General features: G+C 48.9%; 1 long non-coding RNA gene across 1 annotated transcript; it reads right to left on the minus strand.

Annotated features, from left to right (window-relative positions):
* Window positions 1-11,683: 11,683 nt before the first annotated feature.
* LOC309634328 lies at window positions 11,684-17,218 on the minus strand. The gene is made up of 2 exons (XR_014247986.1): window positions 12,690-17,218; window positions 11,684-12,369 (listed from the first exon to the last, which is right to left on the minus strand). It is a non-coding gene; the product is annotated as an uncharacterized lncRNA (long non-coding RNA).
* Window positions 17,219-72,089: the final 54,871 nt, after the last annotated feature.

Here is a 72,089-nt window from a genome sequence, read left to right on the forward strand (position 1 = left end):
GGGAAAGAGGGAGGAGAAGGAGGGGCAGCCCAGGGAAGGGGGCATGGGTCTGGGTGCTTTGGGGGCATCTGTGTGAACGGGACAGTGAATTTAAGATGCTTCCTCCCCAGGGAGGGAATGAAAGAGGCTCAGCAAGGGAAGCCTTTGAACTGATTGTCCCCTCCTCTTCCTCCTCCTCCTCCCCTTCTCCTCCCTCTTCTCCTCCTCCCCTCTTCCTCCTCCTCCTGGCAGGATTAACCCCTGCTCACCCTCAGGCCCCAGAGCAGACAGCCCCTCCTTGGGGAGCCCCCTGACATCCCAGGCTGGTTGGGGTTTCCCTCTGCTTTCACACTGCCTGTGCTTCCCCATGAGATTCCACTGCGTCCTCATTGTCTGTCTCCCACGGGACTGGGGACCTGGAGGGCAGTGATTGTCTCCATCCCCGTGGATGGCACAGGGCCAGCCTCCCTCAGCGCTCATGGAGAGATGGCTCTGCCCCTCAGTAGCTGTGAGACCTTGGGTAAGTCTCCTGCTTACTCAGAGCCTCAGCGTCCTCATCTGTGCAGGGGGATGAAGTCACATCTCCCACGATCGCTGTGATACGGAAGCGACCCTGGTTCAGGACACGCTGCATGATCTGCAGAACCCAGCACAAAACGAAACTGGGGCCCCTTGTTCAAAAACCTTTGTGAATTTCAGGATAGTGAGTGCAGGGCATTGAACTCCAAGTCAGACGTCCTGAGGACAGGCCCTTGTGCGACTACACTGGTCAAAGGTCCGGGAAGCAGCCCAGCTGGGGCCTCCTGGGCCTGCTGGGGGCCTGTCCCTTTGAGACCTCCCTGGAGGCCTGCCCACTCTCTGTCCACACAGAGCTCCCCTCCTCGTCACCTCCTCCTGACCTTCCGACTAATGTTAACAGGAAGCTTCCCGCCGGCAGCACTGACACTTGCTGAAGCTCTGTGGTTGGTTAGCGCACCCTGCGTTATGGATGGGGACACCGTCTCCCTGCTCTGGAGAAGAGTGAACGCTGAGGCAGCTGACTTCACGCCCACAGTCTGTCTTCCTAGTTCTGCCTCCAGGTGTTCTGGGTCCCTGCATCCGGTGCTGTGTTACTGTGACGTTTACTTGGAACCCAGGGAGCAAATGACTCTCCACCATACAGATTCCAAGACAGGGAACTGAGGCCCCAGAGGGGAGGTCCCAGCTGGAGGGCACACAGCTGATCAGTGTCAGAGCCAGAATTCAAATCTATGAACTAATCGGACCACATAAATTGTGGTCCTACTCTGTGCCAAATCCTGGAAGTCACCAGATGTGGTAAAACTCAATGTCACCTAATGGGGTAAAACTCCCACTATTTGGCCCTAGAAGGGACCAGTCGCACAGGAGGACACAGATGCTGGTCCCTGTCACCTCAGTGCTGGGCCGCCCCCGGTTTCCTATCCTGGCACGATTTCACTGCAGCCCAACAGGGTGGGAGGAAGGGGGCATTAACCCACTTGACAGAGGAGGAAACTGAGAGATAAGGCCACCAGCTAGGGAGGGGCTGATGGGCCAGGTCCTGAACTGCAAGTCAGCCCTTAGGAGACAGGGTGAACCATGAGGGTGGGATGGGGAAGAGGACCCGGCCTGGAACATGCAGACATCTCTGCCCTCAGCTTTCACCCCCTCCACCTCTGTCATCTCCGCCTCTGAAATGTTCCTTGACCTATTCTAGGTTTGGACATGGCACTGCCTCACAGTATCTGGTGACCTTGGACATATGTGGTGTGCATCTGAGAATCGTTGATGCCCAGACTGACCGTAGAGGGGGCTGGGGAGTTCGGCTAAGGAAGGGGTGTGAGCACACAGTACGTGCTCTGTTCTCTGCTCCTCCCCGTCCCCTGCTGCAGTCACCACGTCGCATGCACTCTACCTGCTGCCCCATTATGGCATCTGTCTCCTTCTCTGCAGCCCTGGATGCCGGTTGGGTCCAGGTCACTGCCACCTCCCACCCAACCACTGCAACATCCTTGTACCTGGTCCCCCTGCCTCAGGCTCCCCTCCCATCCATCCCTACTGAGCAGCCTCCCTATAGCACGTAACCACCTCGTCCTCCACTGCAACACACACACACACACACACACACACACACACACACACACACACACACACACACACACACAAGACCCCCAGCCCTCCGTGGCTCCTCTAGCCTTGGGTCAAAACCTGAGCTCCTATACTCGGTATTTGATCTCCCTCTGAGCTACCCTCAACTTCTCCTCCATCCACAAGGACATGTGTCCCCAAAGTGCCCTCCTACTCCAGCCACTAGGAGCCGCTCATCACCTCCGGGATGGAAGAGATATTTATTCAAAGGAGGCTTGGTTAAGGAATGTGGGCAGGACAGGAAGACAGGAGAGCTACACAACCAGGAAGGGCCCTCCCAACCTCCAGGCATCCTGGTAGTGGGCGCCAAGCTGACTCCTGCCCCTGGCTTGGGGTCTCCCTAACCCTGCCTCAAGGCTCACCCTCTCTCTTGTCTCTCAGTTTGGCAACGCTCCTTTCTTCCAAATTCTTGCTTTGCCTTGTGGGGTATCTGCTAAACCAGGGGCTGGCCTCCCAGAATCTCCTATGGTAAAGCACCTTAAAAAAAAATCCACATCCTGGACTAAGTCCTATTTTCCAGAGAGCAGGGAAGCGTTAATCACCACTAGTGCCTTCCTTGTCTTCTTGGAAACGTCCATCTCTGAGCTCTGTGATAAGGAATTAGGTCTTGATTAAAGGAAGGCGACACTTCTGAGATCACATTTCCCTGTGCTCAGAGATGGCAAGCAGCAAGGGAGGAGGAGGAGGGAGAGGAGAGAGAAGGGGGTGCAGGGGAGGAGAGACAGAGAGACAGGAGGCAAGGTTGCCATGGGGTGCTTATGCCCGGATGGCAGCATGGGGCTTTGAGAACACAGCTAGGCCTCAGGGGAGACCCAGGAGCGATGGCAGGTGAGCGTGGGCGAGACCAATAAAACCCGCAAAACTGGATATTCGTTTTCCTATCTCTGATGTCTGTACACACTGAAATCTCCACGCTGCTTGGCTATGGCAGAAAGTTGATTTGTTCAAAGAAAATAAGATAAGCCGCCACGCTCTCCTCCGTGCGCTGCATACAAATCTGGTAGGCGGAGTGTGCGCATGGGGTCACCAGGGCACTGTTGTGCCCGTTGCAGAGAGCTCTAGGGCTGGAGATGTCGTTGTGCCACCGGAGCTGGGAGATCTGGAGCCTTTCAACCAACAGGGGCCATTGGAGATCCCGACTCTGTGTTAGGCCACCTGATGGGGGGCAGGTGTGAGGTGGGGGGACTGACCCCAGGCTAGGTGGCCACAGTCTCTGAATGTCCCTGGGTCTCACCAGCTGTGGGTGGAAAAAGGGAGAATCTAACAGGTAAACTTGATCTTGCCAGTTCTGATCCCTCCTGCACCTGAGTGAACTGTGGTCCCTTGAAAGCCTCTCCCTCAATTTGAGGGTCCCTTGGGTGTCTCCTGTGGGCTCAAAAACCAGCCTACCAACAGCTATGGTCACAGGTGGAGGCTCCTCTGTGCCCCCTCCTGCTCTCACTGATCTCTACCCAGGAAGCTTGTGGAGGTGCCTGTAGGCTGTCCTGTGGGCTGTGCCCCTGTGGTCACGCGGGCTGGGGCCTCATACTCCCTGGGCTGCCTGGCCTCCGGTCACCAGAGGCGGGCCGGGCTCCACCCAGAAGCGGAGAAGGCTGCCCCCTCCTGGATCTGTGATGCACTTTCTGTGCCAGCCCCTGCTGACAATGACACTAAAGAAGTCAAGGTTCTCAGCCTGCCCTTTGGAAATGCCACATCTCGTGAGGGGATGGGCCGTGAGCCAGGGGAGAGTCAGGGGCACAGGGGCACAGGGATGGGAGTGACCATGCCTCAGAGGGCATTCATGGGTCCAGTCCTGGTCAGTTGATTGCCAGTCTCCTGCCAACATTCATATCCAGCTGTGTGAATGAGTAGGCAATAAATAAATCATAATTTAGTGGATAAAGACTTATACACGGGATGTTAGTTCAGAAGCAATAGAGTAAAGAAGAGAATTTATAGGGGTTGGGAAATGGCAGGGAGGAGTCCTCTAATCTGGGTTTTGATGGATGAATAGGAGCTTGCCAAGTGGACAAAATAGAGAGAAGGGTATCTTAAGAAGAACGGAATGAGCAGTCAAAGCCAAATGGCAGAGGCAAGAAACAACGTGGAATGTCCAGCAAGCCCTGCATAGTTCAGGGGTAGCAGCGAATCCAGGGTGAGGCCCGGCTGGTTCCACCAGCCCTCTTGCACTCTCTCCTAGACCCCCCTCTGCCCACAAGTTTGGTCTGTTTGCAGGCCATTCCTGGCCCACCCCCGCCCCCTGGCCCTGGAAAGCTGAGGCAGAGCAGCCTGTGCAGAACTGACCTTTGGAGCCATAGAGACCTGGGTTTGAGATGCACTTTCCTCCCCGCCTCACTCCTCTAAGCCTAGTTTTCTCATCTGTAATTTGAGGATCATAATGCCAGCCCATTACCTGGTGGGTAGATGGGAGCCTGGGCTGGGGGTGGGTGGTGGTGTTGAGGGGCTGTAGGAGCAGAGCGGGGCCTCAGACCAGCAGGGCCGGATCCCAGGCAGAGGCCTCATTAGAGAGCAGGCCAGGGCCAGTGCAGAGATGGTCAAGCTCAGGTTCTCAGAGTAGGGATGGAGACCTCGGGCTCAGACCAGTTCCTCCAGCCACAGTGGTGGTCCCTGAGCCCAGGGAGGGATACAGCCTGAGGATGGGGCTGGGGAGCAGGCAGCCTGGCCCTCAGTCCATCTTGGGTGGCCTCTGCCCCCCAAGGCAGGGGTGACCCCCTTCTCCAAGGGTCTTTCTGGCTCTGCCACTCTGAGCTGTAGGATCAGCTCTCCCTGCAGGTCAAGCTCACCCGCAAGCACAGTGAAGGCTCCGGGCATCAGAAGAGCCTCCCTCTGTGCCTGAAACCCCCATCAGCACGTATCCCCCTTGGTGTCAGCACTGCCCTCTCTAGAGCCCCTGCGAGGAGGCCGCCTTGACCTCAGGCCAGCGCTGGCTGTGAGCATCTCTGCAGGTCCTGCCTCCCACCCGGAGACACACATCTATCTGCCCAGGGAAACATGTGTTCCTACCTCAGCTCAGCACCACTGTGACCCACGCACCCTCCTCTTCCCTCGCCAAAGTTTAAAGGTTGTTGCTGGGCTTCTAGTCCCACAGTGATAAATGCTGGGAGGCTCGACTTTCCTCTCCCCTCTTGTTGATACAGCAGGGGCCAGAGGTGAGAAACAGGGAGGGGAAAGGAGAGAGGAGGGGGGGATTGGGGCCACATTTCCCCTTGATTTTTATAGAAATGCAAGGTTTCTAGCGGAAGGAAGCACTGCAGCCCTGATGGGTGGGGCGGATCCCCTTGAGCACTTGGAGGGGGTGGAGCTAGGGGGCTGGAACAGCAGGGAGACAGGGAACCTACAACTTCCCAGCATCCATCGCTCGGCCTGCCCTCGCTGGGCTGTCACCACTGCATCCTCAGACAGCCCCACGCTGTCGTCATTAGTATCACTGTGCTGGCTGTCCTTTTTCCCTTTAGGGAGGCAGTGCAGCGTGGTGGTTAAGAGCAGGTCTTGAGAGAGCACCCTGGTTCCTCCCTGGACTGGTTGTGTGACCCCAGGCCAAGTCACTTAACCTCTCTGAACCTCAGTTTCTTTATCTGTAAAATGGGGATAAGAACAGGTGGAACAGAACTGCCTGATCAGGTAGTGATGTTGACACCTTAGTAGGAGCTCTGTAGGTCTTTACCACTGTCCACTGCTCTTTTGTGATGTAAATGAGTCTCACAGCGCTCAAGTGATGTGTGAGGTCACTAAGCTTCCGATCCCCTTCTTTTGCTAAAAAGCTCCTGGTTTCCATTTGGAGGGACTCCCTGCCCCCAGTGTCAGTCTTCGAGATCAGGATGGGGTGACCTGGGCCCACACTGATCTGGACATGCCTTTTGCCATGAACACAGTGATTGGCTCTAACTGTGTGAGCCTAGGGTATGTGGCCTAACTGTGTGAGCTGGAGCTGGGCTCCTAGGAACAGACTCCTGTGCCCAGAGCAGCAGAGCTGCTGAGACAGCCAGCCCTGAGGCATCAGGAGTGAGAGACGTGAGAGATGGAGGCCAGAGGAACCAGGTCCCGGGAGATTGTGGGGACCCCTGGTGAAGCCAGGTCAGAGCTGGAACTCCCTGTGGAGTTTTCAGCTATTGCAGCCATTAAGTTCCCATTTTAAGTCAAGTTGGGTTGGTTTTCTATTATTTGCACCATCCTCCCAGTGGCTGTGTCTTTGCAGGGAGGAGCCGTGGGCGTGAGGCATAGGAGCCCAACATTTCCCGAGCGACTGCTCACATCAGAAATGGGGAGGGGAGTCCATGTTTCTTCCCACATTATCACAGCACTTCCCCTTTCCGCCACGCCCCTTAGAATTGATCTTCTTTTACACACGAGGACACACTGAGGCCCACGGACATGGGGTGATTTCCCCAAGTACCCAAACTGCGAGCTGTCCTGCCACTTTCCCATCCTCTCTGAGTGCTCAGTCCCTGGGGTGTCAGAGGACGAGGCCCAGCGGACCTGGTCTGGCCATCCTACCTGTCTTGGGCAGCCCCACCCCTACCTGGACCAGCCTAGAAAGCTGCACAGGTGAGTCAGGCCCCCCAAGCAAGAGTCAGGGGGAGGCGCATGGTGTGGGCCTGAAATCTGAACCCTGGCAAAAGACAGATTTAGACACTTAGGGTTTAAAAATAATAATAATTTAAAAAGAAATCTACCCCGTTGAAAACACACACTGAATTAAAGGGCTAAGTTCTCCTCTCTGAATCTAAAACCATTATTCTCTTTCTCTGCTTCCTCCCCTCCCCCACCCCCATGCACATCTCTTCTCTTCCTCTCCCTCCCTCTCCCCCAGCCATGGCCTGCAGTCCTATTGCCATCTGACCACAGAGCTGAGCAGGTGGGGCCCTGCTCAGCCCTCAGCTGGCACCACGGCAGGTCACCTTCCGCCTGCACATTCCCGTGGCCATAGTGACACTTGGGACAGGTGCTGACAGGCCTGGAGGAGGACATCGGGGCCTGAGCTGGACTCCTGGGGGAGGACAGAGCAGAGGTTGCTCAGGTGGGCTTGGGGTCCCTGCCCCACCCCCTTCCCAGTGAAGAAGCCATTAGGCCACCTGACCTGGCGTTTTCCTCTAGCGTCCCTGCAGATCCTGAGCCCCCCTCACCCCCTGGGGAGGACTCTAGGAATAGGCATCAGGGAGAAGGATGCTGGGGCCACATCTGGCATCTGTCATCCCTTATGACATTGACTGGGAGCTGCCACATGCCAGCACGTTCCCCACATCACCCGGGTGCCCAACCCACCCTCCCCGCTGAGGAGGTGGACGCCCAGGGAGGACAAACATCAGGTCAAGACCGCGGGGCCAGGAAGCAGCAGAGCCTGAATCAAACCCAGTCTGTGCATCCCTGGGCCCTGGCCCCACCCACAGGGAGGGTGCTCGGAGGTTTTGTCACCCACCCACTCATTCTCTCACTCCTTCAGCAAACACCAGGAGTCTGGCCCTTGCGAAGTAACAGAGAAGTCACAGAGCCCAGAGCGGCTCTGAGGGGCTGTGGGACGGAAGCCACTGACTTGGCCACAAGGGGAGGGGGAGGGGAGATGAATCAAGGCTCTCTGGCTTAAGTGATGAACTAGGAGCTCAATACATGGCCTGGTGGGGGCAGGGAGGAGGCACAGACCCCAGGGGAGGGGCAGCTGGGTTGTGGGAAAGGAAGCACCAGGCCCCTTCTCCTCCCTCATCCCTGCCCCATCCTCTCCCTCTGCAGTCCACAAGGTGACTTGGGGTTCTAGCCAAGGGGCCCTCTCTCCTTCCACAGAGACTGGCCAGGGTCTCTCAGGCTGAATCCAAGCCTGGTTGGCCTGGCCTGGGTCAAGTGTCCAGCCCTGGTCCAATTGGCTAAGGCCAGGGGCCAAGATGGTCCCATCCCTGAGGGGCCCTCCCCTCCCAGGGCTGAGAGCGGGCAGTGTGTGAGATGGAGAGGTGCTGAGAGCTGGGCAGGGGCCCCAGGATGGTTGGCTACAGAAGGCACAGTGGGCAGCAGGGGGCACCACCAAGCAGGTGCTGTGGAACCATCAGGAGCTTGGGGGCTGCACGGGGGGCGGGGGTGTGCCAAGCAGGGAATGGGTCTTGCAGGACACAGAGGGGACAGCTCAAGGGTCACCGAGGAGCTCAGTGCCCTGCCAATGCTGGTGGAGTAATGGGTCATGAGTTTTCTTTCTCATGCTAAGGAGAATGATCCTGGCAGAAAAAGCATCATTCTCCTTTACACCATCCTATTTTTTCCTTGCTTTCCTTGTCCCAGGCTGCAGTGTTTTTGTTTTGGCCACGAGGCTTGTGGGATTTTAATTCCCCGACCAGGGATTGAACCCGGGTCCTCAGCAGTGAGAGCGCAGAGTCCTAACCACTGGACCGCCAGGGAACTCCCGGCAATGGTTTAATTCATTCGTCTGGTTCCTTGATGGTCGTTACTCTTCCCCACAGGACTATCAGTCCCAGGAGGCAGGACCCTGCCTGTCCCCTTCACCCCTGTAGTCCCAGGAGGAGCCCTGCTGGGCCGTGGAAGGTACCCAATTCATGTGAGTGGATTGAATGAATGAATCAATGAATGAATGCTAAGAGGGAGCAGAAGTCTCGAAAGAGAAGGAAATAACAACCTCTGGTTTTATGTTTTTTTCAAGCAGTTGTTATAAGTATCATCATCCTTAATAACCACGAATCTCATCATGAACTTGGTAAATACCGGGCTCTGTGCTGAGAGCTTTACACCCGTTTTCTCTTTTGAACTCCAGCCACAGCCTTGGAGAAGGTGAAGACACTCTCAGGTCTTACACGGGAGGGCAGGAGACCCTGGGTGCAAAGTGCCTGGGGGCTGTCGCTGGTGAAGAGCAAAGATGGGACTTGAGACCCTGTCCCCCCCTCTCCCATGGGACTCCAGGTCCCTTTCAGAACCGCACGCCATCTGCCTTACTGTGTGCAGGCCCTGCTCTGGGTACTCCCTAAACTGGTACTGCATAAACAGTTAAAACCAAGAGGGTGGGGTTGAAAAGATAAAGGAAACGGTGGCTGCAGGGAGGAGGCATGGGGTCGGGATTGACATTATATTTAAGACACCACTTTAAGGCTTGTCCAGCCCCTATCCGGGTGTGTGCAAGGAATTGCACTTGGGGTCTGTCCCTGACTATGGGGAGACCTTGGGCCTGGGTCTCACTTCTAGAATATTCTAGTATATGCCACGGAGGCCACACTGTGTGGTGAGCCAGGGCATACCCTCGGCACAGATGGACCTGGGCTCATGTTCTGACTCTGCTGTTACACAGGTCATGTCCCAGTGGGTGACGTCTTTTTGAGCCTCAGTTTCATTTTCTGTAAAATAGGATGACAGTAATCCTCCTTCATAGAGTGGCTGCAAGGGTTAAGAGAAATGGGTGAGAGCAGTGAGCACAGAGCAGAGAGCATGAAGGTCTATGATTTACTATCATCCTCCTGATGGTATCCGTGGGCAGGGCCTCGCCTGTCCTGTCGCTGCTGCCTCCCTGGGGCCTTGTGCTGGCCTGGTGCACAGTAGGTGCTCAGAATCCACTGCCAGTGGCTGGGGATCTCCTCTGTGTCGCTGGATGGGCCTCCCTGATGCTGGAAGGTACAACAGCGTAACCATGTGACTCTCAAAGAAGGAGAAATTTTGTGGAATTCTCAGCCTCTCTTTTCCCTTCGGCCCTGATCCATTTCCTTATTGATTCAGCAACTTAATATGCCAGCTGGGCTCTGGCAGAGCTGGCGGCAGAATGACAGGGAGCCAAGGTCTCAGTGCCCTTTGCTCCGGCTTTTATCTGCCTGATTTCATGTGGCTGGAGCCCCGGCTGTCACTCAGCTGGAAAAATGTCCAAACTGTATTAAATCACAGGATGCTGGCAGGCGACAGGAGAACGCTTGTCACCTACCTTTGCCGGTCCTCTGGCTCCCAAGCCCTCCTGGTTGGGGGGGATCATTTTTGTCTGTCTCACTGTGCTCTGAGAGCTTGGCACATCTCCTGGTCCTCCTCCATAACCACTGTGTGGATGTGATTTTCTCAGGATGAGAGGGGACGTGGTCAGGTGTACTCACCCACAAGGTAGTCCAGCAGCCTCCTCTGAGGGCAGTGCCAGGGTGTAGAGCCCAGCAGAACAGACACATTGCAGTCTTGGCTGCTGAGACAAGGTTATTTTCCTCCTTTAGTCTTTATTAGCATATGTATTTTTAAATTTTGAGAGTGACTGAGTCAGCTCGGGTTGCCATAACAAATAACATATATTGGGTAACTTAAACAACAATTTGTCTATTTAGTTCAGGAGGCTGGAAGTCTGATATCAGGGTGCCAGCATGGTCGGGTTCTGCTGGGGGATCTCTTCCTGGCTGGTAAACGGCCTCCTACTCACCATGTCCTCATATGGTAAGAGAAAGACAGAGAGGGACAGAGAGAAAGAGAGAGAGACGGAGAGAGTGAGCAGTCTGGTGTCTCTTCTTATAAGGGCACAAACCTCATTATGAGGGCGCCAACCTCATGACCTCATCTAACCCTAATTATCTCCCAAAGGCCCCATTTCCAAATACAATCACAGTGTGGGGTGGGGTTAGGACTTCAATGTAAGAATTGGGGGAAGGGACACAATTCAGTCCAGAGTAGATAGTAACACAATCTCACTGTTAAACATTCAAGTATTGTAAGAGTGTATAAAGAGTAAAATAGCTGGTTCACTTTGTTATACAGCAGAAACTAACACAACATTGTAAAGCAACTATACTCCAATAAAGATGTTTAAGAAAAAAAATTGCCCTGTTCCCTTCCCTTAGTCTCAAACTACTTCCTGGATGAAACACTAGAAAATCATCACCATCACCACCACCACCACCACCATCATCATCATCATCTTGCTGTCTTGTGTTCTCCATGATAAGCCTTTTGGCTACATTAGCTCAGTTAATCCTCACATCAACCCCGTGAGGTAGACACTGTTGTTATTCTCATTTTTAGGATGGGTAAACTGACGCTCAGAGCAGTGGAGTGAACCCCACAATACTCCACTGATAACTATTAGTGAGACTGAAACCCAGGTCCGTGGGTTTCTAAGTCCTACTCTTTCCACTATGGCTTATATTTTTCTATGCATATTCTAAACTTTCTTTCTTTTACAACATAAGAATATTTGGTACACACTAATTTGTAATTTGCTTTTCATTTGCGAATATCTCCCCATGTAAATCATCTCTGTCTTTCACTGGCTGCCTGGTGTTCTGTTGTAACAGGCACCATCATTTATTTTAGTTCCCTCTAGATGTATTTTTGTATTTAGGTGACTTTTTTCCTAATTTGCCTTTACAAACAACATTTCCTGCCATTTTGTTTTCTCTCATTTATTTAAAATTATTTCTAATTATCCAAAGTCTTAAACCAATCCCTCTTATTGTTACATATTCAAGCAGGTCATACAGAGAAAAACTACCTCTGTGCTGCGCTCCCCTCCAAAGCCCATCCCGCCTCATACCACTGACATGGGTGTGATATGGAACCCTCACAGACCCTTATCTTTGCATTGATACACCACACACATATGCAGGCTTAATTTTATTTTATTTTTTTATTAATTTTTAATGGAGTATAGTTGCTTTACAATGTTTTGTTAGTTTCTGCTGTACAGCAAAGTGAATCAGTTATACATATACATATACCCACTATTTTTTATATTTCCTTCCCATGTAGGTCATCACAGAGCACTGAGTAGGTTTCCCTGTGCTATAAGTAGGTTCTCATTAGTTACCTATATTATATGTAGTAGTGTATATATGTCAATCCGAATTTCCCAATTCATCCCACCCTCTCTCCCCTCTTTGTAACCATAAGTTTGTTTTCTGCATCTATGTCTCTATTTCTGCTTTACAAATAAGTTCATCTGTACCTTTTTTTTCTAGATTCCATATATAAGTGATATTACATGATATTTTTCTTTCTCTTTCTGACTTACTTCACTCTGTATGACAATCTCTAGGTCCATCCATGTCACTGAAAATGGCATTATTTTGTTCCTTTTTATGGCTGAATAATACTCCATTGTATATATGTACCACATCTTCTTTATCCATTCCTCTGTCAATGGAGATTTAGGTTGCTTCCATATCCTGGCTATTGTAAATAGTGCTGCAATGGACATCACAGATAAAAGTTATCATATTATATGTATTTGTGCATCTAGCTTTTTAATAATTTACCAGTATCATAGACATCTTTCTATGTCAGTATACAGAGAGGGACCTTACCAGTTTTTTTTTTTTATTATTTTTCATTTTTAAAAATTTATTTATTTATGGCTGTGTTGGGTCTTCGTTTCTGTGCGAGGGCTTTCTCTAGTTGCGGCAAGCGGGGGCCACTCTTCATTGTGTTGCGCGGGCCTCTCACTATCGCGGCCTCTCTTGTTGCGGAGCACAAGCTCCAGACGCGCAGGCTCAGTAATTGTGGCTCACGGGCCCAGTTGCTCCGCGGCATGTGGGATCTTCCCAGACCAGGGCTCGAACCCGTGTCCCCTGCATTGGCAGGCAGACTCTCAACCACTGCTCCACCAGGGAAGCCCCTACCTCACTGGTTTTAATGAAGTAATTTATCTCAAATACTTGGCTATTTCTCTTTTCTTCCTTCCCTTCTCTCCCTCTCTGTCCCTCTCCCTCCCTCTCTCTCTCCCTCTTTCCTTTGCTTTCTCCTTTTCTTTCGCCATTCCCCATTTCCCTATAATGGATATTAAGGTTGTTTCCATTTTGTCCTCTGCATGAACATCCTTACACGGCAATGAACATCCTTGTGCGAGCCTTGCTGTGTTCCCATGGGAATTTGTCTCTAGTATCGAAACCTAGACGTGGAATTGCTGGGTTGAGGGTTTGCCAGGCAAGGTCTTGTCTGAGACCACAGGAGGCTGGGGAAGATCTGGGTCGTGGGTGCCAGGGGACTGTTTGCTGTAGGAAGCATGAAATGATGGAAGGAGTCTGCCTTTTACCTAATAGTCCCCTGTCTGAAGCCGTGTTCTCGGACAGCTCCTAGGGACATTGCCAGTGCCTGTGGAAGGTTTGTTTTTATACGTGAGGTAGTGTAGCCATCGGACAGAATGCCTCCCATATGCTGTTTGGCTTCCTCCCTGGGATTTTCTCCTGGAACTTTTGGAGGAAGTTCTCTATTGCCTTTGGGATCATGGGGTTGGCAACAGCTTGGGGCTACCTTTCTGGCTCATGGGGCATGCCCTGTGTACAGTAGGAGTAATGAAGGCCACTTTCCAGAAAGAGGCAGAGAAAAGCAGAGATAAAAGATGGTATAGGAGAGAGTCTGGTGGCCTGAGCCCCTGGCTCTGGCTGTTCTTTCTTTAGTCCTGAGAGCTTCTGAGCCTCTTCTCCAGCTCTGGGGCCAACCATCCCCCTTTAAAGCCTTAGCTGCTGGACTAGGGTCTGTCGCTGCAGCCCAGAGTCTGGATGGATGCTGGGAGTGGGCTCATGAGGTTATGAGGTCTCTGGAATGGCAGAGAGTGGGTCCTCTCGGTTCATACAAGGCTCTCCTCTGACCCAACCCGACTTCCTGACTTCAGGGTCTCCTCCTCTTTCCCACCCTCCAGTCTGCCCACTCTGTCCTCTAAAGCACAGGTCTGGCTTTGTCATACCCTTGTTTACTCCTCAGTGGCTGCCCCTTGCTCTTAAGGTCAAGGTCATACTCTTCGGCCCAGTGTGCGGGGACCCTGGAATGGCTGGCTTCTGAGTATCTCCTTGCTCACTCCCCACGCCTGCGCACCTTACATTCTGCCTGGACCAACTTCTACCTGTTCCTTAACAGCTCTCTCTCCTCCAAGCACATGCTGTCTACTCGGCCTGGATGCCTTTTTTCCTCTTTTCTACTTCCTCCCCACTCCTGATTTCTGGATGACTTGTCTTTCAAGCTTGGAATTAAGTGCCCCTTCCTCCAGGAAGCCGCCTTGCTCCCCTCCTCTGCGCTCAGCATCTTACGTAGCACAGTGCCATCCAGTTGTGTGATGATATGGACCTTCCAGTAGCTGGAACCCCAGGAAGACAAGCTTCGTGCCCACCGGGCACATCGCTGTGCCTCTTTCATCTGGCACAGGGCCCAGTAAGTGCCCATGTAGTTACTCAGTGAATAAGCCAGGTAAACAGGTGCAGGGCAGGTGAAACACCACGGCCATAGAAACAAGGACAGACCTGGGACCAAAATCTGACGCCAAACTGACTAGACCCTGCCGGTCACTTTCCTCCAGTGCAAATGCAATCATTATTACCCCCTTCTCTTGGGCACAAGATAATGAATGTGAAGGTGTTTGGCAAATGCATTATGCAAATATTAATCTTTAATGGAACACAGGGTCAGTAAGACTCAACATTGCACAAATTGTTCTGCCAAATCCGATAGTGTTTCTTTAAGATGAAAATGCAAACATCTCAGGTATAGGGCAGGGTGGAAACAGAAACACACATTCAGTGAAGTGCTACAATATGCCAAGCTCATATCAGGCATATGCAAATATTAATCTTCTACATAAAGAACTTTACAAATTTTGTTAGGTTTCTTATTGACCTCAGAAACTTTGTAAAATTTCTCTTCTCTTGGAAATGGCACCTTTATCTCTGTATATTGATTTTGAATCCAGCAAATATGTTAAACTCTCTTATCATCTGTGGACTCTTTTGGGTTTTCCAGAGAGGCAAACACAGCATAGGCAAATATGACAGTTTTTGCTTTTCCTTTCCAACCTGTACACTTTTCATTTCTTTTTGTTTTTAAGTGCTCTAGAAAAGACCACCCATGTTGAATATTAATAATGTTGGCAGCTATCATTGTCTTGCCCCTGATCTTAATTTTAAAGGGAAAGCTTTCAACATTTCACCACAAAATATGATGTTTGCTGTAGGCTTTTTGGCAGAAGCCCTTTCATTCCTTTCATTCCTAGTTTGCTAAGAGTTTTATTGTGAATGAATGCCAACTTTTATCAAATGCCCTTTCTGCATCTGTTTAGTTGACCGTATGATTTTAAAAGATCTGCTAAGGTGATCAATTACATTAATTCATCAACTAATGCTAAACTAGCATCACATTCCTAGGAAAAACCAAACCTGGTCATAATATATTACCTAATTTATTCATTGCTGGAATTTTCTTGCCAATTCTGCATGCACACTTTTGAGTGAGTGCGCTCCATAATTTCCCATTTTTGGTCTGACTTTGGATTTAAGGCTTTTGTGGTCTCATAAATGAAAGTATTAGCACAAGACTGGAATGATTTCTGTCTTAAATGTTTGGGAGAACTCACTTATAAAACCATGTGGATAAAGTGCTTTGTGGGAAGATTTTTACTATTGATTCAATTTAATGGTTACAAAATTATGGAGATTAAAAAATTTCTCTTTGGGTCAGTTTTGGTAGTTATATTTTTCTAGGAATATATTCTATTAATCTAAAATTTTAAATTTATTATACAGTTGTTCATACAAATTTCCATGCATTATCTCTGCAATTTCTGTGGTGATTTCCCTTTTCTGTTGCTTATATAGCTTATTTGTGCTGTCACTCTCTCTCTATTTTTGTTCAATTTTGCCAGAGTCTTCTCTGTTTTTAAATTTTTTCAGAGAGCTCTGTTGATCCTCTGTGTTATATGTGGGATTTAACCTCTCTGTGCCTCAGTTTCCTCATGTGGCGACTGCTGGGAGATACAGTCACCTGCATCAACATGTCTGGAGAATTCAGAAGGTCTGAGGTTGGTTGGAAGTTGGCCAGGGCTGTTCAACAGGGCAGGGATGGATGAGGGGGCAGGGAAGGGCAGCTGTGCTCCCAGGTGGGGAGTGGAGGGGAGGGGAATTTTCTGTGGACCGTGTTGCTATGGATTGAATGTGTCCCCCTCCTCTCAAAACTCATGTGTTGATACCAACTCCCTAGTGTGATGGTATCAGGAGGTGAGGCCTTTGTTAGGTGATTAGGTGATGGGAGTGGAGCCTCATGAACGGGATTAGTGTCCTTCTAAAAGAGACACAGAGAGATCCCTTGCCTCTTCTGCCGTGTGAGCTCACAAAGAGAAGACGACTGTTATGAACCTGGAAGAGGGCTCTTACCAGACACCAAATCTGCCGGCACCTTGAGCTTGGACTTCCCAGCCTCTTGAACAGTCATAAGTAAGCTTCTGTTGTTTATAAGCCACTCAGTCTATGATACTTTTGTTATAGCAGCCCCAAGTGGAGTAAGACACACGTGGAAGACACAGACTTTCACTGAGCCTTGAATAATCTCATTGGGAGCCCTTCCTGGGGGGAAGGGGATCCCAGCAGTGGGTGGACTGAGCAAGGAAGACCTTCGGGTTCCGGGTGGCACACAAAAGATAAGCCACATAGCATGCCCTCTGTCACGGAACTGTGTAGCTCCAATGACCACATCTATCTGTGCCACAGGAGAGAACTGGCATGTGCACGCCCACTGTGCCCGGGGCCTCCACAGCTGGGGGAGGACCACAGACAGCGTCAGCCAAGTGTAAAATGGCTCCCCTTTTCCCTAAGGTCGTCCCGTCCTCTGCCAGGATCCTAGGGGGAAAAGGGGAGGGAACGAAAAGCCCCCCTACTCCACCTCCACAACACTTTCTCCAGCTGGGGTCTCTGAACCCTGGTGGGTCCTGAGCTGGAGACGGGGGGACCTGACTGGATCTTTTCATGCTGATAAGTGGGCAGGCCTTAATTCCACAAGATGCTGTTACAGCTGAAGGTGAGTTCAAGGTTGAAGCAACTATGGTGCCCGTTGGGGGTGAGTAGGGGGCTCAGAGGGAGCCTGTTTGAAGCAGGGCTGGGGGAATTGATGCTATTCCTGTTTGTGCCCCATCAGATTCTGCCTGTTCAGTGAACTGGTAGCATATTCATTAGGTATTTTTTGAAAAAAAAAAAATGAGGCTTGCGCACTCCCATCTATCCCTTTCTGGAAGCTTGTGTCTCTAGGCTTACTTATAATAGCAAAAATTTGAGAACAACCCAATCAACCCAACACGAGGAGTTCAGTTACTAAACTCAAGATAGTCCACTTGGCAGAATGTTCCACCGTGAACAAAAACAGCTGTGAGATAGGCTATGAGGTTACACTCATAACAACATGGTTGTTATGAGTGTTATGAGTTATGGTTTTGAGTGATTGCTCAAAACCATAACGTTAAAAGACAAAACCATAACCAAGAACACGCCAGGACACTTAATTATAAGCTCAAAACAAAGAGTACTGGAAGCAAGGAAATCGAAATGTCAAAAATAGTTCTTTGTGGAGTGTTGAGAATATTCATTTTTTCTTTAGCTTTAGCTATTTTTTCTTTTAAAATAGAATTTACTGTTTAGAACAGTTTTAGATTTGCTGAAAAATTGAGAAGGTAGTATAGAGACTCATTACATATCCTGCACCCAATTTCCCCTACTATTAACACCTTATATCACTTTGGGATATTTGTTACAATTAATAAACCAACATTAGGACAGCATGATCAACTAAAGTTTACTTTATTCAGATTTTCTTAGTTTTTACCTAATGTCCTTTTTCTGGTCCAGAATCCCGTCCAGGATGCCACGTTATGTTTAATCATCATGCCTCCTTAAGGCTTGGCTGTGACAGTTTCTCAGACTTTCCTTGGTTTTGATGACCTTGACATTTTTGAGGAATACTGGTCAAATTTATTTTTGGATGTCCTTTTATTGGAATTTGCCCGATGTTTTCCTCATGATTAGACTGGGGCTGTGAATTTTTGGAAGGATGACCACAAAGTCTCATTTTCATCACGCCTTGCCAAGGTACATATTATCAACATGATTTATCACTGTTGGTGTTGACCTTGATCACCTGCCTAAGGCGATGTTTGCCAGGTTTTCCTGTGAAGTTACTCTTCCCCGCCACATGCATTTCCATGCTCTGCTCTTTGCAAGGAACTCATTATGTGCAGCCCACACGTGAGTAGGAGCCACGCTACCCCTCCAAGAGGGCAGAATATCTACATAAATTACTTGGAATTCTTCATGGCAGATTTGTCTCCCATGAATAATTTATTAATTTATTAAATTAATAAAACATAATACATAAATAAATATATTAATTTATTAACTTATTCAATCATTTATATCGGCCTGAACTCATGGATATTTATTGTATTCTTTGGGTTCTATTCCAATACTACTTTATTTTGCTGTTCAAATTGTTCTAACTTTGACCATTGGGAACTCTTTCAGTTGGCTCCTGTGTCCCTTTGTCATACCGCCATCAATGTGGCTTTTTGTTATTTTTATTTTTATTTTTTTTAAACTTTTTTGGGTTTCATTTATTTATTTATTATTTATCTATTTATGGCTGTGTTGGGTCTTTGTTTCTGTGCGAGGGCTTTCTCTAGTTGCAGCAAGCGGGGGCCACTCTTCATCGCGGTGCGCGGGCCTCTCACCGTCGCGGCCTCTCTCGTTGCGGAGCACAGGCTCCAGACGCGCAGGCTCAGTAATTGTGGCTCACGGGCCCAGTTGCTCCGTGGCATGTGGGATCCTCCCAGACCAGGGCTAGAACCCGTGTCCCCTGCATTGGCAGGCAGATTCTCAACCACTGCGCCACCAGGGAAGCCTGGCTTTTTGTTATTGTTGTAGCTTTGTGGGGCACTTCCCTATTTTCTGGCCCTACAATCTGCTCCAGGATTGTTTTGTGTATTTCCTGCCCCCGTCCTAGAATCAGCCATTTCTTTAAGGAATCCTGGTTTGTTTCATTGGAGAATGATATGAGGGACCAAGATCTGGCCATTAATTGTGCTTTATTGTGACTGGGGTGTCATTTCTTTTAGGCCCTCTCAACTAATAGAGCAAAGAGCTATACGGATGTATGCTAACTGATTTATATACACATGTCCAAAAATATTTCTATACACAGCTGTCAGTATTGATATTAAGCAACACAGAGTTCAGGCTGACGTTTCCAACTCTAATCCATAACCTCATGAATCATTCCAGCCTCCTCCCCTTGCTTATATATAAATTCCCACTCTAACAGTGAGAAATCTGGCTCCCACAGTCCCTCATTCATCTACTTAATTGTTCAATTCCAGAGTATACATACAGGCATGGCGTATCAGAATTGTTAATTGGTATCCCCTTGGGAAGCAACTTTATCCACCGGCACACAGTTCTTATGTGCAGTTCCTTTTATCCTAGTCTTACAGAATCCACTCATTTCCAAAGCTACTTAGGTCAGCCCTTTTCCCCTCCACTCTCTTTACTCAGGTTGTTTCCTACATTTGCAATACAGTTAGATTCTCTGACTACCTACATGATGTTTTAAAGATCTGTATACACTAAGACTTACTCTTTGTGCTGTAAAGTCCTATGGGTTCTGATAAATGCACAATGGCATGTATCCACCATTACAGTATCATACAGAATAATTTCAACATCCTAAAATATACCCTGTCCTTCATCTATCCAACCTGTGCAACCGCTAGATGATCTTTTTACTGTCTTAGTAGTTTTGTCTTTTCTAGAATGTCGTGTAATTAGAAGCACATTATATAGCCTTTTCAGACAGGCTTCTTTCACTTAGTGACATGCCTTTAAGTTTCATCTATATCTTTTTATAGCTTGAGAGCTCATTTCTTTTTATCACTGAATAATATTCCATTATGTGTATGTACCACATTCTATTTACTCAGTTATCTATTTAAGGATACCTCGATTGTTTCCGGGCTTTGGTGATTGTGAATAAAGCAGCTATAAATATTCATGTGCAGATTTTTGTGTGAACGTAAATTTTCAAAGCATTGGGTAAACACTTAGGAGTGTGATTGCTGGATCATAAGGTTAAGACTATGTTGAGCTTTGTGAGTAACCGCCACACTGTCTTCCAAGGTGGCTGTGCGTTTTGCATTCCCATCAGCAATAAGTGAAGACTTCCTGTCGCTCAGCATCCTTGCTAGCGTTCGGTATGGTCAGCGTTTTGGATGTTAGCTTTTCTAGTAAGCGTGTTGGCTCCTCATCCTTTCTTGGGCTTCTCACTCCCCAGCTAGTCCTCCCTCAGCCTGCAGTTCCTCAAAATCACCATGAAGCGTTCCTACTGGTTTATGGCTCGAGCTGCTTCTGAGGAGAGTTTAATAAATGGACTATTTACAAAGGCGAGGTCAGGGCAAAGGGACACCACAAAGTTGGGTTGATGATCCAGCTGCACTCACAGTGAGCAGGGCATGAGCTCCATCTATGCCGTCAAGGACAGCTGTGTGTCCTTGGGCAGCTGTCTCTCCCTCTCAGGGCCTTGCTTTCCCTCTCTGGCCAAGGAGGGGATGATACTAAGTGGTCTCCCAAACATCCCCTGACTCTCCATGGCTATGACTCTGATTCTCATTTGCTCACCTCAGCAGACAAACGCCACCCAGTGGTATCACCTCACTGCAGGGGAAGCCACTGCAGGGGTGGCAGCATTGAAAGGCTGAGCACATCCACAGTCCGTGGTTAATTACTCCGGCTTCTGTTTACTGCTTCCCTAATTCCCCAAGCAAACATCTCCATTACCAGGAGTAGTTTACTGGCGCTAGCTGCCGCTGCGAGGAGTAGAAGCTTCGAGACGTGCCCCCACCACTTGCGGGGAGCAAGGAGTGTTTCGGGACTTTGGGGCTCTCAGGCCTGGCCCTCCCAATCCTCCGCACACCCCACCCTCTTCTGGGAATCCGCAGACTGCCGCCTGAGTGTTAAGGGCATTAGCTCGGGAAGCCGGTGGACCTGGGTTCAGTCCAGCTCTGCGCCTCACTCCCTGTGTGACCTCAGGCAGGTCGTGCACGTGCCCTGCGCACAGGAGGGCCCCCCACCTTCAGCCCCCGCTGCTTGCAGCACCACACAGCTCTCTAGAGCCGCAGGGAAGAGGGGTTGGAAGTAGGCTCCACTTCCCGCCTCCCCACCTGGAGGAGATGCTGCCTTAAGCCCTCGGGCTTTGTAAAGTGATGGGACTCCGAGTCAAGTGCTTGGGCCACTTCAGAACCAGGGTGTTCTCTGGAGCAGGTGCTTGACAAGGGCTTGTTATATGCCTGAGGGTGAAGTTCTGGTACCAGGTGGATTCTCTCCCTGCAGACTTGTTGGGAATTTTTCTCGGCCTGGTTGGTGAGAGCACCCACTCCTGGGTGGCTTGGTGAGGGCCAACGCAGGCTGGGGCAGCAACTGCCACCTGGTTTTGGGGGTCTTCTCTGGGCCTGGCCTCGGTGGGTCCCGCGGCTCCCCTGACCCTGGATAGAACCTGGTCTGGGGAGATGGAGCCTTGGACAGCTGAGCCTGAGCCCAGAAGAGGCCTTTGACTCACGAACTACTGGATTTAGATGGATTTAGCAACCAAGTTTCCAATTGATTTCTAGGGGAAGGAAGGGAGGATGGATTTACAGCTCCTAAAACAGGCGTACGGCCTCGCCACAGATCTGCGCCAGGCAGTGGGCAGGAAGTTATTGACATCACCTCTGACCTTGGGAGGGAAAGATAATGAGGCTCAGAAAAATCCATCCGTGTGGGGTTCATGCTGGAGCCCTTGGAGATGTACCTTCTTCTTCTGATGCACGTGCACAGCTCTGCAGATGCCAAAGGGAGAGGATGGAGAGAAAGTGGGTCCTTCTCCCCTCTCCTTCCCGCTCTCAGAGGAGGCTCTGGCTTTGCAAAGGATTGAAGTCTGCAGAGTTTCCGGCAGTCAAAGTTCGGAACTCGGGCGATCTCCGGAGCCCCGGGGGTGGCTGCCCAGCCTGCCGTCCCTAGAGGCCCCAGCTGGTCCCCTGTCCCTGCAGCCCCCTCCCCTCAGCTGGGGCCCATCGGTTGTCCTGCAGCCTGGGAACAAGGAAGGGAGGAGGAAACCGCCTTCACTGCGGGTTTGGGAACAGGGAGCCCTGGGTCTGAATTCTGGGGAATTCTTCCCTTACTGGCTGTGGGACCTTGGGCCAGTTCCATGAGCACCCCGGACCTCAGTTCCCTCACCTGTGAAATGGGAGATGAGGAGACTACCCTCCGAGGACAGCTGTGGGATGAGATGAGGCGTAAAGGGCACAGCCCTTGACACATGGTAGGTGGGATGCGGGTCCAGACACTATGGATCTGAGTTAAAGAGCTGGCTCTGACAGCCGTCGTCTGTGTGGTCCTGGACACATGACTTAGCCTCTCAGAACCTCAGTTTGCTCATCTGTAAAATGGGGAGGATGATAAAGATCTCAGACATGATGGAGGGACTTTTACAGGCCAGGCACTGTCCTACATGCTTTACATGTACAGACCTTATAACAATCCTACAAAGAGATAGCATTGTTAGCCCCAGTTTACAGGTGAGGAAACTGAAGGTCAAACAGGGGAAAGAACTTGCACAGGGTAACTAGGAGGTGGTGGAGGCAGGATTTGAACCCAGAGATTCTGGCCCCAGACTCACACTCTTGCCTGCTCTCTGGGGATCTGAGGTTCCCCACAGACAAAAGGCGTGAATGGGCTCTGCCAATTTTAAAGTGCCGTAGAAATGCCAGACGTGGTCACCTTCTATGGGAGAGAGAACTTGACCCTAACAGATCTGGCTGTGCTCTGTACACTGTTAGGTGCGGTTATAACCATGACCAACATTTCTTGGGCACTGCCTAAGTGTCAGGCATCATGACAACACTTTAAATTCTGCATTTCATTAAATCTGCTGAGAGGTGGAAATCATAACCCTCACCTCACAGATGAGAGAACTGAGGCTGAGCTGGTAACAGCTTGGTTAAGGTCATACAGAAAACTGGGATGTGAACCCAGGTCTTCCTGACTCCAGAGTCCAAGTTCTTACCTGCAAGAAAAAGCCACTACCCACACTCTTACTAAATATCAGCACATGGTTCAGGGCGTACTGCTGTTTAGACTGAGGTCAGAGGTTGAGTGACTGGGGCCTGGAGTAATCAGGGGAGACTTCCTGGAAGGGGTGGACTACACATTGAGGGTGGAGAGGTGGGCAGGACGGACTGGCCTCTGGTCCAGAGAAAGCATTGGGGAGACTGAGCTCAGAGAGCATGGTGAGGGTGGGACCTGGCTGAGGGTCTAGCCCCAACACTCAATCAGGACAGAGGTGGGGCCTTTAGGAATCATTTATGTGGTTAGAAAATGCTCAGATGGCTGCAGGCTCTGATGCTCTTTGAGGATCATTCGTTATCCCATTAGTTGTTTTCTGTCTTTGTTAAGAAGTTGCCTGTTTCCTCATAATTCAGTGTCATTGTTTAATCAATTTGGTGTCTCTGACCCCGTAACCAGGGAGTGAGTTGTGGCTTCTCTCCTCCATATTTTCTCAGTTCTATTGACTTGCCCTTCCTCATTATTCAGCTGGTAATTCTTTTCATGAGCGTCCATTGATTACCATATTGAAATATTTCTTGATGCCCTTTCTAATGAGAATCCTGTATCACTTGTCCTCACATCAGGGTGAGAGCATTTGGACTTATTTTATTGTAAAAACAACATCAATACCTCAGTGGGGATGCCTGTATACCCTCCTCCTTGGGATACTTACTTTATCTCTTCAGACTGTGTTTTTTGCCTTTAATTGAAATTTATTATTGATAGCCAGACATGATGTGTCAGGTCAAAGGGACCCAGGTAAATCAGCATTTAATGGGAGGTTTTATGTTTATCTGGCTAGGAGTTAGGCTGTGTTTACATTTGCTGTAGTCCCAGTATCAGAGGCTAAAATTTCCTCCAGTGTCCTTGTTTTTGTCTCCTTGTTGTCTTGACTTTTCCTAGAGTCTCCTTAAATAGGGTCTGAGGCTTGAAGTCCTTTTAGCTACGTTATTATACAGGAGCCTCATTGAAGTGGCGTTGTGCGGGGAGGGGAAACATTCTACAGTCCTAGAATTATGTCTCAGTCTTTCAGTGCATCTGAATTATCCTGTCTTCACAATGAAAACCTTATGGGGCTCCTGGAGGTTAAACTCACAAAACTGTGGGAGTCCCCCTTAAGACTTGACTTCTTGGAGTTTTTAGCTCCCAAGCTAGTCGACAATGAGACCTCAGCAATTCATCATGTTGAGTTTAAAGTGCTCCTACAGTTGCTGGCTCCAGTTAAGGGCTTCGGTCCTTGGTAAGCTGTGATTCTAGGTATCCTCTTGCCTTTCCAGGTTTCAGGGCACCAGTTTGTCTGTGACCTCAATTCTCTGATGGATCTAAGAAGATGATTGATGATTTTCAGTTTTCCCGGCTTTTTTTCTTATTGTGAGGATGGGAATGATAACTTCCAAGCTCTTTACAGTAATTTGCAGCATGCAGATCTCATATATGCTTTGTTAAGTGTAAGCTAAATATTTCATTTCCTTTGGAGACTGTAAATGTCATTGTGTTTTAAATTTCAGTTTCCACATGTTCATTGTTAGTACATACAGTTAGTAAATACATTGTTAGTAAATACAGTTAACTTCTGTGTGTTGATCTTTTATACTGTGAGCTTGCTGAACTCAGTTCTGGGAAGGTTTTTTTTTTGTTTGTTTGTTTGTTTTAGTGGATTCCTTGTGATTTTCTACGAAGAGACTCATACCATCTCCAAATAGAGACAGTTTTATTTCTTTCTTTCAAATCCATGTGCCTTATATTTATTTTTGTTGCCTTATTGCAGTGGCTATATCATCCAGAGGAGTCTAGGCCCTCCCTATTTAAATCTTGTATTTTAGCAGGCAATCACCCTGGGATTGGCACATGGGTTCTTGACCTACAGCTGTGGGCTGTGGTCCCGGTGGCAGCTTAGTTATCAGAGTCACTGTGGTCTGCTTGGTTTATCTGGTGCTGCCATGGTTCCCACTAGTTCCTTCTGTGGCTGCCTGATAGGGTGTCAGGGGCTTCCCAGTGCCTGCTGTGGGGAGCTGGACTTTGGCAGGTCCTCCTACGGGTGCTTTCTGGCCGCCCTGGTGTCTCTGTTAGGAGAGTAGAGTCTCAGGCTCATGGGCACACAGAGGCTTCCTGGACTGGTATACTTGTGACTGCGTCCCTTTTTCTGGTTCTGCTCACCCACCCCAACCCTAGGAGTGTTTTGACATGGCTTTCAAAAATAAAGCTTTACGCTTCCAGCTATTTCAAATAACTCAGTGATGTTTGCAACAGACACCCTCGCTCCATTTTTGAGAATATCAGCATGTGCTAACTCCTATGGCTCAGGGAGGGACTGATACAAGGGTATCAAGGGCATGGTACTTGGCAGCAAGAAGAAGGGATTGTACATGCTGACATCAGAACATTGTCTAATTGGCCACCTTAAGATGTCTGGCTGTGCAAGTGTCGATAGTGTGGGTTTAATTACTTCAGTTGCTTAACCTCTCTCGACCTCAATTAAGGGCTTTGGAGCTACTCTTAGATGCAAATCCCTGCTCAGCCACTCACTAGTTGCTGGGATATTCACATACCTTAGTGTCTCTGGGTCTCAGTTTCCTCATGTATGCAACAGGAGTAAGGAAAGTCCCACCTCCCAGGCTCTCTAATGTGATGCTGATGTAAAAGGCTGAGCACAGCAAGGGGCACCTGGTTGACCCAGCTCAGTAAGCACCAGCAACTATCATCGTGATCTGGTGATTCCAGGCTAATGGGGATGTCTGTCTTAATAGTGCTAATGAGATAATAATGGTGCTTCTATTAGTACTAATAATGTTGTGTTTAGAAAACCAACTGGATCAGACCAACCTGGATCTGAATCCCGGTGCCAGCACTTACTTACAGGGTGGGACATGGGGACAAGATGCTTAACTTTAATTTCCTCCTCTGTAAAATGAGGACAGCGATAATACCTGATTCGTAGATCAGTCCTGCAAAGGGCTTAGTATGGTGCTCAGAATGCAGTAAATGCTCAATAAACGTTGGCTACGGTTGGCCATGAAGGCAGAGATCTTTGTGTTTTGTTCACGTCTGTATTCCTGTGTCCCCAGTGGTCACCATGTTCTGACATAGTGGGGCCTCAGCCAGGCTGTCGGCCCTTCTGGGCCAGGGCTGTGTCTCGTTCTTGACTGTGTCTCCAGAGCCTGACTGGGAGCCTCATTCTTGCTCTGGGCAGCTGAGGAGACTTCATCATTGGTACCAGGGATAAAAAGGTGTCTGAGTCGCCTCTAACTCTGTGTTATTACTGAGGTACTGGTCCCTCCCTCTGTCTGTGTCTCTGTGTCTCTCAAAACACACATACACACACACCAGCAGCAGCAGCTGGACATTCCACTAACAGTCCCTTCTGAGCTCCTTGCATCCCCCATGATTTTCTGGCCTTGAGGGTGGGCAGAATCAGTGGCCAGGAAGCTGGAGGGTTCCCTTCCACCAAGGTCTTCCCTCTTTGATGCCTGAGATTCTTAGTGCCCATTTGTTAGAAAACGGAAGTTGTTGCCCTGGGGGACCAGGCGCCTACTCCTTCCTCCTCCTCAGCCAATCACTCTGCAGTGAGAGGGGATTTCAGGGCCTTTCCTGGGTGCAATTTTGATGGGGGAAGCACAGACGGCACAGGGGCTGGGATGCTGGTGGAGACAGAAGGTGCATAAGGGTCAGGAAAATGTACTAACATCCACCTCTCTCCACCTGCCCTCAGCATGTCATCCTGATTACTGGGTACCGTTGGTTCAGATCTATCAGTGGGTCTTATTGGGGTGTATTAGTCAGCTAGGGCTGCCATAACAGGCTACCAGACTGGGTGGCTTAGACAACAGAATTTTATTTTCTTATAGTTCTGGAGGTTAGAAGTCCAAGATCAAGGTGCTGGCAGGGTCATTTCTCCTGAGGCCTCTCTCTCTGGGTCGCGGACGGCCGCCTTCTCTCTGGGTCGCAGATGGCTGCCTTCTCTCTGGGTCCTCACATGGCCTTTTCTCTGTGTGTACACCCCGGTGTCTCTTCTTCTTTTTAGAAGGACACCCGTCTTATTGGATTAGGGCCCCACCCTTATGACCTCATTTAACCTTAATTACCTCCTTAAAAGCCCATCTCCAAGTATAGTCAAATTGGAGATTAGATAGGGCTTCAATATATGAATGGGGGGGCGCACAATTCAGCTCATAACAGGGGCTGTCTGCGGGGTTCCCTGAGCCCCAGGAAGGGCTTTTATTTTGACCACTCCCCCCTCCTCCCATTGCCTCTGAAGGTGTCTGGTCCAGGCCTCTTATTTCATCCTTGGGGAATGAGGCTTAGAGAGGGGCAGTGACCTGCCCTGGTCACATAGCAAGTAGGGAGCAGCTCTAGGACAGCAGAGCTTCCTGATCTGGCCTGGGACTTACCCTGATGCCAGTGGTCAGGACTGCAGGGCTGGTGGGCAGCTGGCACTGGGCTCTGTGGCCTTGGGGACCTGGTGTCAGTGCTGAGAGGGCCCTGGCGCCAAGTGACTGCTTTTGTCTCAAGTCTGGCTTTTATTTCTCTCTCTTAATGATTCCAATTTCAGGAGCTTTTTTTGTCCATGTTTTTATTCTCTTGTCTTTCATTTCGCTTTCTCTCTGGGTAATCTGAGGCTTGCAAGCAGCTAAGTATGACGTGTACATTCCAATGAGATGCAATAAAATATAAGTAAACATATTTCTTTCATGTCTGAGCAGTGGATTAATCTCCCTGGCACGTCCTATTTCCTCTGTGCTCCCTCTGTTTTCATCTGCGTATTTTCCTCCCCTCTCCAGAATTTCTGGGATCTGAACAGCCCTGTGGCCTCTGGCTCACTGGAGATATACAAATGACCCTGGCATTACAGCCTCAGACTTCATGATCTATAGGTAACGTTCCCGGAACAATACAGAGGGAGCTGCCAGCACCCACATGGGCCTGGGAGGGCTGCCAGCCCCTGGAGGGGAGAGGACAGGGGTCTCTGCCTACGATAAGCATGGAGAGAGTCCGTGGGTAGGACTGAGGGGTCTCTTATGGACGTACCTGTCACTTATGCAGGCGTCCCTAGGTGACACACTCACGCCTGCACATGCACTGGGAAAAGGCAGGTCCTTCTTTGTTGAACTGAGGCTGGGTGTTTGTGATCATGACTTTCAGCCAAAGCAGCCATCGTGGGTCCTCACTGAGTGGAGGGATTGGCAGGGAAGCCCTGGATGTGACCATGAACTGTGGGCTCAGCTCAGGAGGAGAGCAAGAGGCATCGGATGGAGCTGAGCAGGGAGGTTCTACTGCCTCAGTTTACTTGCTGTGTGACCTTGGTGAGTGACCCAACCCCCCAAGCCTCAGTTTCCCTGTCTGTACTATGGGCATATACCAGTACACTCTACAAGGGGTTGTAGGGAGGATTAAATGAAATGATGCTTGTAAAATGTTAGCACGGTGCCTGGTACACAGCAGGTCCTGAATAAATGGAGGCTAGTAATGTTCATTCATTCATTCATTCATTCATTCATTTGTCCAGCCCAGTTTGAGAGCCACTGCATGCCGGGCTGTGTGCCAGGGTGAGGGAGAGAAGAATAAAACCTTCTGTCACCTCCAATAGCTCACGATCTAGTGGTGAGACTGAAACAAGCTCTGTAGGAGGGACATCAGCTGGGTTTTCTGGGAATGGAGGAGGGACAAGCAGCAAAGGGAACCAGAGAAGGCCTCCTGGAAGAGGTGACACTTGAGCTGAAGAAAGTGGTAGATTAGGGACCAGGCCCAGGGCCTGTGGGGACAAATGGAGGGAGGTGAGGCGGGGAAGGTGGGTTGAGCAGGCAGCGCTGGGAACCATGGATGGTTCGGGAGCAGGGGAGGGATGTGGTCAGAGTGGCGGTTCTTCCCACAGATGGGAGCCTTGAGTGGAGACCATGTTCCTCCGGGGAGACTGTGTCCCTCCTGGCCCTCCTGCCTCTCGGGCCTCCATCTGGGGCTTCCCAGAGTAACTCTCATCCTCTGTCCCCTGACTCAGCCTCAGGGGCTCCTGGCTGGAGATGACATCTCCTGAGTCCCCGGCTGTGGCTCGGGAGCCCCTGGTCCTCCCTCCTTTAGTCCTGTGTCTCTGTTCTGTTTTCCAGGCACCTTCTCTGAACAGAGCGAACTCCACCGATTCTTCTCCCTCCATGCCTTCCTCCCACCAGTATTTACTGAGCACCTACGATGTGCCAGGCCCTGTTCCGGGGGCTACAGCAGTGAACGAAACAATGACACTCCCCAGCCCTGAGCTCACAGCCCAGTGGGGGCACAGACAGTCCCCAAATGACCTGGAACCTGCCCTGTGACCAGTGTGCCCAGGACGAGGTTCCCAGGGCTCGGGAGCCTGTGCCCGGGTTTGACATTGGCAGGAAGGTCGAGGAAGGCTTCCCTGAGGAGGTCTGAGGGGCGAGGAGGGGAAACTCTGGAGAGATGGGGAGGAGGTGTGCTCCAGGCCATGGGAACAGTGCGTGCAAAGAACCTGCAGTGGGAGGGGGGTGAATTCCGGGCCTGAGTGGAGGTGTGATGGGAAAGGAGGAAGTAGGTGAGGCTGGAGGTGGGGGGCTGGGCCGGGCCCCACTGGACCAGGTCGGCCACGGGGAGCAGTTCTGTCCTCCTCCTGAGAGCACGGGGGAAAGGCCAGAACTCAGGAGGCCTGAGTGGATTACTGTGGTGAATTGCTCATTGCAGCCTCTGGTCAGGAGAGGACAGTGGGCAGGAGGCTGGGAGGAGGCTGAGAAAAGGTCCAGATGGGAGATGATGGCAGGTGTTGGGGTGGCAAGAGGCCATGGAGTTGGAGAGAGAGGATGATGGCAGCGGTTTGGGGAGATGAAACTGGAGGTGCATTTGATGTGGGCTGCAGGGAGGGGTCGAGGATGCCCCCAGGGTTCCTGGTGGAGGGTGAAGTCTCCAGAGCAGTCAGGATCTGGGAGCCAGGTTTGGGGGAAGCTCATGGTCACCCAGGCTGTTCCTCTGGTCTTTCCTGTCTACACCCTTCCATCCCATCTCTGGTCTGCCCCTTCTCGCCCCCTTGGCCATTCTAGATCCTGAACATCAGCTCAGATCTGGATAAATTACAGAGACCCCTTGGTCCCACCCTTCAGGAACAAGGAGGAGAAGAGGCCCAGAGAGGGAGTAGGATTTCCCAAGGCCACACAGCGAGCTCAGGCAGAGCTGGAGGTGGCTCCCAGAGCAGCGTGTTCCCTGCACGTGGTGCCCGCTGAGCCCTGGACATCACAGCGGGGGCCGAGGTCTCTGCTCTCCGGGCCCTGCCTTGAAGGTCCTGGGCTAATAGCTCTGTTACTCCCTGAATCAATAAAGAGCCACTGTGGTTAAGGTGTAATTTTTTTCAGATGATTCAAAGAGAAATTGAAAAATGGGTCCTGTCTTTTCCCAGGAGACTTTAGATTTCCCTTTTCTTTATCATTTAAAAAATATTTTTATGACTGTCTCTCTAACACACAGAGTCCCTCTCTCCTGTAGTACCTGGAGTTACTGGGGAAAACTGCTCCTGTGACGCTGGGGATACCTTTCAGGATGTGGCCCTGGGCCGGCTGCGCCCTGCAGGGCTGGTGCCTGGAGGCTGCAGCAGCTCAGGGCTCCTTGCCGCGTCCCCTCTGGTGCCCTGGGATTCTTGCCACCCAGTCCAGGGGGTGGTGAGCTCCCCATCACTAGAGGGGTCCCCAGACACTGGGCAACACTTGGCAGGGAACTGAGGCATCAAACGCTGGATCAGGGCATGACTGAGACTTCATTTCTGCACGTCTCCCCCACCCCACCCTTCATGCGACCCCAACACCAAGGTGGATATGGAGGAGGAGGCGGGGGAGGAGGAGCTGACAGTTCCCGTGGCGGAGGGTAGTGTTGGGTTTGGACCTTCAGGGTCCAAATCGATTCACCTCCTCCTTCTCCAGCTCCTCCCCCAATCCCCTCCCAAGGGTCAGGCTGTGTTTTCCTCATTTCACTGATGAGGAAACTGAGGCTCAGAGAGGTCAAATGAGGCAGAAGGAGTGGAGTTGAGATTTGCCTGGTTCTTTCCCCAAAGCCCAACTCCCTCCAAGAGAATAAAGGCTGCTCTGAAGTGAGCGCTCACCTTGTGCCAGGCTCCTCCCTTGCCATGTCTCAATTAACCCTGAGGGCCTGCAAGGTAGACACTATTATCTTCACTTTCCAGGTGAGGAACATGATGCTCAGGGAGGTTAAGTTACTTGCCTGAGGACACACAGCTGGTGAGGCTTAGAGCTGAGATGCAATCCTAGATCTGTCATCCTCAGAGTCTGTGCCTGTAACCACTGTACCGCACTGCCCCTCCCCACAAAGAAGTGCTTCTTGAGGTCCAACCCAGTTCCTCCACCCTGACCTTCAGACCAGCTAGTGAAAGTCATGATTCCAGGATGCATCAGTGGAAGAAACAGGCTATAAAATTGTAGAGGACAAGGAGTGCTTTATTTACTTTCATCTCTTATCTCCCTTAAGAATTGCTGAATGAATGAATGCACAGTCTCTCTGCAGGCTGGCAGGAGGTGGTCAGGCAGGTAGAGGGTGGGCAGACCCATAGGGTGGGGGTCTACTTGTGGCAGATGAGGGCTTCCGTTCCATAGCCGGCAATCCCAGTGGTAGGCTCTAGCTGAGATCCTGTGGCCCCTGGGAGAAGGATTCAGTCATCTAACAGTTAATGTATCCTGGGGTCCTGATCTTCAGTAGCTGGTGAGTAACTTAGCTTCTCTAAGCGTCCCTGTGGGCCTCAAAAACTGCTCAGGTTTCCAGAGGCCCCTGAGAAATGCAACCATCCCTGGGGTCTCACCCCGAGGCCTCTGAGCCGGTGCCCATGAAGACTGAGGGCAGGGTTCCAGGAGCAAGGTGTGGGTGGTGGAGGTGGGATGCGGTGAGAGCAGAGGAGATGGGGTGGGTGGGGAGGAACGGGGCATTTAAGGTACTAACTGTAACTTCCACACACTGATTGTTTAAGGCACGTGCTGGGGGCCTTGTCCTCAGCTCTTTATGTATGTTAACTTGGTCCACATGACAACCACATGAGCCAGTGCTGTTATTATTTCCATTTTTCAAATGAGGAAACTGAGGTGCAGAGAGGTTAAGTGGCAGAGTCGGAACTTTAGAGCCTGGCTCTTAAAGGAGACGCGAGTTCATGGCCAGCCTGGCGGAGCCCACAGTCCTGTCCTGCCTCCCCCAGAGCCCCGCGTGAGCTGACACCACACTGGGTAATTGACAGGACAGAGCCCCAGGTCTCTCCAAGGGGAAGGAGCTGCTCAGGGGCATAATCTTAGTCAGGGAGGCATTAACATGGATCCTGGTGTAGCTCATACAGATCTATGTGACAGGCTCGTAAATCGCCTGTTTGAAGGGCCCGTGACCCCACGTGGTGCCATCTGCACCTGGGGAGACCCTGAAGCCGTGTCTACTTGGGAAAGTGGGGGGTTGGTCCAGAGCAGGTGGAGGCAGGAGGAGTTAGCTTGACCAGCCCCGGTCAGCCACCTGCTTGAGCACAGCCAGGCGGGTCTGCCGGACCCCAGGCAGCCCTGCTGGGAGAGAAGGGGCCAGCCTGGGCCGCACCTGAGCTGGTAAAGCAAATACCGCAGGGCGTTGGAGTCCCACAGGCCTGGGTTTCAGTCCCACACTGTCCCTCACCAGCTGTGTGGTTTGATACCACTGCTCTGAGTCTGTTTTCTCATTTATGAAATGAGACTAATAATAAAATCCCACTTCACAGGGTTGTATAAGAGTGCTCATGGAGAGCTGAGTGCTGGTCCCAGAAATGATGCCCAGTGGGTGTGGGGAGAGTGTGACATCTGTGCTGTGCTGGGAGGAGGGGCGGGGGGCAGGAGGGAGCCTGGGAGGGAGAAGAAGAGGGCCTGGCATTCTAGACCCTCCCCGTGTCAGGAAGCAGGCACTGTCTATAAATGCTCTCATTTCATCCTATTAATTCTTTCAGGTTGATACTGTTATTAGTCCTGATTTACACACGTGGAGGCTGAGCTCAGCCAGGTTAAGCGCAAAGTCCCAGAGCTGGTGACTGGCTGCAACCAAGACAGGGACCCGGCTTTGCCTGACTCCGAAGTCCCTGTCCTCCTTGGGTCTGGGGATGGTTCCAGGTTCCTCCTGTGACCCGCTGGGCCCTCTCAGCATCCCTGAGTGTTTATGCAGACGGTCATTACCTGTAGTGATAGCTTATGCAACAGCTAATTAGCCCTCCTGAGGATCAACAATTGATCAGCGGCAGAGTTTGTCAACCGCAGCTCGGGTTTCCTCCTTGGCTTTTCCCTGGGACCTGGCGGGGCCTCAGCAGAAGGAGACCAGGACACCCAGCCTGTCCATCGGAGGCTCACTCTGGTGACCAACGTGACCCAGCCCTCCCCATGTCCCCCCCCCCCCCGACCCTTCCCCGATGTTTGTTAGGTCCTCAGCTCTGCTCCTGTGAGTCCCCTGGGCCCTCAGGCTCCCAGACCCCCATTTACCCTCCACGTCTTTCCCCACCTCCCCTCCCCCGGCTTCCGCCTGTTTGCTCTTGGTCTTTTCCCTGTGGACACCTTGTAGCTCCCCAGGGACCCCCTGCCTCCAGGCTCACCCCTTCCAGTCTATGCCTCTCACAGGGCTATCTTGGGGAGCGGAGGCTTTGGGGGCAGAGAGATCCGGTGCCTTTACTGACCTTGCCTCTCAGCAGCCATGTGAACTAGAGTGAGGTTTTCTTTTCTTTTTTTTTTTTTTTTTTAATCCTTTTAAGCTTTAGTTTCCTCGTCTCTCAAACGGGGGTCCTAACACCTACCTCACTTCACAGGGGCTGTTACAAAAATAAATGAGAAATGTATGTAAAGTGCTTGGTTGGTGCCTGATATATAGTATATGCTCAATAAATGGTGACTTGAGTTTGTGTCATTTCTCTTTCCCCCAGACGTTACTGATACTCCAGTATTTGATACTATTTGGTAGCATCAAAAGTCCAAACTTGAGCCCTGCATGCTAATCCATCTAGAGAGGTCTTTACAGCTTCATATTCTTAATCCCAACTCCCTGCCCCACTCTCTGAGCTGCAGGGTCTGCACACACGCACTGTTCCTCAAACATGCCTCACACTGCACTCAAGCCGTCTCCTCTGTATGGAGTTATCTCCCTCGCTGACCCCTGACCTACACTCCAACCATGAGCTCAGGACCTGATCCCACTTTCCCTCTGGGCCCAGCTCCAATCACACCCCCTCCAGGAAGCCTTCCAGGATGCCCCAGCCAAGAGATCTTCTTCCTGTAAAGCCTGTGTCCCCAGCTTAGACATCCCCTGTCTTTAGGCAGCTATCTTTTTCTTAGACAGTTATGGGCTTGACTTCTATCATCCAAATAGAGAGAGAGGTCCCTACCTCCTTTTAGACACAGCTCAGGGCTGTAGCTCCAAGTCCAACCTGCTGGGCCAGTCCTGGGCAGGCTCATTGCCCACTCCTCACCCCTCGCCTGCTCCCCTGCCATGCCCTGAGCTCCCAGCAGGCCTCACATGAGCCCCTGTGGGTGTAACACATGCCCGGGGTCCAGCATCTGTGATACCCGGAGTCCGTGCTTCTCAGGGTCTGTGGGTCTAAAACGCACCCCTCCTGTGGTTTGCAGACCCCCTGACACTCTGATTGTGGGAATTTGGGAGTCTAAGCTGTTCTAATTCTGTGACTCAAGAAATCTGAGAGAGTGGGACTCTGGATGCTAAAGTCTACTCTCTGTTTCTAAAGTGTATGCTTTGGTGAGTCTGACATCGTAAGACTCATTGTTGGGGACCAAGGTGCCATCAGATGCCCCTGGCACTGACTTGGCACCAGGTCTGAATCCTGGCAGCCTGGGACACTGAATGGGTTTGAAGCTGGCCCCAGCACTCTGCAGTTGTGTGAACTTCAATGCTCTGAACCTCCTTTTCTTCCTCTGTGTAATGAGGTTGGTGACAGCAGGTGTCTGTGTTTCCACCAACAGCATTCCTGAGAAGCCTGCTCCGTATCTTGGTTGCTGTAGGGGCAATGGGGTCGTGAGGGTTAGGGCCTGCACCCAGGATGCTGGCAGTGGTCTCTGCTCTGGAGCGCAGTCTTGGGCTTAAACAGGGCTTGAGAGAGGGCCAGGGAACATTTCCTCCCCTCTAGCTGGTACATCAGCAGCCTAGTTGAACTTGGGTCTAGATCAGCACCGTCCAATAGAAATATAATGGGAGTCATGCATGTAGTTTTAAGTTTTGTTGTAGTCATGTTAAAAAAGTTAAGAAACAAGTGAACTTTGCTTTAAGAATGTATTTTGTTTAACCCAATATATCATTTCAACCTGTAATCAACATTAAAATATTAACAGTGAGATATTATACATTTTTTTTTCTATACTAAATCCTAAAATCTGTGTGTCTTTGACACTAATAGCACAGCTTAGTTCAGACCAGCCACACTTCAAGTGCTCAATGGTGGCACCTGGCCAGGGGCTAATGCACTGGACAGCCTAGGGCTAGTGGCTCTGCAAAGGTCCCCCAGCTCTGATGGCACCAGATGGGCTGGTTTTCATTGATGGCAGAGGTGGAGCTGCGTGGGGTTCTCTTGTTTGTTTACTTGAATAGCACAGCGGTTGTGAGCATGAGCTCTGGAGTGACAGGAGCTTTGGTTTAATTCTCTTCTCCCTCAGGTGACCTTGGGTAAATGACCTCACAGGTTGTTGGGAAGATTAAATGAGATTACACAGGTAAAGTACTCGGCATGTGCTGCAAGTACTTGTCAGCAAACCATGGCTGCTGTTATAATTTACTGGTTTTGTTACTCTGCCACCTCGCTGGGCACTGACTCAGCCCTCCTGTAACTGTGACATCTGCACCTCCCCGACTCTCGGTGCCATCCCATTAGCCAAACTGCTGGATGGTAGCCACCTGGGCCGTGGGGGTAGCCTTACTGCCTGGCAGGAGTTGGCCTCACAGGAGCGCAGAGCACAGAGGCTGCCTGGGCCGAGCAGACCAGCTCCCAGACCCGGCCCAGCTCTAACTGCTGCAGGAACTCATGTGAGTGTAAACCCCTTGGGCCTCTGCTTCTTGGCCTAGAAAATAAGAGGGTAGGACCAGGTGACCTTTGAAAGCCACTTCCAGGGTAAGAACCTGGTGCACATGGCAGTATTTATATTGCACGTGGGCCACGTTTCCAGAAAGCAGCCGTAGACTGGGCCAGTGGCATAAAATGTCATTGAAACTTGGCTCTGCTTTGGGTGACCAGCAACCATGTATGAGGCTTGGTTTCCTCCTCTGCAAAAAAGGCAGCAGTAATGGCACTGCCTTCTAGGCTGTTGTGACTTTTAAATGGGATAATGTGAAGAAGCCACTCAGCACAGTGTCCCACCCATGACCAGAGCTCAATAAACTCTGTTTCCAATGAAGGGACCAACACGGGCTGCCCAAGGAGAGGTTCCACTCTCTCCACTGTCCCTGCCCTGGAGCCAATGGCAAATTTGGAGAATTTACAAGAATCCTACAAGACCTAGCAGGGCTGAAACAAGCTGCGGGTCTGGGCGAGGCGCAGGGCCTCCGTGGATCAGCGAGGGGCCCATCCAGGCCACTGCAGTTTGCTCATTCAAGGCTGCCGGCCTGCCTCCAGCGCTGGCTTCATCAGTGCTGCAGCATCGTGAACACAGAGCTGCATTCCCACGTGCTCCCCACCAGTGATCTGCAGGGATTGCGGTGTGGTCGTACTTTAGGTGGAGGTGGCCAGGGCAGCCTGAGGGGCCATGGACGGGGGTGGGGTGGGCAGGGCCTGAGAGCATCAGGTCAAGAAGGGAGTCTCTGCCTGGGGATGAGTGTGGGCACAGGAATGGGGCATGGACAGGCCACTGTGCTGCACGAGACCCAAGGACAGAGGCCCGGAGGGAGGAAGTGGGCTCCAGGTGAGAACAGGCAGACTGGGGACAAAGCAGGCGTGTCAGCCCACTGGGCCCATCCAAGAACAGCTTGTCGCCCCAGGCTACTCACCCCAGAGAACAGAGACGAGACAGATGCAGACAGCCGGGTCTGCCCTGGGGTGACTCAGAACCCTCGCACCTGGCTTGCCCCCCATCTCTTGCTGTTCAGGCTTCCTGCCCCCTGACCTTGGCTTCTGATTTCTGCTTCTAGCTGTCTACCTCCCATTGGTAACCACCTCCAGGGACCCCTTGGAGGACACTGATTCATCTATTCAACAAACATCTCTCCTGGGCCCCCCGCATGCCTGGCTCGGGGGTCATGACGGTGGGCATGGCTTTTGCTCATAGACTGCTGGTGGGGACAGTCACCCACTCACTCACTCGGTTTCCTCCCTCCCTCCCTCTCTCCATCCCTCCCTCACTCCCTCTCTTCCTTCCATGAGGCAGGAAGGTAACAAGACCAAACGCCGCACACCTGTGTCCAGTGTGTCCTCAGACACTTATAAGGGATCCGCACCTGTGGGTGGGGTCACACCTGGGGGTGGGTCACACCTGCTGTATGAGGTCCTGCTGGGGTCATCTTTCACAAAGCCCCTGAGGTTAATTCTCACTCTGTCTCTGACATGGAAAACTGCTTAGAGGGCCGGAGGGACGTGCCCGGGGTTACCAGCCAGGAGGGGAGTGGCCGGTCTGAGCCTGCTCTCCCTGAGGCCTGGGCCTGGTTTTATGAACACCAAGCTTGGGCTGCAAGGCCCCGTTCTGCTGTCTACACCACTGGATATGAGCTCCAGACACCAATGCTTACGGCCACAGGCAGGGTTCAATAGGGCCGGAGGAGTTCAGGGTGGGGAGTTACATGGGGAGAGGCAGGAGAGCAAAGTGGGATAATAATGAACCTATTCTCTGCAGGGTTGAGACAAAGCACAGTAAGCGCCCGATGAATGCCAGCCATTATTAGAGTTATTGTTACCGATATTATCATCACTCCTGGGGGAAGAATCTTCACCTTCGGCACCATCGTCGTCGTCGTCGTAGTTATCGCTCTCTCAGCCGCCTCTCCATATGCATCTCCTAGGCCCAGCCCGTGAGGGTGGCGCAGTTATCTTCCCTGAGTTACAGATGGGAAAGCCGATACGCACGGAGAGGAGAAGGGACCCAATGGCACAGGCAGTGGTGGGACACGGGTTTGATCTTGGCTGTCTGGCTCACAGCCAGTGTCTTCACCCCAACTAATGACATTCACTGGATGCAGCCACTCACTGGATGCCTCTGTGTGCCACCGAGATCTACTCACCCAAGATTGTCCCCAAAGCCCCCTCTCTCCTCCTGCACCAACATGGCCTCCTGGGGGCCACTGCCAGCTGAAGGCCTATTGTGTGCTCCACATCCATGGGCTCACTGAACTGCAGCTCCCCCTGGACGTAAATCTCATCAGGTCCGTTTGTGCAGATGAGGAGCCCAAGGGTCAGAGTGGTTAAGTGACACCCCAATCTGACTTGGCTAAGTGCTCGAGGGTTGTTGTGAGGACAAAAGGAGATAACGCAGAACATGTGTCTGCTTGAAATAGGGCAGCTTTTAAAGAAAAGACCATTGTCCTGTGCGATAAAGGGAAACCGAGGCCCAGACGGCCCTGAGCTTCAAGCCCCAAGAGGTCAAGGTTCTCCATGGCCGGCTTCCCCAGGGTGATCCTGAGGGCAGGACAGCAGACTCAGGAGGGCCTGGCCACCTCCACTTCTGCTCTGCCTGCCCACCGACTCCCCTCCATGCCACAGGCAAATTTCCACGGGAAAAAATGACTTCCCGCTTTTGCCACAAACTCACCTCTATTACGTTAAGCAGCTAACAGCGTTCTCACGGCAGAATATGTTTTGTTTAATGCCTTGATCTCTCTCGTCTGCTAGAAAAATGAATTCTGTCAAATCTTTCGAAGCCAACTGTCAAAGTAAAGCATCTGGGGGGAGATAGATCTCTTACTCTGCTGGCAAAATTCATTTGATTTGATCCCTTAATCCAGTCTCCCTGTGAAACAGGGAGCTGAAATTTGGAAAGCCCTTTGCCCTGAACAGTTTATTTCCACTTCCTCTCACCGCCTCCTCTCCTGGGGCCCACTCCTCTTTCACCTTTAAAAATAATAGCGAGGAATTACAGCTGGAGTAATGATAACCATTTGGTTTCTCACAGCAGTGTTTTAGAGAGAAAATAACAGAGCACAATGCCTGTCTTTCCGTGTCTATTTGGGGAGAGAGAGGTGATGGCTGTGAAATGCTCCAGCAGCCCAGGGGAATGGCAGGAGTAATTGGGGTGCAGGGTTTCAGATCTGGCCTCTGTGCTAGCAGGACACAGAGGCAGGGGGACGTCTGGGAAGAAGACACAGCCTCATTCCCCCTGAAGAATCTTTTTCTCTAATCCCTACTCTCCACCCTGAACCTCTTCCCTCCCGCATCTGTATCCACATGCCAGAACCTAATCCCGCACTTGGGCTCAGCGCTTTACAGTTTACAAAGCACTTTCATATTTACTATAATCATTTATTTATTAATGTTCTTTCATTCATTACTTCCATTCTTCGCATTGTTTGTGCCGTGGTAACTTGGAATCACCAGTGGTCATGACCTGTTTGACCCTTGGGATCTACAAGATCTGCAAGACACAACCTTCACCTCCAGGATTCTAGGGTCTGACGGGGTGACAGGTGTGGACAAATGACTATGACCTTGTGTGGTGAGGGTTATGGCACGTGATTGCTGGGCATATAGAAGGCACTTCTGTTAGTTAAGATGTGTTGGGCAGCATGTAACAGAAAACTCAAAAACAGTGGCTCAGGCAATTGAGATGTGAAATATTCTCACATAACCAAAGGTCTGAAAAGAGGTGGTTGCCGCTTGGTCAGATGCTCAGAGATGTCAACAAAGACCCGGCTCTTTCTCTCTCTCCTCTTTACCATCCTTGGCTGTGTTGGCTTTTGTCATTCGCTTATTGCCTCATGGTTGCAAGATGGCTGCCACAGCTCCAAACATCATGTCTCACACTACAGCGTTCAAGTTAAGAAAGGAGTGGAGTGAAGCAGAAAAAATGTTTCTCAGAAGAAGTCCCTCTACCAGCAGATTTTCCCTTACATCTCAATGGCCAGGTCTGGGTGGCACTCTCACCCCTAAAACAATCTCTGGAGAAGGGGGGTGGGCTGCCAGGCTTGGCTTCTCCTCTGGGCTGGGGAGGCCCACCAGTCCTGAGCCTGTTGCTGCAGAACAAACCCAGGGCTCTGTGAGTGAAGGAAGGAGGGGTGGGCTGCTAGGCGGGCAGCCATGAGTGTCTGCCACCTTCTCATCAGTGCTGTGATTGAGTGTCCTGGTCAGTGTGGGGTCTGGAGTGGTGGCCCAGCCTGGGCCCTGGGGGCAGAAAGCCATGCTCTGAGTCTCTGCCCCTGCGGGCTGTGTGATCCCCAAAGCACTTGACCTGCCCGAGGCACAGCCTCCCCCTGTGGAGAGGGGGCCAGAACAGCACCTGCCGAGTAGGGCGCTTGTGAAGGGGCCGTGGGGTCGGATGTGCAGGCGCCTGGCCCAAAGGCATGTCAGCAGACAGGAGTCATAGCAGCCATTAGCCCCATTTGTGAAATGGGCCTGTGTACCTCTTCTGTCACAGTCCTGGGGTGACAACAGCAGGGGCATCAGTTCACACGAGTGAGCACTTCCTGCGTCTGCTGGGTGCCCTTCACTGGCACTTGCTCCCTTAATCCTGTGAGGACAGCCACCCCAGGAGGAGGAAGCTGCTTTCATTCCCATTTTACAGCTGGGGAAACTGAGGCTCAGGGGTGACCCCAGGTGAGTGAGGGCACATGGGGCTCCAGCTCTGACCCCCTGCAGCGCCCTTGGGTGGAGCCACAGGCAGGTGCTCAGGTAACCCCTCCCCCTCTGACTGTCGCCTGGTCCAGGCTGGTGGCTGGGGCTGACCTCTTTCTTGACCCTTCTCTCTGTCCCTCCTGGAGCTCCACGACCCCAGAACCTGTTTGAAGTGTAGGGAGATTTGCCCACCATCCCAGCTACCATTCCTTTTCCAAGTTGATGAATAAACTATGTAATCAGTGGTGTCAGTTGTTCCTTGGTCATGAATTGGCAACTTCCATTTTGAGGGAAAATAATATACACATGATATCCTTAACACAGAACATAGCATATGATAATACACTCCATATTTATAGTTCTATTGAATTATGCAAAAACCACTCCCAACAATTATACACCTACAGCACATTACATTGAATAACTGCACATGAGGCTCCTGGCCAGCACCGTGATGTAAGCTTGGGCACCAAGTGTGAAATGAAACATGCAGCCCAGCCCTGCAGGATGAGGGCTCTGCTGTCAACCCTGCCGGCCCTCCACTCAGATCTGCGGCCATCCCCACCGCTTCCAGTCTTCCTGGCCCTCCCGGCTCCCAGAGAGATGGCCTTGGGGGTCAGGGGAGGAGGGGGACAGGGGAGAGACCCTGGAGTTGACTTCCTCATTTTACAGATGGGGAAACTGAGGCCCATTCACACAACCGATCTCTCACCCAACAGTTTGCTGAGTGCCTGCTCCATGCCAGTCTCTGTTCTAGGTACGGGCCGTTCAGCTGGTGATGGGCAACAGGAAGAGACCCAAGCTGGCAGGGGAGAGAGCCTTTCTCATTTTCAAAGATTACAACATTTATTCTTCCACTTGGCTTTAACATCCTCTGGTTCTAGTATTCGGTGACTGTGAAAAGCCCCACCTGCGGGACAGGCAGCCAGCCCGCCCCCCAACCTGAGTCTCCCCGAGCCTTTGAGTCACCCCTTTTCCCTTTAAAATTCCTTCCAAACCATCCCAGGTGTCTCCCTTCTTTGGGGCCCCCTGCAGAGTTTCTGAGTTTATGGCTGTCACAAAATGTTATCAGCCATGACAATGACAATTAGAACGATTGTGTTGGGTGAGAAACTCCCGCAAGATTTAGGACCTGCGGTCACGCCTTGGAGCCGAGGTGGCAGCCAGCCAACCAGCCCGCTGTACCTGACAGTCTCCACCCGGTTGACAGCTTGGTCATGGCCACAAAGTGACTGCTGCCGCTCTCGAGCAGTGGGGCCTGCGGCACCCAGGCCCCTGCAGGGAGCCCACCCAGGCCGAGACACATTGGCCTTTCGGGTTCCAGGCACCCCCCTTCCCTACTCTGTGCCTCCTGCTCTCAGGACAGCATCTCAAGTGTTGCTGCATCTGATTCCAAACCCTGATGGAGGAGGCTCAGTCCCTGTTAATGATCCTGAACCCCACCCACTGGTTAGACCACAGGCTTTGGCCTGGTTTCCATTCTGCGCCCTGCCATGTCCTCGCTGTGGGACCTTGGGAAAATTGCTTACCCTCTCTGAGCTTAGTGCCCTCACATGTGAGTTAAAGATAAAAACATCTGCCAGACTTAGATGTGGTAACACCTGTGACACCTTCAGTGATAGATTCTGTTATTATTACTCTGATGTTGTACCAAGCCCTCGGCACAGGGTGTGGGGCACAGTAAAGGCTGACACTCAATAGAGCAGGAAGAGCAGGGACTGGGGAGCAGACTGCCGCGGTTCAAGGCCCAGATCCAGCACTTCTGAGCTGTGTCACCTTCGGTGAGTTTCTAAACCTCTCTGTGCTCCAGTACCTTCTGTAAAACAGAAGGCATAGCAACAGTGCCTCCTTCACAGGATTGTTAGACAATTGAGTGAACTCATGCACATGAAGGGTGAGCGCAGGTCCTGGCACAGAGTCAGCTCTTTTTATTCCAGGCTCCGAGGGAGTGCTGGCATTGAGGGGCCTCTAAAGATCTCCCTTTCTGCCACCACTGCACTTAGAGATGAGAAACTGAGGCCAAGAGACACTAAATTAAGCGTTTGAGAACAAGACAGTAGATGTCCTGCTAAATTGTGCAGGGCGGACAATTAGAGAACAAAACCATCTGTAATAAAGGGCTAATTGGGCGGGACAGACACTCGGTGTGCCCGGCACCTGAGATGCAGCCTGAGACAGGACGGCCTCGCCAGTACCTGGCACTCTTGTTAATAACACTGACTTTTCCCCTTGATATAAGTGATGCCTACTTCCAGTGAAGCGTTTGGAAAGTACAAACATTAATCTAAAAGAGTATATAAATCGCTGACAGCTCCCCCGCAAGACAGTAGTTTTTACTTTCTTCATTCTTTTTTCTCCTCGTATACAGCTACTCATTCATGACTGATTTCACATTGGAGTGACTGTCAGGATAGGTTAGGTTATAATATAAAAATAAACAACCCTTCCAAATAACAAAGGTTAAAATAGCCTCCTATAAGGAGATGCTCAGTAAAGTAGCGTGAAGTTCAAAAAACTACTAATGCTTAATATTTGTGGAGTGACGTCCTCAGCTCCTGTTAGCTCGGCCTTCACGTGGCCCCACATCTGGGATCTCCTCCTGCTCCTCAGCCCCTCCCCCTGGTCCATCACCATCACGCCTGGACCGGGGCAGTGGCCTCCGGCCTGGTCCCAGCCTCTGCCCTGGCCCTGCTCCCGTCACTCTCCAGGCAGAGCCGGGTGACCCTGTGAGACTCGGGGCGGGGCCACCCCTGCTCTGCTCCACGTCCCAGGGCTCCTGCCTCACGGGGACACAGTCCATGCGGACAGTGGCCCCAGGCCCTGCATCTCCCCCATCCCCCCAGCCCATCCCCCTCACTCACTTCCCTCCACCCTTCCTGGACCAGGAGCCCTGGGCCTGTTCCTCCTCAGGGCCTGGCCCTTGCCCTGCCCTCTGGCTGGAGCCTCTTCCCGTGTCTACGCTGCTCCCTCCCCAGCCTCCTTCAGGTCTTTGTCCCAGCGTCACCTGCTCTGACAGGCCTTCCCTGACCCCCCTGTTTACAAATGTGACCCTTACCGTTGGCTTCCACACTGCCGTTCACCATTAATGCTGGGGTGTCTCCTCTTTCCAGAACCTGAGCTTCTCCCTGTTGCCGAGACAGGGCCCCCCAGGTGGCCTCTGGTGGACATTTGCTGAGGAAGTGAGCGCCCTGAGCGCTGGCTTTGCTCCCCGTGTAAGACGCTGTCCTCAGTGATACGTTTTCCCTTATTTGTCACAGCAGCTCTATGGAGCAGCTTCTAGGGACACCCCTATTCTCACAGGAGGTCACAGGCCTGGCTCAGGAACTGCCCGGCGTCACACAGATGCCAAGGGCTGGGGCCGGGGCTCCCAGCTGGCTGGTCAGGATCCAGGGCTGGGCTCTGAGCACTCCCAACATGGCTCTGCTGTTCTGGGACCTTCCAGAAAGAGCATGGACGCTGAGTAGTGTGTGAGGTGACCTCACCACGCCACTGCCAGCACTGAGGGTCTTGCTGAGTTCTGGGGAGAAATGGATCCACAGTGAGATTCCGTTTACATTTTTCCTTCCCATTCTGAGCTCTGTGCTTCTCCGTATTGGGGTTGCACGGACCCCAGAAGACGAGGACACGCCCTGACAGCCCTCCAATCTTCGTCCTCCCCTTCCAGGTCAGCTCATCCACCCCCTATGGCTTCCTCATCACCAGCCACCCGGGACCCCAGACCTCTGTGTCCTTATCCCAGGATGCAGCCGCTACACCCAGGGAGACCCAAAGCAGCGTTCCTGCAGGTGCACAGGCAGCTGGAGGGATGGTGCTGGTGTCGGGGGAGCTCAGCCAGGTGAGTCTTCCTGTGAGCTGGGAAGAGGTGCCTCCTGGTGGTCCATTTATGAGACCTAAAAGTCCTTTCTCTTGGCTGATGTTGAGTGGGGCACAGGCTGAATTTATAACAATTTTGTCTTTAAGACACACCTCTTGCCCAGCCCCACAATGGGCCATCCAGCTGCTCCCCTGATACTTCAGGCCCTTCTCCCATTTCAATGCACTCAAACCTGCATGGACCACCTGCCCCCAAAGTGCCCCTTTGCCAGTTTCCCTCTCACCAGAAGCACGGTGGCTCTGACCACCTGGTGGGTGAGTAACCTCCGTGTCTTTCTCTGTTTTACCCCCACTCTGTCCAAGCTCCTTTCTTCTTTGCCAGGGTCAGGCCCTGACCAGGCCAGCTCCGCTAAGTTCCATGACACATTCCTGGCCCTGGCACTCGCACCCCAGCTTATTTCTCTTTGCCTAAACTACACTGAGTACTCTTCTGCTACTTGCAAAGAGCCCTGACTCAGACACCAAGGAAACCTGCTTATTTAAAAATCTGATTTAAAAAAACACTCTTTCCAACACTGGATCTCTCTTTCTCTCTCTCTGTCTCAGAGAAGCCTCATCAAACAAGAGGAACAAGGCTCTTCCAAACCTATGTGGAAATTAAACCCACAATCTGGGCACACACTTGTTTGACAAGTGATAATTAACTGCTGACATTATAATTTCGGCTTGGACATAAATATGTTTTTCATTAAGAAGTATTCAAAGACATCCTTGTGTTCGGAAGGCTGGTATCATCTGTGGAGCTCAGCCACTCTGAGGATGGTTGCAGAGCTGGTGATGAGGGTCCGCTGCTCCCTGCCAGGGGGGATTTGGACTCCAGAAGTGACACTACTATATCATATGCCTGGGATTTCTGGGCTCCACAGGTTTCTGGCAATTCTCAGATGGCAGCCCAGGCAGGCCCCCTCTCTCTAAGGGACAGTCCTCTCCTCTGGTCGTCCCCAGCCCCGAAGGTGCCTGGAATCAGAGCAGGAACTGCAGCTTCAGGGAGGGAGGGGGGACTCGCGTCTCTGCAGCCCCTGTGAGGCCTTGGCTCCTGCAGGGGTCCTAGCCCATCCCCCATTTGACAGAGGCTCAGAAAGTGGGAGTCATTTGCTCAATGCCACACAGCTTGGTGAGGAGCCAGATGGGGATGGGAATCCTGACCTGCCTGACCCCCCAAGTCTGTGCCATCCCTACTCTACACCCAACTCTCTTTCTCTAGTGAACTCAACTGCTCTGGGCTTCAGTTTCCTCATCTGTAAAATGAGGGTAATACTAGTACCCTCCTTAGGAGAGCTTTTGAGGATGAAATAACCTGAAATAACACACACACACACACACACAAAACACTTAGAATAGTGCCTGGCACAAAGTAAACCCTCAATATGTGTTAGCTATAATGCTTATTAATTATTATCGATATGAATATTTGCTATAGACTGAATGTTGGTGTCCCCCCAAAATTCATATGTTGAAACCCCATCACATCCTCAGTGTGTTGGTATTAGGAGATGGGGCCCTTGGGAGGTGATTAGGTCAGGAGGGTGGAGCCCTCATGAGAGGGTTTTAAAAACCTTTTAAAAGAGACCCCTGAGAGCTTCCTAAGCCCCTCCACCATATGAGGACAGAGAACCAGGATTCGGGTTCTTGCCAGACCCCCAAACTGCCCACACCTTAGTCTTGGACTTCTCAGCCTCCAGAACTGTGAGAAATAAATTTCTGTTGCTTATATAAGCCACCCAGCCTACGGTATTCTGTTATAGAAGCCTCAAAAGACTAAGACAATATTAATAGTAATATCAACAACGTGCGGATATTATTAGGCAAACTTCTTCCCTCCAACCCAGAGACCAGTGGCTCTAATCTTGGGTGGGATATATAAAATTAAGACCACAAGGAGGCAGATTAGTCATACTGCAGTGAAAATGCAGAATACCAAGAAAAGAGAAAATCTTTAAAAAGTAGCAAGAGAGAAGACAGATTACTTACCACGGGAAGACAAACAGGCAACAGATTTCCCCCTGCAACAGTACAGAGAGCCAGGGAGTAAAATATTTTAGTGCCAAATGAAATAAACAAAGGAAAAATCTAGACCCAGGTAAATTATCATTCAAAATTAAATGAGAAAGAAATACATTTTTAGGCAAAGAGACACTTGCAGGCCTTTTTAAAAGAACTGTTAAAAAAACACTCAGAAGGCCATTGAGCTGGAAAGAAAGAGAGAATCAAACCAGCAACAGAGAGCAAAAAAAAAAAAAAAAAAAGGGTAAATTTGGAGCAGATCATAGTCAATAAGTGTCACACCACCAGCCATATTAATTACAGCCAATGCAGGGACATAAAGGAGGTGGGACCATGGGTCTGGAATGCACAACACTGAGGTGGGAAGAGCATCAGAGGAAACACACCCTGGGTCCTGTGCTGTTCAGAGGGAGGGGAGGGATATTGATCTACTTTAGGCTGTGTTCAGTCAAGTGTGCTTATTATGATTTTTAAGGCTAAACGATTAAAAAGAGAATAGAATATGGAATTTCCAAACCAGGAGAGGGAAAAGAGGAAATAAACAAAACCTGATCAATATGAATGGGTGGCAGGAAATGAGCCAGAGAGAGAGAAAGAATAATAAAACAAAAGGAAACAGAAAAATCCTTGCACTGAAAAGCACAGAGTGTAAGGTAGAATCCTGATTCTGCTTTTCACATCTGTGTGTGATTTGGGCAAATGACTTAATGACTCCACTCTGCTGAGTCTTGGTTTCCTCACCTGCAAACGTTTTGTTAAGGGCTATAAGAGCACATCCATGTAAGGGCTGCCAGGAGGATCAGTGCAGTGAGCCCAAGGGCAGGGAGTCGCTGTCACCGTGATCACAGTTGCTCTGGGTCAGGCATGTCCTGTGTGTGTCCCGACCACCATCTCACTTCCCCTCCCAACAGCCCCACAAGGCAGGTACCACCATCATCACCGCTTTGCTGGTGAGGACACAGGTTCGGTGGCGAGAGGCTTGCTGAGGTCACACAGCCGGGGAATGGCCGAGCCTAGACACACACTCGGGTCCTCTGACCCTGAAGCCACTTGTTGACTCTGAGACCATGCACCTGACATCACCTCTCTGGGTCTCAGTTTCCTAATCTGTGCATTGTGGGCGCGCAGGGCAGTGGTCGTGAGGCTGGGCAGAGACGAAGCACGTGAACCCTCAGCATGTTCCCAGCACGGGTAACAGGTCAGTAAGTGCTGTTATTGCCTGCACCGTATAGAAAAGGGACCTGGGGCTGAGACAGGCCCAGAGCTGGCTTGACCTCCTGGTCTGACCTTCCTCGATTTGTAGGATCAAAGCCTCGGCTGGAGTGTGAGCCTTGGGAGGGGGCCTGGTGATCCTGGTTCCACGGACTTACACCAGGGCCAGCCTGGGTGATGAGTGAGGGAAGGAAGGAATGAAGGAAGGAAGGAAGGGTGGGTCCTTGGTCCTACTCCACGCATCCATTATTCCCATAAGAGTGTTCTTTGCACCCAGGAACCTCCCCAGCAGGAAGCAGCTCTGAGACACCTCCAGGCAGCAGGACATGGGCAGGTGCTTCATTAGGACAAATGAGGCCGTGTGACGTCCAGCTTGATTTTTCTCCTTTGAACTGATTGCCACCTGACATGTGTTACATCTTCACCTCTATGATCTATGTCCCCTGGCACAACACCAGCTCCACGGAGAAGGGACTTTGGTCTCTGCTGGGTCTCACCTGGCAGGTGCTTAGGAAGGTGACAACACTTGACCTTAAAGTGACATCACTACTCTGAGCCTCAGTTTCCTCATCTGCACGATGGGAGGATGATGCCATTTGCATCTATTGTGGGGATGCAATGAGACCCTGCCCGTCCTGTCCTCAGTGCAGGGGACACAGGCAGGGGCGAGGGGCTGCCCTTCACCTCTTTCAACCAGGGACCTTGCGTAAGAAATGGATTTGATGGACATCGCAGTGTGAGCATCTTCTTTTTTCTTTTTTCCTTTGATGATAAAGCTTTCTGCAGTTGAGCTTTATTTTATTAGAAGAAAAAGAGATCATCAAACTAGCTGAGCAGCCCATCAAGGAGTTTTCCAAAGAGACAAAGAGGCAGGAAGCATCTCTCCCAAGACAACCTCGGCTTTATCTTTACTCTTCATTTAGTCAATAACAACTACTACTACTTTTTGATGCTTGAAATATCCCAGAAACTGCAATTTTTACTCACATTATGCCATTTAAAGCAGTAGTTCTCAACCAGGGTTGATTTCTGCCCGTCGGGGAACATTTGGCAATGTCTGGAGATGATTTTGATTGGGACAACTGGTGGGGGTAGGGTGGGGAGGTATGTTCCTGACATCTAGCAGGAAGAGGCCATGTCTGCTGCTAAAAGCCTACAATGTACAGGAAAGGCCCCCAGAAAAAGAATTATCTGGCCTAAAATGTCAAAATACTGGAGTTGAGAAACCCTGATTTAAACTCACCCAGCAACCTTATGAGAATAGGTCATCTCCCACCTTAGAAATGAGGAGACAGGGGTTTGGAAAGGGAAGTGGAAAGTAAAGCGAAACTCACACAAGAATGTGGCTGAGCTAAGACTGAAATCTGGGTCTGTCTGAAGACTGCAGTTCTCTTGCTCTTTATATGCCAGTGTTATGGAATGAATGTTTGTGTATCTCCAAAATGTATGTGTTGAGGCCCTAACCACCCGTGTGGCTGTATTTAGAGGTGGGGCCTGTAAGGACGTAATTAAGGTTAAATGAAGTTATAGGAATGAATCTCTGACCTGAAGGATTTGTGTCTTTATAAGAAGAGACTCCAGAGCTCCCTCCTCTAGAGGCAAGCACAGAGGAAAGGCCATGTGAGGACACAGCGAGAAGGTGGCCGTCTGCAAGCCAGGAAGAGAGCCCTCGCCAGAAACCCACCCTGCTGACACCTTGATCTTTGACTTTCAGCCTCTAGAACTGTAAGAAAATTATTTTTTTGTGGTTTAAACCACCCAGCCTGTGGTGTTTTGTTATGGCAGCCTGAGCTGATCAAGACAGCCAGAAACCTCCAGTCCTTTCATTATCAAATAATCTTCCCTAACAGTAGTCAGTGCATCGTGTGACAAGGATGTTTTAAATATTCATGTTTAATTGTGTAGAAGGAAACTTGATCTCATTTCATGGGAGTCACTGTTGCCTATTTCTCCTTTCATTTTTATAACTTCTTCCTCTGTCTCCAAGGGCAATTTGTGACGATCAAGAACAAACTGAAGAATGTAGCAAATATAAGAGGATTCTCAACTGCCTGTCTGGCCACCTGTGGTTCCCCAACCCAGAGGCGGCCTGGGGGTGTCCTTGGCATCCTGGAAAGGTGAGCAGGGATCCCTTGGTCCAGTTCCCAGGGCACCTGCTAGGGCTGCCCCTGTGAGGCTGGACTTGCTGCGGGAGAGCAGGGGGCGTGGAGGAGTCCGGCCAGAACAGCCCCTCCAGGCAGAGCCCATGGAGGTGACCGGCCGGATGGTCACTTGGTCTCTGTGCCCAACACTATCGGCTGAGCTGGGAGGCAGGTAGGTCCTGGAACTGGTGGGGGTCCTACAGGTGACATACCCCAAGGTAACTTGTGGTCACGGATTACCTGGGCTGACCAGGGATCCCCTCCAGGTTCCCGACACCCTGTGCGAGGGTGCTGCTCTGCTCAGCTGCACGGAACTCACTGCTGTGCTCTCCCCACCTGCTCCTCGTTCCTGATAGGACGGAGTCCGCACTCCTCCCCACGGAGTTCAGGCCTTTGTGATCGGCTTGGCCTCCCTCTTCGGCTGGTCTTCTCCTCCTGCCCCCGTGGCCAGTTCCATCAGGGCTGATCGGGGGAGGGGTTGGCTGTCACCCAAATGCTCAGGAGGGTCAGACAGAGACAAAGGGATGATAGACTGTCCATCACACTTGCAGATGGAACCTCGTCAGGTGTGGTTTCGAACACCTTAGAGAGAGAGAGACAGTTTGAGTGAGCTGGACTATTTAGGACAGCAGACGTCTGGAAGCAGGAAGAAATTCCAGAATCCCAGGTGCAAATACACAGCAGTCAATCCACGTGACGGACAGCAGGGGCGGCATCCAGGTCACTGTGAGGGACCTGGATCCCCCATCCAGCTCCTCCACGCCATCCAGGTGCTCACAGGAAGCTTCGCAGGTCTCCTCCCCATCCCTGTGGGGGGTCAGACCCCATGCTGACCTCTCCTCAATACTTCGGCCGGGTCAGGGTCAGTGGGGGGACCCGGAGACACGTTAACCCTCATGCACTTTGATCAGAGCAGAGTCCCGGCCCCGCATCAGAGCCTGTTGATACTCTGTGCACAATTATATCAGTTTCCATACTTTCAGGCCCACCAGGTACTAGAGGCAGCGCACAGGGAGTGGAGGAGGGGCCGAGACGGGCAGACGCAGGCGGAGTCCAGGGAAGGAGTGACACCTGGGAGAGCGTCAGCGACGGGGCCACCGTGAGAAGCTCCGTGAGGACGTGGTGAGTGGCTGCCTGCTCATCAAACCTTGTGGTTCTGAAAGGGACTGAAGTGGCTTCTCAAACCCACACTGCACAGCAAGATCCATGCGTTCCTCCCCCAGCGTTCGCTGAGCGCCTACTGTGTGCAGGCCCTGTGCTGGGAGCTGAGTGCGCGATGAGGACGAAATGGGTCCCGCCCCTGGGGGAGAAATGGAGACCCTGTTACCCTGTGATGAGGATGTGCCTGAGCTGTGGGGAAACAGTTGAGGGGTGACTAACTCTGACCTTGACCTGGGTCTGGAGTGAGAGCTCCCCGATAACCCAGGGAGTTTGGGCATTTGGAGACCATCTTCACTTCTCAGGGGAGCTGACAGAGGTGGCCCAGTTTGGGGAGGGACTCGCCTGACGTCCTGGACGCATATTTCTCCATCCCCAGCATCACCTGGCCTCGGGGTCTCAGGGGACGATTACGGTGACGACACCAACGTCCTTCCTTATTCCCAGGCCACTCAGCAAACTTTCCCACACTAACAGTAATTACACCTCCCAGAGGTTAATTTATAAGGAGACAGTAAAAATGTGTTATTTAAATAGCAATTATTAAAATCATGCTGGGGATTTGCTCCATAATAGGTAATTATCTGTGACCTAATTGTGAAAACAATGTAGCCAATTGCATTTAGTTCTTCCCTCTGAACCCAGAGATAATCCCACCGAGCAGCGTGTTCTGCGGGTTCAGCTGACGTTTGCGGAATAATATTCTCATTAAATCTAAAACAAGGGCACCTTAGGAACTTCTGCGGCCGATCTGCCAAGGCTTTGGCCTCATGTCTGGGAGGAAATGCTGCCCTTGGACTTTGGGGTTTGCTGCTCCTGGGGACATAGACGTTCAGTACTTCACTTGGGCATTAGCTGTCCCTCTACTCGCTCGTCCACCTCTTCAGTTTTTGTTCATTCATTTCTGATTGCGTGCAGGCATCTCTTCACACACATTTAGGTATTCATTTATTCTGCCCTTCACCCCTTGTTTCATTCATTCCTACTTCTGTGATGCGGCCTTTCATTCATTCCATCATTCTTTCTTTGTCCATTTGTGCACCCAGCTCCTTACACAGTCCTCGGTGATTTCTTCATTCTTTCATCCTTTATTTCGTCAGTTCATTCGTTCACTCACTCCTGACTGTGCTCATCTATTCATCGTCTCATGCATGCATTTGCTCATTATTTCCTTATTCATTTGTTTATGAGTTTATGCACTCATTTGTTCATTCATTCATTCAACATGCACGCACCATTTGTTGGTAAACACTATGAACTGGAGAGTTTGGTTCAACGTGATCTCACTCCCATCCATCCAGCACAGCAAAGTCCCTGGGGCCTCTTAAGTACACTTTGTGTTACAGTGTAACACAGTATATGACAAGAAAAACTCGCAAATCACAGCTGCATAGCTGAATTTTTACAAATAATTGTGCTGGCCCCCAGAAGCTCCTCTGTGCCCTCTCCCTGTGTCTACCCCTCTGACTTCTAAGAGTGTATTTACCTGTGCTGTTCTGAACCTCAAGCAAATGGACTCACTATCTGTGCCCCCATGTGTGTGGCTTCCGTTGTGTGCCACTGTGTTGGTGAGACTTATCCACCTGGTTGCGTTAAGTTGTGCACTGTTTGTTCCTTTTGATGGCCAGGGTTCTCCTGCATGAATATGCAACCATTTATGCATCCATCAACTCCAGATGGGATATGGGTACTTTTCCGTTTTGAGTTCTTGCTCCTAGGGATGTTACTAACGTCTTCTGATGACCATACGCGTGCCTCCCTGTGAGGCATGGATCCAGGAGTGAAGCTGCTGGGTAACGGGTTATGCAGAAGTTCAGCTTCATGATACTGAATTTTCCAAAGTGACCGCTTCACTGTAGGGGGCCCACCTTTGCCCACAGACTTGCCCCTGAGCCACTTGCCCTCCCTGGGACCTTGGTCTGTTCCAGGTACCCCCGCCCCAGCTCACCTGCTCAATTCTCCCTCTGAGTCTGGGCTACTTCTGGGAGCTTCAGTGCAGGCCTTGCTCCCTGCAGTCCTACTGTTGGCTTCTTCCAGCCTTTGTCCCGTCTTTCTGTTGTGAAGGCACATCCTCAGGCTACTCTGGGCGATGTCCTCTGGGCCTAGTCTGGCCTGGCCGCATTTCCCACCCTGTGGGTAGATGGGGCTTAATTCTGCTGGGGAAACTCTGGGACCCAGAAGGGACCCCACCTGAAGGCTGAGGGAACTGGGGTTCTTGGTTGAAGGCTGTTGCCAAGGGAGTTGATTCCCTGGTGACTTTGGCCTGCCCCAAGGAGATCAGAGTGGGCTGAGAAGGTTTGAGAGAGTCTTCAGGCAATGGAATACAGGAGCTGGACCCTAGGATTCAGGTGTGCACTGAAGGACTAGGGCCAGAGGCTGTGGGTGGGGCATTGCTGGCATCTGCCATAACTATAAGATGAGGGTAAGAAGTCATACCTTAAAGATAGTGACTTGCAAATGGAGTGGAATTTTATAGTGACACCGAGCTTCCAAGCCTGGGTGCCTGAGGAGGTTGTAGAATAGGTCTTGTTCATTGGGGATACAGGTGAGGGGCAGCTGGGTGGAAAGATGATGAGCTAGGTTTCAAACATGTGTTTCAGACATGTTGAGTTTGAGATGACAGAATATGCAGGAGGTGTCTCAGAAATACAGAGAACAGACTGAAGGGGCCCTGGGGTTGAGCAGGGAGAATAGGGCGGAGTCCCACCTCCGTGGCTCTCTCTGGGGCCGTAGTCAGCAGAATCCACCTCTCGCTGAATCTCCCCCTGCACGGGGTGTAAGCAAGAAACAGTGAAGTCTGAGTCATCAACTGTCAATGATGTCTCTTGTTTTGAAATTGGTTTGGGGTTCCTAAAATGGCCAAGTTGAACTTCACTGCCTTGCTGAGCTGCTTCGGGTCCCACTGAGCACCTACTGTATGGATGACACTGAATTTGGGATGATGGGATCAGGATGAAATGGGACAATGAGGGTGGAAAGGTCTGGAAGAGACAGACACAGAAATTGACCCTGAGGTGGTGTATGCCCCTGTTCCTCCTGGCATGCGGGCCAGGGGCCACCGTCTCTAGGCAAGTACAAGTTCCTCTCTCGGGGCCCCTGATCCCAGGGCTGGAGGAATGTGGGCAGCGATTCTCTTGGCAGCTGACTGCTCAGGTGTCACCCTGAAACCCTGCCAAGTGGGGATCCCCTGCCTAGACCTGGAGGGGAGAGTGAGAAGCTACATGGCAGTCTCAGCCGCAGCTTTCTCCGACCAAGTTTCACCAGGTATGAAGACCAGAGGTTGGTCCTATGGGACAACGCCCTTTTCTCATTTGATCCTCTAGGGAAGGGGGTGGGGGCCTCTGTGACTGGCCCCCAGGAGAGAGATGCCAGCTTTCTGCAAACCCACACTGCAGTCACGCTCACCCTCAGCATTTGGGGACCCTCAGAAAGGCACAGATCAACCTCAGGGTCCTCTTCTGTTTCCAGGACTCAGAGCCCAGGCACCTGCAGAACGTGTGATCCAAAGGCACCACACCTACAACCCAGTTCCGTCTGATGCCCTCACGCATGTCCGTTACCTGAGTCTCCGGTTCCACATTTATGAATTGACGGTGATAATACCCACCTCCTAGGATTATGGGGAGGACTAAATGCGACAATGGGTGAGAAGATGTTTAGCCAACTCTGACCTTTCATTTATAGTTGAGTTAGTCATTGTCATTCTCTCTGCAGGAAAGACAGGAGTGCATTTTTCCTCACTTTTGTTCCTTAAATTAAATAGTCCCAAAGTCATCAGGATTACACTTCCCTCACTGCCCCCAACATTTATTGTCCTTCAGTAATTAAAAATTTTAATTTGGGAGGGACCTCACAGAAGGACTGGTCCAATTGGGGAAACTGAGGCACAGCAGGCGACAGTGGGCTCCAGGCGACCCAGTGGTTGTGGCAGAGCCTGGCCCCCACACAGGAGGCCCAGCCAGTGGCCCTGCCTCTCTCACCTAGGCCTCTCAGCTCCCTGGAGTCTCCTGCAAGCTTGCCTTGGATTCTTTGCCAGTTTCTCTCACCGAGATCAAAAACTGACAGCCATGAAGCCCAGCTTTCCACAGCTGGAGGCTAATTTGCTTTGGGGCTGCATTTTTGTTTGTTTTCTTCTTAGAATTACCTCCACTGCTTAAAAGGCACATTTTTAAAAACTGAAAGTGGCTGTCAGTTTCATGCCAAAGGCAAACACGTGTCCTGTCCTCTGTGTGAATGCAGCCTCACATCTAGTTAAAAGACCCATCAAATGAATATATTACAGGAAACAAGGGTTTGAATTGGGAAATTTCAAGCGACCACACACATATTTTTGCCTCTCAACCTTTTAAATATATAATTTTTAACCAAGAGAAAGGAAATTATTTTCAAAGTTTACCTTCCCCTTATAAATACCTGAATGAGTGTAATTTAAGCTTGTGTCGAACATGTGAAGTTAGCGTTTTAATACTTCTATAACCTGCACTCTTCTCTTGCTCCAGCGCGGGAGACTTTCTCCCTGCACAGCTTCAGGGGCAATTTGTCTTTGTAGCCGAAGGGTCTGTCTTTTCAATCCTCTGGGAGAGACTGAAATCAGGTGAGGGCAGGCAGCTGCGAGATTACATTTCAGATTTCTCAGCACCTTCCATGCACTGATCATCTTGGCTTAATCTCCTGAGGGTCTCCTGTGTGCCAGGTGCTGTGTCGGGTGTTTTTTAAATTCAGCATCTCTAACCCTCATGCTCTTATCCCGATCTGATCCACCATCACCCACATCCTGGATTATTCCGCCCAATCATCTCCCTGATTCCACTCTTGCCTCCTATGGTCTCTTCTCCACTGAGCAGCAGGAGAGCCTTTAACAACGCCGGGCACCCACCTCTCTCCTCTGCTCGTGCCCTCCCTGGCTCCCATCTTTCTAGGGTAAAGCCAGAGCCCTTCCTCGACCCCCACACCCCCCGGGGCCCCTCCCCCACTCCGCTCCATCCACATGGGCTCCTTGCTGACCCTCGGGTGTACTGGGCACACTCCCGCCTCCCACCTCTGCTTGTGGCTCCCGTGGCCTGGGCCGCTCCCCCCAGGGACCCTCATGGCCCACAGGCTTACGTCCTCGTGGTGTGTGCTCACATGAGTCCTTCCCAGAAAGTCCCTTCCTGACCCCCCGTGTGAAACTGCACCCCAGCCTCCTGGCACTTCTCACCCCTCCTCCTGCCTAGTTTCATCTCCTGATCACTTACTGCTGTCTGACGTACTCTCTATATTTTATTTATTTACTTTGTTTATTGAATGCCTTCACAAAAATGTGAGCTCCACATGGGTAGTGATTTTGGTCTTTCTGTTCACTGCTAAATATCAAGCTCCTAGAACACTGATTAAGACATAAATACTTATCGTATGAATGAATAAAAGATTCACATTTGGTGTGCGTGGGATCAAGAGCATCCAGACGAGAATCAAATAAACAGATGAAGAATATAATATGATCTCTAATAGTGATGGCTATGGTGCTATGAAGAAAATAAAGCAGAACTGTGTAACTACTTCACGTTGAGGTCCAGGAAAGCCTCCTGGAGGAGGTGGCGTTTGAGCTGAGACCTGGATGAGACAGACCAGGCAACAGGCCCTGGGGTGCGGGGATGATGTGTCCAAGGCCTCACAGGTGGTAATCCGTGTGGAGCAGGTTTGGAGGCCACAGGAAAGGTGTGTGCAGGCCCCTGGGAGCTCTCCTGAACACTCAAAATGGACAGAGTTCTGGGTCCTCCTGTCCTGGTCTGACCAGGCTGACCTGGTCCTGGCCTTTTGCCCACTGAGTTATGTCATTACTCCATCTGGTTCCCTTCCCCAACGGTCTGAGAGTGTCACTCAGTGGGATCAACAGGGTCTGTATCACCAGGACCAGCCACAGGGCCTGGCACACAATGGGGCCTCTGCAGGTGGGTTTTGAATGACTCTCAGGTGAGGCAGGTGAGGGTGTGTTGCCGAGCATAAGCTTCACAGGCTATCAAGCTGTGAGAGTCCTGGAGAAAACTGAGTTCATTTTCTCTAAACTGAGGACTTGAGACCCAGGGTAGTGTGTGTGCCTGAGGTCACTCTGTGATATAAATGATGTAAATAATACAAATGATATCAAATAAGGCTCTGCATTTGAAGTTACAAATTTTTTCAACCTGAAAAAGCACGTGCATACTCTTAAAATGGAAAAGAGTCAGATTAACTTCCAAGTCATGACTTTTTTTTTTGAACCTACCCAAAAGCTGAGGTCAAGGAGCAAACAAGTGGACCCAAATCTGAAAAGACAAATGCTGCAGGAAGAAAGGATATGGAAGCACCCCCTCACCTACAGTGTGCAACCAGACACAGGTAAGAAGAGTTGAGATAGAATAATCAAGAAGTTGGTGAAGGCTGAGTGAGGACACTCAGTGGCTGGACAGGGTGAAGCCCCAGAAATTGGGGAGTTTGCATCAACTTGCTAGCTCTCTCTGGAACCCCAGGGGAAGCTCACAGAAAGGGTCAGAAAGAGTCTTAAGCAAATGCCCATTGTGGCTCACACATGGGGGAGTTGCAGAAAATTCTGCCCAAACCTTTCTCCCATGTCTTTCCTATGAAACAAAAACCTTAATCTAAGTGGAAAACAGGAGAAGAACAGCTGCCCTTAAGGGGGAAGGGCAGGAATACTCACTGGGTCTAGAACTGCACAAGGGAAGGGGCAGGAGAATTAAGAAGGCCTGGCCCTGAGAAGTAAGGAAACAGGGCCTGAGACTGAGGCTTAATCAGAGCAATAGAAAACACATCCCCAGTGGGGATGCTTTGCGTATCTAGTAAGACCTGAAGGATGCTGGGAGAGAGATAAGAGAGGAGAAGAGAGTGTAAAGAGACCCTCTTGAGGCCCAGTGCAAAGGAAAGGCCTAAAGCACAGTGTTAAACAGACTGGAAAACCATTCTCTACCCTAAAAACAAAGCTTCACCACAGGAATTTGAAGCCTGTGGTACACTGAGGGTAACCATAGCAACAACAAATCTCAAACCCAGTCCAACTCCTCACTAGATTAACTCAAATCCCATCACTAAAGGCACTAGCACAAGGAAAAGTGTGCCCATTTCCAGGCATAAAAATAATTTCCTCAGTCTCTTCTGTCTGAGCCAAAAAGTTCAGCTTTCAACCAAAAAATTGTGTAACATATACATGTGTAAGATATAATCAGAACCAGACTCAGAGGTGACACCAACTGACAAGGAATTTAAAATAGCTATGATTAATAAACATATTAATCATAATAAGGACAACATGCAAGATTAGTTGGGTAATTTCAGTAGAAACTATAAGAAAAAATCAAATGGAAGTGCTTGAAATGAAAAATACGGTAACAGAGACGAAGAATACCTCCCATAGGCTCCTCAGCAGACTTGGAACAGCTAAGGAAAGAATCAGGGAACATGAAGACAGGTCAGTAGAAATTACCTAATTGAAACACAAAGAGGAAAGAGGAAAAAGAGTGGGGAACAAAACAGACTAGAACATCTAAGAGCATGGGACAATATCAAACAACCTAATAGATATGTAATTGGAATTGCAGGGGGGAAAGAGAGAGAGAATGAAGCAGGAAAAACATTTGAAGAAATAATTGCCAAGAATTTCCCCAAACCCATGATAGACAAAAACCCACGTATCCAAGAAACTCAAAGACCCTCAAACAGAATAAATGTCACGCACACACATACACACACACCCTTAGGCACATCTTATTCAAATGACTGGAGAAAAAATGTCAACGAGAATATCTTGAAGGCAGACAGAGAAAATAAAAGACATGCAGAGGGAAACAGAAAAAAGAATTACTGCAGACTTCTAATCAAAACTCATGCAAACCAGAAGATATTGGAGTGACATTTTTGAAGTACTGAAAGGGCAACAAAACAAAACAACAACAACAACAAAATCCGCAAAAGCCTGTCAATCCAGAATTCAATACCAGAAGAAATATGTTTCAAAACTGAAGGAGAAATAAAAACTTTCTCAAACAAAAATTGAGGAAATTCATTGTCAGTAGATCTACTCTAAAAGAAATGTTAAAGGATGTTTTTCAAACAGAAAAAATCTGATATTAAACAGATAAAGAGGGCTTGCAATGTAATAAGTAAATGTAAAATAAAATGTACCTTTTTTCTTATTTTTAATTGCTCTTAAAACTTAAATGACTGTTCAAAGCAAAAAATTATTTAGAGACTATGTAAAAATATGTCTGACAATAATAACACAAAGGATTGGGGGGTAATTGAACAATAATGTTTAAGTTCCTTATACTACACATGAAAAAGTATATTATTATTTGAAAGTAGACTAATTAAGGATGAATGCTGAAAATCCTAAGGAAACCACTAAAAATATAATATATAAATATGTAATACTTATAATAAGTTAATAGATGAGATGAAATGGGATAATAAGTAATCAATTAACTCAAGAGAAAGTAGAAAAAGAGGAAAAAAGAAAAAACAGATTGAAAAAATATAACACTCATCTGATGAATGAAAAAAGTGGGATGGAACAACTGTGAAAGCCTTTGCATCTGGAACATTCTCTGAATCTGGGAGCTGCTTTCTTGACTTGGAAGACTTTCTAATGTTTCATGAGGCCTTTGATATAGTAACTCTTTTTTTTTTTTTAATTTTTATTTATTTATTTATGGCTGTGTTGGGTCTTCGTTTCTGTGCGAGGGCTTTCTCCAGTTGCGGCAAGCGGGGGCCACTCTTCATCGCGGTGCACGGGCCTCTCACTATTGCAGCCTCTCCTGTTACGGAGCACAGGCTCCAGACGCGCAGGCTCAGTAATTGTGGTTCACGGGCCCAGTTGCTCTGTGGCATGTGGGATCTTCCCAGACCAGTGCTCAAACCCGTGTCCCCTGCATTGGCAGGCAGATTCTCAACCACTGCGCCACCAGGGAAGCCCAATATAGTAACTCTTAATAAAATCTTTTCAATTAGTTTGGTGTTGATCAACATAGCCATACCTGGATTTGTCTTTTATTAAATTGCTGCTACTAGAACAGAAGGGTAAAATGCTGTTAAGGCAATAATATATTAGGAGGTCATCAGACTCATGACCTATTTGGCTGTCCCCGCTCTAAGGGTCACATTTTGGGCTGTGGAGCTCATAGATATTGGCACATCTTCCCCCTCAAACCAGGCATCCTAGAATCATAGGATTTAGAGTTGCAGCCCAGAGAAGGGAAGTGATTCAAGGTCATATAGCAGATTCACTTCTAGTCACTTCTCACTTTAACTCTCCTGGGATTTCTTAACCTATAAAGGTGGAGTGGGGCTGATAAACAAGGGGATCTTTGAGGTTTCTCTGCTCTGTATGAGTTTACTAGTCCTTGAGTCATAAAAGCCAAGACACAAACTTGGCTTCAGTATCAGAGCCAGTCTGTGTGTTTATTGTCCAAGGTGCTGAAGAGCCGGGGGCAGGCCCTACCCCAGGGTATTTAAGGCCAAGGGCAAGAGGACACAATTGGCTTTGGAAAATCCCTCCCTCCCTGCTAGAATCAATCTTCCTGCCACCCACTCCAGTGTCTCACACTGTTGTTCCCCCCAAAGTCGTGGAAACCACAGATGGCAGGCACCTTGGAAGACAGGACAGCAGCACAAAGATCTACAGGACTCTCTAAGTGACAGTTGGTGGTCTGATGAATTTGGTCCTTCCTGCCGTATCCGCTCTACGTTAGACGTGGTACAGAAACAAAGATACCAAAGCTAATTTGCCTCCCTTTAGCTATGACATCTCCATTTGAAGAACGTGGGAATAAATAATCAGGCTGGCTTTCCAGTGTGGGAGAGAGAACTGGCAGAGGTACTCACTTAATAGGTGCTGGATAAATTCGGTAAAAAGGAGCACTCAGGAGCCAGGATGGGGTTATTACACAAGATCCCATATAGGTTGAGTGTCAGGACCCTGATGTAGCACATATAGCCAGTAGTATAAACCACCAGGAATGTGAGAACTGAGACAGGATGGGGAAACTGAGACAGGAAGGCAGGAGAATTCCCGAGTTAAGATCCAGTTTGGAATCAGATACACTCAGATAACGGGCTAGAATCAATTAGAGAAGATAGATTTGAGGAGGGTAGAAGGTAAAATTCCAGATGCTCCTAGTGATATCACTTCTTCCATCTTTCAGTTCAATTTAATACACTGTTCCTGAGTGCCCTCTGTGCTACCCATTTATATATGTGATGCCATTTAATTATTTTACAAATCCTAAATAAAGCAATGTTGTTGCCATTTACAACTAAGGATATGAAACCTCAGGGGTAAAGAGACTTACCCATTACCTTTCAAGTGGTGTAGTAGGCAGACTTCTCAGATGAAGCCCAATGACCCATACTCTTGTATAATTCTTTCTCCTTGTGTGTGGACATGCTGTGTAACTTGCTTTATCTATAGAATATAGTAAAGGCTATTTTGGGATATTAAGGGATTTTGCAAATGTAGTTAAAGTCCCTAATCAGATGACTTTAAGTTCATTGAAAGGGAGGTTTAACTGTGTGGGCCAGACGTAATAAGGTGAGTCCTTTTAAAGAAGGTATATAGGTCAGACACTGATGCCGTAGAAGTCCTCTCTATTCATTGCTGGTTTTAAAGAAGCAAGCTGCCAGGCATTTTACAGCCACAAGGAAATTAATTCTGCCAATAACCTGAAGGAACTTGGGAGAAGCTGCTTCTCTAGTTGAGTCTAGAAATGAGAACAAGGCCTGGAGGACACCTTGATTTCAGCCTTGTGAGACCCTGAGCAGAAAACCTGTCTAAGCTGTGCCCAGACTTTTGACCTAAGAAACTGAGAGGTAATAAATAGCTATTGTTTTAAGCTCCTAAGTTTGTGATAATTTGTTATGCAGCAATAGAAAACTAATGCAGCTGGAAAGTGGTGGAATGAGATGTGAAATCTGCCCTGTCTTCCTGTAAAGCCTACACTCCATTGCAGACACCCCCGCCATCAACTCCACAGATATGCCATTGTTTCCATTCAGGGTTGAACTTGCCCTCAGAGGGAATTCTGATTATGAGCAGGCAGAATAAGAGTGAAAAGAGTGACAAGTTCCTCTATTTTCTCTGACTTTCAGGCAGAGGTAGGCACTGAATTGGCATGGCCTGGCAGCTCATTCCAGGGAGAAAAGTGCATGCTGGCTGGCATCTCTAACAGCTGGTGGTGGTTTGAAGTGCCCATGGAGAGAGTGATGTGGGAGTGGCTACTGGTTAAATCATCAAAGAAAATTGGCCCTTTGGTCATCTTTGGCTCTAGGGCCAGGGGTCATGGACACTGGCTCACTGGCTAGATACGTTTGGGATATCTGGCATCTTTCCCTTTTGAGATCATGTGATTCTGTGAATAACAGTAAGAGCCACCATCTGTGGAGCAACTCCTTCACTCATTCAACAAATATCCATGAGTGCCCACCAGGTGTAGGATGCTGGTGCTGTAACAGTAGACCCCAGAAAACTGTTAAATGACAGAGGCAGGCCAGCTTTACTCCCAGCTACGTGAACACATCTTTGTGGCCTCTGCCAATACATGAGAGCTTCTCTGTCTGTTCTGGGTACTCAAGCTGCTCAATTGCAACCCCTCATCACACACTTGTCCTTGGCCTCTTCATATCCTTGGATCTTGGAGTGTTGGGGGGTCAGAGGGGAGGGAAACAAACAAGCAAATGAAGGACAAATCACAAAGCCAAGTGAGGATTCTCTTCCTGTTTCTTCCCCTAAGAAATGGGCAACTTAACATGACTTAATTTAAGTGCAGCCTATATCTGATGAAGAAGAAGTTGGTTAGATTCATTTTCTTAATCAACTATTTCAAGGCCAGCATTAATTTTTTTATGAGCTGAACTCATCAGGAGAAAACATGCTTCTTCAGGACTTTTCCAACTGAAAATAAATGCCTCATTAAATTAAACATATTAACCTGAGAACAGTATTGATGTCAGCCAGACTAATGAATGTCATTGTAGGGAATACACAATAGTCCTCAGAGGGACCCCACCAGCCATTAGGCACTCTCCGCAAATGTGCTCAATTATTGTAAGATGTGTAATCATCAAGAGAGAACGTGGGAGAGGAGAATAAAGAAACAGAGGGAAAGGGGCTGATCCTGACACCATGGCTGTCTGTGTGACTATTGCCCTGATTAATTCTGGTATATTTGACGCTTGATAAGTGGCATGTGGGCATCTTCATATGATGTGATTCATTGTTTATTCCAAGAGGAGAGAAGCTTGTTTTTGCCTCTAAAATGTGAGGAGAGGTCAGGCATAAGTATCAGAAAAGCTGGATTCTAGTTCCTGCTCTGCCTCAGTAGGACTGGGAATAATTCTCAGGTTTTCTCCGTATATCAGTGGACTAGTTTCTTCAAATCTTTATTGAGTCAAACACTGTGCTAGGCACTTTCTTATATGTTATTTTGTGCAATCCCCACAGAAACCCAATTAGCAATTGGGTTTATTAGACATATTTTTTTGTCCCAGAATTATAGAAGAGGAAAACCGAAGCTCATAGAAATGATCTGACTTGCGTTGCTAGATCTTTGGGACAGGCAGAGGCAGGCAATGGGGCCCTGCTCTGGGAGACCATCTCTGGGGAACTGCATCCGCCTTTGCATGACAATATAGAAGCGAGAGTGAATACCTGAGCCTGGTCAGAGCAGCATGAAGCAGAATGCTGAAGGAAGCAGGGCTGTTGAACCTGGGGAGGGAAAAATCATATACAGACAAAAGAAATATCTCCAAATATAAAAAAGGCTGCCACGTGGAAGAGGGACTACATGCCCTCAATGTGGGCTAAAGGAAAAGATTTTCAACAGTCAGAAATGTCCAGAGACAGTTGGGCTACCTCAAGAGGGAATACGCTCTCCATCTTTACAGGTGTGCAAGTAGTAATTAGATACTGCTTGTCATATTTTCAGGATGACCTGAATTTGAATGACAGTAGTTGTGTTTTTTCAGGACAAACTATTTTACCTCTCTCACCCACAGTTTCCTCATTTGCAAAATGGAAAAAAATAATGCAGATTATTGTGAGGATTCAAATGGTGTATGTAATACATTACACACAATGCCTTCCTGGGAGCTGATTTTTTTACTATCAACATTTTATTTTTATTGAGTGGATTCTGGCATCAGATGAGGCCTTGGAACTGTGCCCCCTTCCAGAACTCAACATCTTTAGGAGAAATGCTCTGTTAAAGATGCTCTATTAATGCTCTAAAAATTAGGGGACTGTGTCCATTGTCATTTTATTGCCTCTTAGCTCAAATTTCACTCTTTTTTTTGCCCTGCATTGTGATACTGAAGCTGGACCCTTTTAAACATTTCTCCTTTGCCAGATGATGCAATGTTAGACCTTGTCAGTAGGGGGTGCTGGGGAGACACTGCGGGCTATGAAAGAGGATGGATTGAGAGAGGATGGAAAAAGATATTCCATGCAAATAGTAATCAAAAGAGAGTAAAACTGGCTATCCTTATATCAGACAAAATGAACTTTAAATCAAAAATGGTTACGAGACAAAGAAAGACATCATATATTAATAAAAGTTTCATATAGCCAGAATGTATAACAATTATAAACATTTATGCATCTAATGACAGATTATCAAAATATATGAAACAAAAACGGACAGAATTAAGGAGAGCAATAGTTCTACAATAATAGTTGGAGACTTTAATACCCCACTCTCAATAGTGGATAGGACAACCAGAAGATAAGTAAAGAAATAGAGGACTTAAACAACACAATAAACCAACTAGATCTAGCAAACATATGCAGGGCACCCTACCCAACAACAGCACACACATTCTTCTCAAGTACACATGGACATTTTCCAGGATAGACCATACGTTAGACCAAAATCTCAATAGATTTAAAAAGACAGATATCATAGAAAGTATCTTCACTGACCATAACTGGATGAATTTAGAAAACAATAATAAAAGTAAAACTGGAACACTCACAAATTTGTGGAAATTAAACACTACACTCTTAAACAGCCAATGGATCAAAGACGAAATGACATGGGGAATTAGAAAATACTTCAAGATGAAAGAAAACAAAAATACAAGGTACCAAAACTTATGAGATGCAGTGAAAGTATTGCTATGGAGGAAATTTATAACTATAAACACTTGAATTAAAAAATAAGAAAGATCTCAGATCAAAAAACCTAACTTTACAACTTGAGAAACTAGAAAAAGAAGAACAAACTAAACCCAAGCTAGCAGAATGAAGAAGACAATAAAGATTAGAGCAGAGATCAATGAAATAGAGAATAGAAAAACAATAGAGAACATCAATAAGAACAAAAGTTTGTTCTTTGAAAAGATCAACTGACAAACTTTTAGCTAGATAGACTATGAAAAGAAGAGAGAGGGCTTCCCTGGTGGCGCAGTGGTTGGGAATCTGCCTGCCGATGCAGGGGACACGGGTTCGAGCCCTGGTCTGGGAGGATCCCACATGCCGCGGAGCAACTAAGCCCGTGAGCCACAACTGCTGAGCCTGCGCGTCTGGAGCCTGTGCTCCGCAACAGGAGAGGCCGCGACAGTGAGAGGCCCGTGCACCGCGATGAAGAGTGGCCCCTGCTCGCCGCAACTGGAGAAAGCCCTCACACAGAAACGAAGACCCAACACAGCCAAAAATAAATAAAGAAAGAAAGAAATTAAAAAAAAAAAAAGAGTACTCAAATTACTAAAATCAAAAAATGAAAATGGTGACATTACTACTGATTCTTCAGAAATAAAAAGGATTGTAAGAGAGTATTATGAACCATGGTATGCCAACCAATTGGATAATCTATATGAAGTGAACAGATATCTAGAAGCACAAAACCTACAAAGACTAAATCATGAAGAAATAGAAAATGTGAAGAGACCTATAACTAGTAAACTATTTAATATTTTACTATTAAAACTAATAAAATAAATCTCCTGTAAAAAAAGTGGCCTGGACCTTATGGCTTCACTGATTTCTACCAAACACTGAAAGAAAAACTAATACCAATCTATTTAAACTTTTCAAAAAAATTGAAGAGGATGGAGCACTTCCTAAATCATTCTGTGAGGCCAGCATCACTTTAATACCAAAACAAGACAGACGCTGCAAGAAAAGAAAACTACAGACCAACATCCCTAATGAACATTGATGCAGAAGTCCTCAACAAAGTACTAGCAAACCAAATTCAGGAGCATACTGAAAGGATTATACACCATGACCAAGTGGAATTTATTCCTGGAATGCAAGAGTAGTTCAGTATATGAAAACTGATCAATGTAACACACCACATTAAAAGAATGAAGGAAAAATGATTATCTAAATTGATGTAGAAAAAGCATTTGACAACATTTAACACCCTCTCATGATAAAAAAATCCAATAAACTAGGAACCCAAGGAAATTACCTCAGCATAATAAAAACTACTTATGAAAACTTCACAGCAAACAACACTCAGTAGTGAAAGACTGAAAGCTTTTACTCTAAGATCAGGAAGAAGACAAGCATGCCCACTTCTGCCACTTCTATTAAACATGGTACTGGAAGTTCTAGCCAGAGCAATTAGTCAAGAAAAAGAAGTAAAAAGTGCCCAAATTGGAAAGGAAGAAGTAAAATAATCTCTGTAGATGACATGATCTTATATGTAGAAAACCTTAAAGATTCCACACACAAAAAATGTTAGAGCTAATAGATATAGCAAAGTAGCAGGATACAAAGTAAACACATAAAAATCAGTTGCATTTCTTTACATAAAAATGAACAATCTGAAAAGGAAATTACAAAAACAATTCCATTTACAGTAGCATCAAAAAGAATAAGATACTTAGGGTAAATTAACCAGGGAGGTTAAAAACTTGTATAATGAAAACCATAAAACATTATTGCTGATAGAGATTAAAGAAAACAAAAGTGGAACCACATCCCTTTTCCACGGATTGGAAGACTTTAATGTTGTTAAGATGTCAGTACTACCCAAAGTGATCCACAGATTCAATGCAATCCCCATCAAAATCCCAATGACTTTTTTTTGCAGAAATAGAAAAACCCATTCTAAAATTCATATGGAATTTCAAGGAACCCCAAATAGGCAAAACAATCTTGAAAAGGAAGAACAAAACTGGAGGAATCACACTTCTTGATTTCAAAACTTACTACAACCTTACAGTAATTAAAAATAGTTTGGTACTGGAAAAAAGACAAATATAGATCAAAAGAATAGAACAGACAGCCCAGAAATAATCCCTTGCATATATAGTCAAATGATTTTTGACAAGGGTACCAAGACCATTCAATGGGAAAAGAGAGTTTTTTTCAACAAATATTGCAGGGAAAACTAGATATCTATCAATGCATGCTCAAGAATGAAGCTGGACCCTTACCTCACATCATATACAGAAATTAACTCAAAATGGATCAAAGACCAAAGTGTAAGACCTAAAACTATAAGACTCTTAGAAGAACACACAGGGCAAAAGCTTCATGAAACTGGATTTGGCAATAATTTATTGGATATGACACCAAAGGTACAGGCAACAAAAGGAAAGGTAGACAAATTGGACTTCATAAAAATTAAAAGAATGTGTTTATCAAATGATAATATCAACAGAATAAAAAGACAATCTACAAAATGGGACAATATTTGCAAATTATATATCTGATAAGGAATTAATATCCAGAATATATAGAGAACTCCTAAAACTCATAAACAACAACAAAAAAGAAACAACTCAATTCAAAAATGAGCAAAGGGCTTGAATAGATATTTCTCCTAGGTATATATACAAATGGCTAATAAACACATGAAAAGATGCTCAAAATCACTGATCAATAGGAAAATGCAAATCAAAACTACAATGAGATACCACCTCACCACCTCACACCCATTTGGATGGCTATTATTTTTTTAAAGAAGAGAAAATAACAAGTGTTGGTGAGGATGTGGAAAAATTGGAACCCTTGTGCACTTCTTATGAGGATGTAAAATGGTGAAGCTGCTACAGCAAACAATGTGATGATTCTTCAGAAAATTAAAAATAGAATTACCATATGATCCAGCAATTGCAGGATCAAGTGGTATCTACTTCTATGGGTATATACTTCTATGTATATACCCAGCAGAATTTGAAAGCAGGGCGTCAAAGAGATATTTATGCATTCATGTTCAGAGCAGCATTATTCACAATAGCCAAAAGGTGGAAGCAACCCAAGTGTCCATCAACTGATGAAAAGATAAGCAAAATGTGGTGTATACATACAATGGAATATACCTTAAAGAGGAAGCAAATTATGACATATGCTACAACAGGGCTGAACCTTAAGGACATTATGCTAAGTGCAGTAAATCAGCCATGAAAATACAAATATGATTATACTTATATGAGATACTTATATTAGTCAAAATCATAGAGCCAGAAAGTAGAATGGTGGTTGCCAGGGTTGGGAAGAGGGGGGTAAGGGAGGGGATGTTTAATGGGTATCAGTTTTATAAAATAAAAAGAGTTATGGAGATGGATGGTGGTAATGGTTGCACAACATTATGAATGTATTTAATGACACTGAAGTGTACACTTAAAATGGTTAAGATGTTAAATTTTATGTGTATTTTAGTACAATACAAAAAAAGGATGGGGAAAAAAAAGGATGAGAGTTCTCCTGCAATTTCTGGTTTTCTTTTATCCTTGCTCCTATGGCGTGACTGCCAGCGATGTGAGAATGACCTCAGACTCTTACCTTCTTGGGGGTAGCTTCCTATTTAGTAGTTTTGGCCCGCTGGCTGTGGGCCATTTCTGGCCCGTGGTACCCCAGTGAACTTCTCCTTCACCAGCTGGGCCACAGTTAGACCATTTCCCACAATGTCTGAATCTTGGCCTTGTACAATGTGACCCTTTGCCAAGATTGTTCCTTCTTTAAGCCCTCTTCCTCGGCCCTAAAGGTAGTAGTAGCTACTCTCTACATTTTATATTTCTGTATTCTTTAAGATTCTATTTTACTCCTTTTAGTATTCAATGATCTTTTACTAGCTAATAATTCTTTATATTAATTTTTCCCTGTTCAAATTACTTTTGTGATTTTGGTCTTCTGAACTGACCCCAATTTATAATATTTGCCAGTCTCTGTGGTGTAAATACTCCCACCATAGTCAATTTCAAACTACCGATACCATGTCCTTAAACGCAAAATTTGGAAGAGACTCAGAGTAATACACAGTTATATAGTATTTCCACCATTCAGATACAAATGAGCAAACAATCTCAAAAGCATACACAATAGTAAAATATTATAAAGTTATTAAGATCTGATAAATTTTGAACGTTTACTGCCTTTGTTTTGAATTGCAAGTTGTTTAATTTTAACATCATATAATTTAATTGTTAATTGTGGCTGTGTTCAATAACTGGATGACAAAACTCCTGAAAATCTAACCATCAGCTCTATGAGCTGGTTTGAGCCGGCTCTGGTACACCACTGCCCCTACTCTTCTTGCCCCATCATCCCTGGTTCTTGATCCCGCAATTGTGGAAATAGAAACTCACCTAGTTTCTCAGACTTGTACAATCACTCAGTGGGAGGTCAGGCATTCAGCCCCCTGCCTCACTTGATCACCCCTCCTAATGCAGTACTTGACACTTTCAATTTATTTTTCAATTCCATTATCATCAGAAATGATGATTAAATTTCCAGAGTAAATACTGCTTTACCAAACGGAATTAATGACAGTGTGGGCAGGCGGGGAGCATCCCCAGGACCTTTATCTGAGCATCAACGTTGACTCTTCTCAACAGTTAACACTTCAGTCCTCACTGACCCCTGTGCCTTCTTGTGGCCTCTGATGGGGGGAACACCGGGCTCACACTCTCCTCCCCTTCCTGTCCTCCTTCCCAGCGCCCCTGCCTCCAGAAAGGTCTCTGATGGATCAGAATCTCCTGCCCTGCCTCCTGGTCCACGGACGAATAGAGTGCCGAGATGGCGCTCTGGTTTCTTCCTAACCTACCGTGCGTGGGGAATGACTGATGTTCACTTTGAGGGGGGCCGTGGAACAAGCAGGTTGTTCACATAGTCATGGCCTTTGGGGAATAGATGCACCTTCCAGGTTGAGACTTCAGAGTCTCCTCTGTCTGCTGCATGGGGCTGACTTGCTGGATGAAGAGCTCTCAATCTCATCTTTGGACTCCACAATGAACTTGAACTTCATTATTGAAGCCTCCCAAACCTGGGTGTGAATTCTGAGCCAATGCTCCTTGCAGAGCAGCCCGGCCAGAGTTCTCATTTTCTGCTGGTCTTAGTCTAAAGCTTCCTGCTCTAACGAATGGCTGCTTAGCACTTGTGTAATGGATCTGATTTCTTGGTTGATCTTATATAGAATATACTTAGGAGAAATAAAATAACGATCAAAGAAACTTAAATGAATTACACCCTTACCAAGAGAAGAATGACAATTCACTTGAAACATGAACTGCAAGGGGAATAAAGATCTGTTGTGCACTGAGACCGGGAAGCTGAGGAGAGGGACTCCGGGTCCCTGAACTCATCGCATCTTGGGTCACTTTCTCCGCTGTGTGGGGCAGCATGTCCCAGCTCCATCCCCTGCCCTAGCCCTCCCCCACAGGGAGAGGGGATGTCACTCTCCTACCCTCTCTGAGGGGTGATGGCTTTGCCTTAGAGAGGAGGAGGGGTCCCATCTTTCCTCAACCTTACCCCCTGCCAACCTATCCTCTGCCTCCTTTCTCACAGGCCCCATCAGCTGAGGAATGAGCCCCACAAACACTGAGCAAAACAAGAGGGGAGATTCTCCCACAGGGAAGGGGGTGGCCAGGGGAAGGCAGCCGGGCTCTGGGGTCGCAGGCCGGGCTTCTGAAAGGGCTGTGGTGCTGGAATGAGCAGCCAGGTTGTATAGTGAGGAGTGGATCCAGACGGCTGCGGCGGGCAACCAGGGGCCAGGGTTCCCTGCTGACAGTGGGCTACCCAGTGAATTCTAGAGCTTGCCAGTGGGTGGAGCTGACACACACCTGAGCCTGGACCAGAGGCAGAAGACAGAACCCCATGTATGGAGCTTCCCCCAGGAGTTGGTTCTTTAGATTCACAATCCCACCTAAACTTAATCTCACTTCAGGGAAAACAGGTGCAACGGTGCCAGTTTTAAGAGGAGAAGGTGGGAGATGGGGGGGTGACCTATGGAAAGAGTGTGGACGGGGAGAAGGGCTGGGGAGAGGAGGCTGAGACGCCAGGGCTTCTGGAACTTGGACTCGCCTGCTCTGGGGTGAAGGTATGCTTCGGATCCAGGAGGGCTGGGCTGGCAGAGGCTGACAGAGAACTCTTGTCCACACACTTATTTAAAAAACATGTATTGAGGTCCTACCAAGAGCAGAGAGCTAGGAAAACATGGTCCCTGATCTTGCTGAGCTCAGAAGTAAATGAGCATGTAAATAAATTTTCTAGTTTATAGAGGGGAAAACTGAGTTCCAAAGAAGGTAAACATTATTCATTATTTACAGGTGAGGAAACTGGGATTCAGAGAGGTCTGGTAAGTCGATTTAATCCTCCTGCCTATTAAGTGGCAAAGCGAGATGCAAAGTGAAATGGTCTGTCTTGGGCCACTTTTGTTTTTAGTAATGATTTCATCCAAATGAGATCATGAACTGTATTGCTAACATGATGTAGTCTGTCACCTGGGCAGCTGGGCACCCCACTGCCCACCCATGGGCTGCTCTAGGAGGAGAGCGCAGGTGAAATGAGGTTCTCCCTGGCCTTGTTCCCTGGCCTCTTCCCTGGGGTAGACTGGGACAACCCAGGTTGGGCTCAGTTCTGGGGCTGGTCTTAGGGGCCCCAGGGGACCATTCTATCCAGAGATCCAGAGCAGGGCATGGTGCTTGGCCTGGAGGACTGTTCCTCGGTACAGTCTAGGAGAAACTTGAGCACTGGGGAGACCAAATCCCTGATCAAGGCAGAGGGGTTGGAGATGGACCATCCGAGGGAAACAGGACCCAGGTTGGGTCTGACAA

The sequence above is a fragment of the Balaenoptera borealis genome (genome assembly GCF_965194805.1).
Source record: "Balaenoptera borealis genome assembly, chromosome: 1".
Taxonomy (NCBI): Eukaryota; Metazoa; Chordata; class Mammalia; order Artiodactyla; family Balaenopteridae; genus Balaenoptera; species Balaenoptera borealis.